The sequence below is a fragment of the Rana temporaria genome, chromosome 6 (genome assembly GCF_905171775.1).
Source record: "Rana temporaria chromosome 6, aRanTem1.1, whole genome shotgun sequence".
In the NCBI taxonomy this organism is placed as follows: Eukaryota; Metazoa; Chordata; class Amphibia; order Anura; family Ranidae; genus Rana; species Rana temporaria.
In genome coordinates, this window is record NC_053494.1 from 214,764,396 (window position 1) to 214,828,801 (window position 64,406).

General features: G+C 45.0%; 2 protein-coding genes across 2 annotated transcripts; both read left to right on the plus strand.

The window, feature by feature from the left end:
• Positions 1–10,119: 10,119 nt before the first annotated feature.
• LOC120944455 (beta-1,3-galactosyl-O-glycosyl-glycoprotein beta-1,6-N-acetylglucosaminyltransferase 3-like) lies at positions 10,120–11,403 on the plus strand. The gene has a single exon (XM_040358514.1). It carries the CDS (start codon positions 10,120–10,122, stop codon positions 11,401–11,403), a length of 1,284 nt encoding a protein of 427 aa, XP_040214448.1.
• An 18,950-nt stretch (positions 11,404–30,353) lies between these two features.
• On the plus strand, positions 30,354–58,220 carry LOC120944252 (E3 ubiquitin-protein ligase RNF14-like). Its single transcript, XM_040358236.1, has 9 exons — positions 30,354–30,585; positions 34,710–34,870; positions 38,974–39,125; positions 41,742–42,251; positions 45,024–45,252; positions 50,290–50,328; positions 52,812–52,972; positions 54,837–54,958; positions 57,450–58,220. Exons 2-9 carry the CDS (start codon positions 34,717–34,719, stop codon positions 57,457–57,459), a joined length of 1,377 nt encoding a protein of 458 aa, XP_040214170.1. The 5' UTR covers positions 30,354–30,585; positions 34,710–34,716; the 3' UTR covers positions 57,460–58,220.
• Positions 58,221–64,406: the final 6,186 nt, after the last annotated feature.

The window sequence follows — 64,406 nt, forward strand, 5'->3', positions numbered from 1 at the left end:
AGGTCGGCTTGTCAGATATACACACTACCGGTGGCTGCTAGACATGTGCACAGCAAAAATGTTTGTTTATTTCTGTTTCGCTTCTGTTCATTTATCGTGATTCGTAACGAGTCGTAATTTCGTAAGACGTTAGTTATCGTGTTCGTACTCTTTAGTATTTTCGTAACACTCTTTTTTCCGTTTCCGTTTTTTTCTGTTCGTTTATTTTTCGTTGAATCGAGATTAGTATTTTCGTTATATTTTGTATTCTGCCGTTCGTATTTTTAAAATGATTTTATTCGTTCCTTCGTTTTTACGTTAGTTTAATTCTCGTTGTTTTGCTATTCGTATTTACATTATATTTTCCATCATGCCGTAAGAAATATATTTTCGTTGCTTTATGATCATTCGTATTTTCGTGTCTAATTTCCTTTGATTGTAAAAACGTACTTTTGTAGATTTTATTGCATTCGTAATTCTGTTAGAATACATTTTACGTTTATTCGACACACTACTCGTCGTAATTTTGTAATTCGTACTTTACTGTGATTGACTTGACTGTCTTAGTTAGCACACACCCCCTGTCTAGAATGAAGTCTGACGTAGAAGAAAACTAAAATATGTCAGATAGAAACGAAAACATAGAAAAACGAAAATACCGAACCCAAAAAAAATAATAATTAGGAAAAACAAAATGAACGAAAATGCAAACTTACTAATATTCGAAGACCGAAAAGAAAACAACCAAAATGCCGAACAAAGAATAAAAAGCGAAAATCAAAACTAACGAAAAATAAATTACGAATCTTTGGAAAACGGAAATGAAAACAACGAAAATACGAAATAATGTAAATAATTTACATTATTTCGTATTTTCGTTGTTTTCATTTCCGTTTTCCGAAGATTCGTAATTTATTTTTCGTTAGTTTTGATTTTCGTTTTTTATTCTTTGTTCGGCATTTTGGTTGTTTTCTTTTCGGTCTTCGAATATTAGTAAGTTTGCATTTTCGTTCATTTTGTTTTTCGTAATTATTTTTTTTTTTGGGTTCGGTATTTTCGTTGTTTCTATGTTTTCGTTTCTTTCTTCTTTCGTATCTTCGTTGTTTTCCATATTCGTTATTTTTAAAATATCGTTATTCGTTATTAATTGCGCTAAACCGTTCGTTCATTCGTATGTTAACGAATCAACTAAAATAACGAAAATTGACGGAAAACGTATTCGTAACTTAAAAAATTGCACATGCCTAGTGGCTGCAACTCAACTCTTGGCAACAAAAAAATGATCCCTTGCAGTGGGGTTGCGCCTGCACTGCCAAATCTAATCACTCATTTAGACCAAGGGGCGCCAATAAAAGAAGAGTTACTTACAAAATCCTTTGATTCTCCCTGCTGCTAGACTGGTCCCTGCAGCTTTCTCTCCCACGCGCTCCTGCGATCTACTGTACTGTTTTTTATATAAGTGATCGCATACCTTCTATTCCCAACTGCATAGGGGACTTAGAGAGCTGGGGGCAGAGAAACAGCGGCACACTGATCTTCCCAGTAATTGGCTGTGCAAGAGGACATGTCAGCACAAGTATGAACAGTGAAAGACGGCCAGGTTGTTCTTCCAGCACAGCCAGAAAACTGACCATGCCAGGAAGGATGTGCTCTCTCCCTTAATGTGGTCAGTATGAAAAAGGAAATCAGGGGGACTGGCAGGAACACCAGATATTTCACACAAAGGATCTTTACCACCCCGGACCTTTCCATTGCCCTCGAAAGAGGAGAGGCACCTCCAGGGCCGATCCTAGGGTCACAGGCGCCTGGGTGCAGAAATATTTCTGGCGCCCCCACATGGGTGTGGTCATTTTACTAACTCCTCCCCTTTACAAATGTTTCTATGGCAACGACTCAACCACAGAAATGCTCCCCCATGAAGTGTTCATTATCCTGGGATCCTTACATGATCTCTTAGCAATAAACAAAATACAGGAAGAGAAGCAGAGTACTTTATTGGGACCCGGAGGGGAAAGACCCCCAGACATACTGCAGACAGATGGTCAGAGACTGCAGACATGATACAGGAGACGGTCAGAGACTGCAGACATGGTATAGGAGATGATTAGAGACTGCAGACATGGTACAGGAGATGGTCAGAGACTGCAGACATAGTACAGGAGATGATTAGAGACTGCAGACATGATACAGGAGATGGTCAGAGACTGCAGACATGATACAGAAGATGATCAGAGACTGCAGACATAGTACAGGAGATGATCAGAGACTGCAGACATAGTACAGGAGATGGTCAGAGACTGCAGACATGATACAGGAGATGGTCAGAGACTGCAGACATGATACAGAAGATGATCAGAGACTGCAGACATAGTACAGGAGATGATCAGAGACTGCAGACATAGTACAGGAGATGGTCAGAGACTGCAGACATGATACAGGAGATGGTCAGAGACTGCAGACATAGTACAGGAGATGGTCAGAGACTGCAGACACAGTACAGGAGATGATTAGAGACTGCAGACATTGTACAGCAGAGGGTCAGAGACTGCAGACATGATATAGGAGATGGTCAGAGACTGCAGACATAGTACAGGAGATGGTCAGAGACTGCAGACATGATATAGGAGATGGTCAGAGACTGCAGACATAGTACAGGAGATGGTCAGAGACTGCAGACATGATATAGGAGATGGTCAGAGACTGCAGACTTAGTACAGGAGATGGTCAGAGACTGCAGACATGATACAGAAGATGATCAGAGACTGCAAACATAGTACAGGAGATGGTCAGAGACTGCAGACATGATACAGGAGATGGTCAGAGACTGCAGACATGATACAGGAGATGGTCAGAGACTGCAGACATAGTACAGGAGATAATCAGAGACTGCAGACATAGTACAGGAGATGGTCAGAGACTGCAGACATACTACAGGAGATGGTCAGAGACTGCAGACACAGTACAGGAGATGATTAGAGACTGCAGACATTGTACAGGAGATGGTCAGAGACTGCAGACATGATATAGGAGATGGTCAGAGACTGCAGACATAGTACAGGAGATGATTAGAGACTGCAGACATAGTACAGGAGATGGTCAGAGACTGCAGACATAGTACAGGAGATGGTCAGAGACTAAATACATAGTACAGGAGATGGTCAGAGACTGAATACATAGTACAGGAGATGGTCAGAGACTGCAGACATGATATAGGAGATGGTCAGAGACTGCAGACATAGTACAGGAGATGGTCAGAGACTGCAGACATGATATAGGAGATGGTCAGAGACTGCAGACTTAGTACAGGAGATGGTCAGACACTGCAGACATGATATAGGAGATGGTCAGAGACTGCAGACAATAGTACAGAAGATGGTCCTTTAGACCCCTTTCACACTGGAGGGTTTTTTCAGGCACTTTAGCGTTTAAAAATACTGAAAAAAGCCTCATCTGCAATTCCAGTTTGAGAGCCTGGGGTGCTTTCACACTGGAGCGGTGCGCTTGCGGGACGTCCACAAATTTCCTGCAAGTAGCTTCTTTGAGGCACGTTCGTGTATGTATACACATCGGCGCCCCCACCTCTGCAGGCGCCTGAGTGCGCACCCTGCCTAGGATCGGCCCCGGGCACCTCTCTCAATATGTATAAAATGTCTCAAAATATATCAGTCTGACCCTTTTTCACGGTTCTGATCCTAAAGAACCATCACAGAGGAAGAGGTGAGGGTAAAACCGAGAAAATCGGTCATAAAACGGGCGCAGTTTGCTAATCGTTATTGAGAATGATAGAGCAGGTGCGGGGCGCTCCATCTCTCTCCGCCATAACTCTCCTAATTAAGGCCTGAGTAGTATCAGTATCCATTTACACTGGAGCACGGAGAATTCACTCATAATCTATGGCGGTAATTATACCGCCGCAATTAGGACTCTGCTAAATTCTCCGCATTGTTTCCCGACCATAAGGGGCTCTCATCGCCGCAATGATTTTCATGCCGATTTAAAAGTAAAATACGTGGCTGGGAGCCAAAAGCCCAACAAATAACAAAAGAAATAGAAAATATTGTTTCAGCCTGGACCAACTATACACAGTGGGCTAGATTCACATAGATTAGCAGGTCTTTAGATCCGCATAATCTATGTGATTTACGATCCGCGAGGCTAGTGCAGTATTCAGAAAGCACTTACCTCGAAAATTGCACCGTCGGATCATAACTCCCCCGGCGGAATTCAAATTCCGTGGCTAGGGGGAGTGTACAATTTAAATCAGGCGCGTTTCCGCGCCGATTTAACTGCGCATGCGCCGCCGGCGAAATTTCCCAGTGCGCATGCTCCAAATGACGTCGCTAGGACGTCATTGTTTTCGGCGGCAACGTCAATTGCGGCCATCCGTATTCCAGACCGACTTACGCAAACGACGTAAAAATTTGAAACTCGGCGCGGGAACGACGGCCATACTTAACATTAGCTACCCCTCATATAGCAGGGGTTACTATCCGCCGGAAAAAGCCGAACGCAAACGACGTAAAAAAAAAGCGACGGGCGGGCGTTCGTTTCTGAATCGGCGGTTCTCCTCATTTGTAAAAGACCGAGGCGACGCCTAGCGGCCGGCGGGAGATTGCATCCTAAGATCCGACGGTGTAAGTCACTTTCACCTGGCGGATCTTAGGGAGATCTATGCGGAACCTGATTCTTATGAATCAGTCGCATAGATCCGACCGGCTGGACTCAGAGATACGACGGCGGATCAGGAGATCCGCCGTCGTATCTCTTTGTGAATCTGGCCCAGTATATACAAACAACTGTAGGATCCCTCTAGAACAGGGGTCTCCAAACTTTCTAAACAAAGGGCCAAAGTTTGCATTTCTTTGGAGATATTATTTTATTTTATATATATAAAATAAAATAACCAAATCAATACCGGTGCACTTTCACCCACTTCCTTCCCAGACCAATTTTCAGCTTTCAGCGCTCTGGTACTTCCAATGACAATTGCGCGGTCATGCTACGCTATACCCAAATCACATTTTTATCATTTTGTTTACACAAATAAAGCTTCCTTTTGGTGGTATTTAATCATGACTCCATTTTTTATTTTTTGCGATATAAGTGAAAAAAGAGCGAAAATTTGGGGGGGAAAAAAATGTTGTCTTTCTATTTTTTAAAAAAATCCAATAAAATCTACCGTATTTTCCGGCGTTTAAGACGACTGGGCGTATAAGACGACCCCCTATTTTTCCAGGAAAAATGTTGGTTTTGGGATATACTTGCCGTATAAGACTACCCCCTTCCTACTAGTCTTTCTGGAAGCTGAGGGGGAGCCAGAACAACCGCTGACAGGAACAACCGCTGACAGAAAGAGGCTTTTTTCAAATCTCACTGTGCCATTACATTACATTACATGCCTCCACTGTGCCATTCCATTACATGCCCCACTGTGCCATTCCATTACATGCCTCACTGTGCCATTCCATTACATGCCCCACTGTGCCGTGCCATTCCATGCCCCCACTGTGCCATTCCATGCCTCCACTGTGCCATTCCATGCCTCCACTGTCCATCACATGCCTCTACTGTGCCGGCCAAGACGATCTTCCTACCTTATTTTTTTGCTGCAGACATCCATGTTCCAGGCTGCGGGCATCCATGATTCAAAAGCCGCGCCTCCTCCTCAGACTGTTCCGTGATAGGCGGAACACTCATTTTCCCAGCGGGGGTCTCTGTTCAGTGTTCCGCCTATCACGGACGTCCTCTTCTTGTCCGAGGATGAGAAGGCATCCGTGATAGGCGGAACACTCAACAGAGGCCCCGCTGGGAAAATGAGTGTTCCGCCTATCACGGAACAGTCTGAGGAGGAGGCGCGGCTTTTAAATCATGGATGTCCGCAGCCTGATGGAGACAGGTCCGGCGTATAAGACGACCCCCGACTTTGGATGCATTTTTTTGCATCCAAAAGGTCGTCTTATACGCCGGAAAATACGGTAATTTTGTCATAAATTTAAGCCAAAATTGATTCTACTACATGTTTTTGGGTAAAAAAAAAAAAAATCCGTTAAGTGTCTAACAATTGGTTTGTGTGATCACGGACATATGTACGCAAATGATCATATACAGATGTGCGCAGGTGATCACAGACATATGTGTGCAGATGATCATTGGGACATGTGATTTTACTGTTACATATGTGGGGGGCAGGTGTTTTTACTGTGTGGGGACATGTGTGTGGGGACATGTGATTTGAGGACATATGTGTTTTGGGGACATGTTTGTTTACTGTGGGACACTAGACAGTTCATACTCACTAAAACAGTTCATACTCACTGATCACCAGCCAGCTGCAGCGATCCGCTCTCCTCTCCTCACTGACTATTTCCGTGTGAGGAGAGGAGAGTTGATCACCTAGCAACCAGCTCTTTGTTAACATCACATGACGGCTGTGATTGGACACGGCCGTCATGTGATCAGGAGGGCCAATCACAGAGCCCTCCTGCCGATCTATGATGCGCCGTGTCCGGGTGACACGAGTGCATCGGGATCGCGCCGCTGCGCGGGAACGCGCGCGATCCCCCTCCTTCTGAGGGACGTTCCTGAACGTCCACTCAGAAGGAGAGAGCACCCACCTGGCCACTGCACATATACGGCCGGGTGGAAGTTCAGGAACGTCCCTCAGAAGGAGGGGGATCACGCGCGTTCCCGCGCAGCGGCGCGATCCCAATGCACTCGTGTCACCCGGACGCAGATAAAGGAGAACATTGTAGAAGAAAGAATTGTGCATAAAGCAGAACATTAAATCTAATAAATAGAATAACACATTAATAGACACTGAGTAGTACAATCAGATAAAGAGGTTATAAAATATACGCAAAAACTGAAATGCGCTAATTTTGCTTTGTACCTACGAAGACGCGGTGACCCCGAGTATTGTATTTATTGTAGGTCATATAAATCTTCTGATGGCTCATTAAGCATTATTCTGAACAGCTGACCTGAACTGTTGACAATATTATAAATGTCTGATAGTGAATATTTATCACTCATTGTAAAAGAGGCGAGGATCATTCCATTGTTTCTTGGCAATTTACTTTCCCTAAAATCTAAAAGGGAAACGTTCTCCCAAAATTCCCCCCCAAAAAAAAACTTTCCAGGATCTAAATGTAAAAACATTTAGATCCTGGAATTTTATTTTATTTTCTAACCCCTTCCATACCGGGCATTTTCACCCCCTTCCTGCCCAGACCAATTTTTAGTTTTCAGCGCTATTGCACTTTGAAGGACAATTGCGCGGTCGTGCGACACTGTACCCAAACTACATTTTTATGTTTTTTTTCCCCACAAATAGAGCTTTCTTTTGGTGGTATTTGATCACCTCTGCGTTTCTTATTTTTTGCGCTATAAACAAAATAAGAGCGACAATTTTTTTATTTAAATTAGGCGCGTTCCCGCGCTGAACGTACTGCGCATGCTCCGTTTTGAAATTTCCCGCCGTGCTTTGCGTGAAATTACGTCGCCCCGAAGTAATGTTTTGAATGCCGACTTGTGTAACGTACTTTCGTATTCCCGGACGACTTACACAAAAAAAATAAATTTGAAATTCGACGCGGGAACGACGACCATACTTTAACATGGGCTGTCTATTGTTACACCACCTAAATAGCAGCCGTAACTTTGCGACGCAAAAAGCCGACTAGCGACGAAGTAAGAGAATGCGACGAACGCGCATACCTTCGTGGATCGCCGTAAACAGCTAATTAGCATATCCGACGCGGAAAACGACGCGATCTCCACCCAGCGGCCGCCGAAGTATTGCATCCTAAGATCCGAAGGCGTACGCCTGTCGGATCTTAGCCAAATGCCGTCGTATCTTGTTTGTGAATTACAAATAAAGATACGACGCGGCAAATTTGAAAGTACGCCGGCGTATCAGCAGATACTCCGGCGTACTTATTCTGTGAATCTGGCCCATAGCGTCTACAAAATAGGTGATAGATTTATGGCATTTTTATTTAATTTATTTTTTTACTAGTAATGGCGGCGATATGCGTTTTTTTTTATATTGTGACCCGTGACATTGCGTCGGACACATCGGACACTTTTGACACGTTTTTGGGACCATTCACATTTATACAGCGATTATTGCTATAAAAATGCACTAATTGCTGTGTAAATGTGACTGCAGGGAAGGGGTTAACGCTAGGGGGCGCTGAAGGGGTTAGAATGTTCCCTAAAGTGGGTTCTAACTGTAGGGGGGAGGGGACTCACAAGGGGAGGAGACCGATGTGTGTTCCTCTGTACTGGGGACACAGCATCGGTCTCCTCATCGCTGACAGGAGGTGGATCTGTGTGTCTACACCCCATCATTACACACACAGATCCACACTCCTGCCGTGATCACCGGCAAACGTGGGTGCCCGGTGGACATCGCAGCCGCTGGGCACGCGCGCCGGGTCACAAGCGGTGCTGCGGGCGCGCGCACGCCCTAGATTGCCGGGAAGAAAGGACGTCATATTGTAGTTCTTCACATGCGCACACCTATGCGCCTGTACAATCTGTGACCCACAAAAGAAGTGTGGTCAAAAAAGCTTTGCCCATTTGTCACTTCGAAGTTGAATGATGCCCAGCTTCACTCAACCAGGAAGAATGAGGATTAAACTGTGAGTGCAAACCATTGTGGGTCAGCCCCCTAAGGGGGCATCACGATGGTGCCATACATTCAGTGGTGGCTGATGCTCCAAATTTTTTGGGGGGCGCAAACAAACTGAAAAATTCTGGAAAAAAAAACATCAATTGCAGCCTCACTGTGCCCATCAAACGCAGCAACTATAGCAGACGCAGCCACTGTACCCATCAAATGCAGCCAGTGTGCCCATCAAACGCAGCAACTATAGCAGACGCAGCCACTGTACCCATCAAATGCAGCCAGTGTGCCCATCAAATGCAGCCACTGTGCCCATCAAACACTGCCACTGTGCCCATCAAACGCAGCCACTGTGCCCATCAAACACTGCCACTGTGCCCCAAATGTTGCCACTGTACCCGTTAAATGCTTCCACTGTGCCCCAAGTGCTGCCACTGTGCACAAATGTTGCCACTGTGCCCATTAAATTCTGCCACTGTGCCCCAAGTGCTGCCACTGTGCCCCAAGTGCTGCCACTGTGCCAAAAATGTTGCCACTGTGCCCATTAAATGCTGCCAATGTGTCCATTAAATGCTGTCACTGTGCCCATTAAGTGCTGCCACTGTGCCCATTAAGTGCTGCCACTGTGCCCATTAAACACTGCCACTGTGCCCGTTAAATGCTGCCACTGTGCCACAAATGTTGCCACTGTGCCCATTAAATGCTGCCACTGTGCCCCAAGTGCTGCCACTGTGCCCATTAAATTCTGCCACTGTGCCCCAAGTGCTGCCACTGTGCCCCAAGTGCTGCCACTGTGCCACAAATGTTGCCACTGTGCCACAAATGTTGCCACTGTGCCCATTACATGCTGCCACTGTGCCCCAAGTGCTGCCACTGTGCCCCCCGCCTGAAGTGATTAGAGCAGTGACTGGAGAGGGGGGGGGGCGGCGCTCCTGCACCCTTTATGGACACACCGCCACTTATACATTACACCATGGTTTGGCACCATGTAATCTGTAATGGTGCAGAGAGTGGCATTGGTGTCATAACATCAGCACTGTTGTCTTCCTCACTGAGGACCACCCAGCCTGGAGAACAGTGCCAGCCTAAAGACTTCATAAATATGTATGGCATTACATACCTGGACGTAACTCCAGGGGAGAGGTGGAAGCATGGAGCCTGGAGGCTTAACGGGCACTATATTACAGAAATTAATTCTCAAAAGAATTGTAACGACATGTGAGTGGCAAATTAATAAAAAGTACTTCTAATCTCACTTTGTGGACTTGGAGGGAATAAACTAAGACGGGTGTCATCTTGGCCAATGGAGCTAACTCTGCTTGCACCGCTGCCAAGTTACTATTTTCATAAGAGAGCAATAAATCGTGGAACAGAAATAAAATAAAAAAATTCTCACTATTGTCTTCTATACAACAGGCTGACACTTCTAGGTCACAATAGTTTGGTTCTCATATCAAAGCCTGGAGACGGAATATTATGTGCAGTCTTATCTAGCAAAAGCCATAGTCAGCATGCGCTTTACCAAACATAAGAAGCATCTGAAATTTGCATGGATTACGGGGTTATGTATCACATTTATATTTGCAATTCAAAAAAATAATCCTGTGGATTGCGACTTGGAAGCCATCCATGGTGACGTTTCTTCGATAGACGTCAAGTGCAAACAACGTCTATATGCATCATTGGAAATACGTCCATCAAACAAGATTAACTGTTCCAGAATTTTAAGAGGGGATGAAGAGGCCATCAACACAGCAGTCCTTGATAGATTATTGGTGGCCAACAGGCATATTCCTTTCACTGAAGATCAATATATAAACGTAACCACGGACTGCGTGACGTATAAGAAGATTCGTAAATTCATCCCATTTTCACTGAGCCGAGAAGAAGAAGCATTCCCCATTGCTTATTCCATGGTGATCCATGAGAACATTGAGATGTTCGAGAGGCTTTTGAGATCCATTTACACCCCCCATAATATTTATTGCGTCCATGTGGATGAAAAATCCCCAGAGAACTTCAAAACGGCAGTGAAAGGCATAACTTCTTGCTTCGATAACGTCTTTGTGGCATCCAAATTGGAAAAGGTGGTCTATGCTTCGTGGTCAAGAGTACAAGGTGACCTCAACTGCATGGAGGACCTGCTGAGAAGCCACGTTGAGTGGAAATACCTGCTGAATACCTGCGGAACGGACTTTCCCATTAAGACCAATGCCGAGAGTGTGAAAGCTCTTCAGCTTTTAAAGGGGATGAACAACATGGAGTCCCAACCGCCGTCTCCTTATAAGAAGAAACGTTGGTTATTCCAATATAAAGTTGGCCTTCGTATATCGAAAACTGAAATAAGTAAAGAGCCGCCACCTGACAACATTACAATGTTCGCTGGGAATGCTTACAATGTCATGACCAAAGACTTTGTAAGAACGGTCCTTACCGATCCTAAGGTGAGAAGGTTGATGGAATGGTCGAAAGACACCCACAGTCCGGATGAACACCTTTGGGCAACGTTGCATCGCATGCATGGGATTCCTGGTTCTGTTCCGAGTCTTAGTGAATTCGATACATCCGACCTACAAGCTATTGCCAGGCTGGTAAAATGGGGGCGTGTGGGGGAAGTGAGCTGTAATGGCATTTATAGACGGGGAATCTGTGTTTATGGAACTGGGAACTTACCATGGATGGTGCAGCAACATCATCTGCTTGCCAACAAGTTTGATCCCTCGGTGGACAATAATGCAATCCAATGTCTGGAAGAGTACCTGAGACACAAAACTCTTTATGGCACAGATCTATAGAAAGAAAAAAACCAAATGAAAAAAAAAAGTATACATACAGTATACATATATATATTAGACATGCGCACGCTGAAATATTTTGTTTCGAAATTTTGTTTTCGTCAGAAAATTACATTTATTTAGTGACTCCCGAAATTCGTTTTTATTTGTTTTGTTTCGTTAAAAAATGCATTCGTCCGGAAATCCGAATGAATTAAGGTTGAATCTGTCAATTGAAGGCTTATGGTGTCTGTCGGATGTTCTAAGAAGATTCGACGGAGCAGCCAAACTGTACGACCCCGCGATCGTACGTTTCCGGTCGAATGCTCCGCCCACAAGCTATAGAAGAATTCTAATGTTGTATGACACTAGTAATAATTATATTTATAAATTATTATTACCAGTCAACCAACATTAGAATTATTCTATAGCCTATGGGCGGGGCATTTGACCATAAATGTCCGCTCGTGTCGATCGTATGTTTTTAGCTGCTTCGTCGAATCTTCATGTCTCTATAATGTCAAATCTTTTCTCTATAATGTCGAATCTTTTCTCTAAATAATGTCGAATCTTTTCTCTCTATGTCGAATCTTTTCTCTCTATGTCGAATCTTTTCTCTCTATGTCAAATCTTTTCTCTCTATGTCAAATCTTGTCTCTCTATGTCAAATCTTCATGTCTCTATAATGTTGAATCTTTTCTCTCTATGTCGAATCTTTTCTCTCTATGTCGAATCTTTTCTCTCTATGTCGAATCTTTTCTCTCTATGTCAAATCTTTTCTCTCTATGTCGAATCTTCATGTCTCTATAATGTTGAATCTTTTCTCTCTATGTCGAATCTTAACGTCTCTAATGTCGAATCTTTTCTCTCTATGTCGAATCTTCACGTTTCTATAATGTCAAATCTTTTCTCTCTATGTTGAATCTGCATGTCTCTATAATGTTCAATCTTTCCTCTCTATGTAGAATAATCTCGGACTAATAGAGTTATGTTAGGCACATTCAACTGCAGGTTCAATAGACACAGATCGCTATTGTCAGCATCGTGTCGAATCTCTATCCAACTGTTGGCACAACGAAACAAATATAAAGCATTTTTTATGTCGGATCTTTCGGATTTCAGATTTTCTGCACATTCGTTATCATTTGTTAAAACGAATGTGAAAATCCCTGAAATTCAGACCAAAACGAATGCACATGTCTAATATATATATATATATATATATATATATATATATATACACACACACACATACCGTATATACTCGAGTATAAGCCGAGGCACCTAATTTTACCACAAAAAAACTGGGAAAACTTAATGACTCAAGTATAAGCCTAGGGTGTCCATCTGCATGCCTCACTGTGCCTCACTTTGCCTCACTGTGTCCATGTGCATGCCTCACTGTGCCCATGCCTCACTGTGTCCATGCCTCACTGTGTCCATGCCTCACTGTGCCCATGCCTCACTGTGCCCATGCCTCACTGTACCCATGCCTCAATGTGCCCATGCCTCACTGTGCCCATGCCTCACTGTGCCCATGCCTCACTGTGCCCATGCCTCACTGTGCCCATGCCTCACTGTGCCCATGACTAGACTGACGTTTAACATGGGAGTCTATGGAAGGGGTGCCCGGCTTTGAAAAATCGGTGTAGAGGAGAAATGGGGCTACATGTGTGCCAAGTTCCGGGTCCAGGGGACCTACGACCGGCCGGTACTGGGTCCCCAAAGTCACCCGGGAAATGACCGTTTAACATAGGAGTCTATGGAAGGGGTGCATTGGCTTTGAAAAATCGGTGCTCCCCGGCCGTAGGTCCCTCAGACAACAAACTTTGCACACTCATAGAGGAAGAGGGGGGGCTACGTGTGTGCCAAGTTACTGCCGGTACCGGGTCCCCAAAGTCCGGGAGATCAGGTGCAAAAAGGTGACTCGAGTATAAGCCGAGGGGGGCATTTTCAGCACACAAAAAATGTGCAGAAAAACTCGGCTTATACTCGAGTATATACGGTATATATAAATGTATTTTCAAATGTATGCAACAGAAGCCTCTGTTTTAAACAAAGGGTGTCTTTCATCCCTTGTCGTAGCATTAAAGTTGATAAAAAAAAAAATGAAAGGGACTTTATAAAATAATAAATAAAATGTAAAACATTTAAACCTCCACCTTCCCCCCATGATCAATCGCAAATGAGAATGCATACATAACTCCCGCACGCAACGGTAACCTGTAAAGGCGTTTAAATGGTTGCCCATGGAGATTTTTAAGTACTGTAGTTTAGCGGGCATTCACAATTTTATACAGTCCTGAGCCTCTTTCTGAGATTTGGTTAAAAACGTTTTTTTTGCTAGAAAATACACTTTTTTGAATAAGACAACAGTAATCTTTTTTTTTTATATTGTGAAAGATAATGTTAAGCCGAGTATATTGATACCCAACATGTCACTCTTCAAAATTGTGCCCGCTCATGGAATGGCAACAAACTTTTACCCTTTTAAAATCTCCATGGGCGACGTCTAAAAAATTCTACAGGTTGCATGTTTTGAGTTACAGAGGAGGTCTAGGGCTAGAATTATTGCTCTCACTCCTACGATCATGGCGACACCTCACATGTGTGGTTTGAACACCGTTTTCATATGCGGGCGCTGCTAACGTATGCATTCGCTTGTGCGTGCGAGCTCGGCGGGACAAGGGCGTGTTTAATTTCTTTTTTTTTTTTTACTGCACTTTAACCACTTTAACCACTTGCCGACCGCGCACCGTCGAAATACGTCCACAAGGTGGCTCTGCTGGGCGAGAGCACGTAATATGACGTCCTCTCTCCCAGCCGCCACTAGGGGCGCGCGCGCGCGCCCCCCGCTCGCCCCAGACTCCCGTGCGTGTGCCTGGCGGGCACGATCGCCGCCGGGCACACACGATCGCTCGGTACAGAGCGGGGACCGGGAGCTGTGTGTGTAAACACACAGCTCCCGGTCCTGTCAGCAGGGGAAATGCTGATCTTCGGTTCATACAATGTATGAACAGAGGATCAGTGTTTCCCCTAGTGAGGCCACCCCCCCCCCCCCACAGTAAGAACACACCCAGGCATACTTAACCCCTTCCCCGCCCCCTAGTGTTAACCCCTTCACTGCCAGTGGCATTTTTATAGTAATCTAATGCATTTTTATAGCACTGATCGCTATAAAAATGCCAATGGTCCCAAAAATGTGTCAAAAGTGTCCGAAGTGTCCGCCATAATGTCGCAGTACCGGAAAAAAAATCGCTGATCGCCGCCATTACTAGTAAAAAAAATATGATAAAAATGACATAAAACTACCCCCTATTTTGTAAACGCTATAACTTTTGCGCAAACCAATCAATAAACGCTTATTGCGATTTTTTTTTACGAAAAATATGTAGAAGAATACGTATCGGCCTAAACTGAGGAAAAAAAATGTTTTTTTATATATTTTTGGGGGATATTTATTATAGCAAAATGTAAAAAATATTCATTTTTTTCAAAATTGTCGCTCTATTTTTGTTTATAGCGCAAAAACTAAAAACCGCAGAGGTGATCAAATACCACCAAAAGAAAGCTCTATTTGTGGGAAAAAAAGGACGGTAATTTTGTTTGGGAGCCACGTCGCACGACCGCGCAATTGTCTGTTAAAGCGACAGAGTCCCGAATCGCAAAAAGTACTCTGGTCTTTGGGCAGCAATATGGTCCGGGGGGTAAGTGGTTAATACCAGGCTTTAAAACCCACTTCCATACTGGGCCTATTCTGGCTCTTCTCTCCTACATGTACAAATCCTCATTCTTTTGCTAGAAAATTCTTCAGAACCCCCAAACATTATATATGTTTTTTTAGCAGACACCCTAGGGAATAAAATGGCGGTCATTGCAACTTTTTATCTTGCACGGTATTTGCGCAATCATTTTTCAAACACCTTTTTTTTGTAAAAAAGAAAAATGGTTTCACGAATTAAAAAATAACAAAACAGTAAAGTTAGCCCAATTTTTTTGTAAAATATGAAAGATGATGTTACGCCGAGTTAATTGATACCTAGCATGTCACGCTTTAAAATTGCGCACACTCATGGAATGGCGGCGCCAAACTTTGTTACTTAAAAATCTCCATAGGCGACGCTTTAACATTTTTACAGGTTACCAGTTTAGAGTTACAGAGGAGGTCTAGTGCTAGAATTGTTGCACACGCTCTAACGCACGCGGCGACACCTCACATGTGTGGTTTGAACAACGTTTATATAAGTGGGCGGGACTTACGTGTGCGTTCACTTCTGAGCGTGAGCTACCGGGGACAGGGGCGTTTTAATTTATTTATTTATTTATTTTTTATTTTACTTATTTGTTTATTTTTTACACTTTTTTTACATTTTTTTTTTTCCGATCACTTTTATTCCTATTACAAGGAATGTAAACATCCCTTGTAATAGGAATGTGTGTGACAGGTCCTCTTTATAGAGAGATGCTGGGTCAATAAGACCCCACATCTCTCCCCCAGGCTGGAAAGCATTAGATTGTGGAAAAAAAAATCCTGCCCAGGCCAATTTCCAGCTTTCAGCCCTGTCACACTTTGAATGACAATTGCGCAGTCATGCGACACTGTATCCAAGCTATATTTTTAGAATTCTGTTCACTCAAATAGAGCTTTCTTATGGTGGTATCTAATCACCACTCAGTTTTTTATTGCTAAATACAGTAAAACCTCGGATTGCGAGGATAATTCGTTCCAGAAACATGCTTGTAATCCAAAGCACTTGTATATCAAAGCATTTTTTTTTACAGGGTATAAAAGAGAAGAGAGGCGCCTCTAAGTGTAGCAATAAGTTGCTAAATGTTGTATCTTCGTTAACCACTTAAGACCCGGACCAATATGCAGGTTAAGGACCTGGCCCCTTTTTGCGATTCGGCACTGCGTCGCTTTAACTGACAATTGCGCGGTCGTGCGACGTGGTTCCCAAACAAAATTGGCGTCCTTTTTTTCCCACAAATAGAGCTTTCTTTTGGTGGTATTTGATCACCTCTGCGGTTTTTATTTTTTACCCTATTTACAAAAATAGAACGACAATTTTGAAAAAAAAAATCAATATTTTTTACTTTTTGCTATAATAAATATCCCCTAAAAAATATATAAAAAAACGTTATTTTTCCTCAGTTTAGGCTGATACGTATTCTTCTACCTATTTTTGGAAAAAAAAATCGCAATAAGCGTTTATTGATTGGTTTGCGCAAAATATAGTGTTTACAAAATAGGGGGATAGTTTTATGGCATTTTTATTAATAATAATTTTTTACTAGTAATGGCGGCGATCAGTGAATTTTTTCGTCACTGCGACATTATGGCGGACACTTTGGACACTTTGGACACATTTTTGGGACCATTGTCATATATATACAGCGATTAGTGCTATAAAAATGCATTGGTTACTGTGAAAATGACAATGGCAGTAAAGGGGTTAACTACTAGGGGGCGGCAAGGGGTTAAGCGTGTCCTAAGGGAGTGATTCTTACTGTAGGGGGGCGGGGCTGGACTTGTGACGTCACTGATCGTCGTTCCTTATATCAGGGAACAGACGATCAGTGTCACTGCCACACAGAAGAACGAGGAAGGTTTGTTTACACACAGCTCTCCCCGTCCTTCAGCTCCTGTGACCGATCGCGGGACACCGGCAGTGATCCGGTCCGCGGGTCCCGCGGGCGCGGTCAAGGAGCTTCGGACGGGGTCATGTGCGCGCGCCCGACTCACGGCTGGGCTCTTAAAGGCAACGTACAGGTACGTGGATGTGCCCAGCCGTGCCCTTCTGCCGACGTATATCGGCGTGAAGGGGTCCTTAAGTGGTTAAATGTAACCATATTGCTACACTCAAGCCCTGTACACACGATCGGATATCTGATGGAATCTAATCCGATGGATTTTTTCGTCGGATATCCGACCTTCATCAGTCCATCAAAATCCGACCGTGTCCAAGCGCGGTGTCGTAAAACGCAACGACGTGCTGAGAAAAATGAAGTTCAATGCTTCCGAGCATGCGTCGACTTGATTCTGAGCATGCGTGGATTTTTGACCGATGGACTTCCACACAGACGATCGTTTTTTTCTATCCATAGGAAAAATTTAAAACATGTTCTATTTTTTTTCACCGATGGAAAACAAACCATCCATCGGTCTGTTTTCATCGGACAAACCGATCGTGTGTACAAGGCTTTAGAGTCTCCTCTCTTCTTTTTTATACTCAGTTGTGACATGACGCTACTCTTATATCAAGACATTGCTTGTATATCAAGGCAAAATGTATTAAAACACGTTGCTTGTCTTGCAAAACGCTCTCAAACCAAGGTTTTACTGTAAATGAAAAAAGAATGAACATTTTGAAAAGTTTTGTAGGGCAGAAATGTTCTCTGCTACATTTCTTTGGTGAAAATAACCCAAATCAGTGAATTTTATGTAGTCTGTAGGAAAGTTATAGGGCCAGATTCAGAAAGATCAGCGGATCTTTCTGTTGGCGTAACATATCTCATTTACGTTACGCCGCCGCAACTTTTTCAGACAAGTGCTTTATTCACAAAGCACTTGCCTGTAAAGTTGCGGCGGCGTACCGTAAATCACCCGGCGGAATTCAAATTCGGCGGGTAGGGGGCGTGTATCATTTAAATGATGCACGTCCCCGCGCCGAATGAACTGCGCGTGCGCCGCCCGTAAAATATCCCAGTGTGCATTGCTCCAAATGACGTCGCAAGGACGTCATTGGTTTAGACGTGAACGTAATTGACGTCCAGACCCATTCACGGACAACTTACGCAAACGATGTAAAATTTTCAAATTGCGACGCGGGAACGACGGCCATACTTAACATTGGATACGCCACCTAGGGGGCATGTTTATCTTTATGCCGGCATACCTCTTACGGAAATGGCGTATCCTTACTGCGACGGGCAAGCGTATGTTCGTGAATCGGCGTATCTACTCATTTGCATATTCTACGCCGAACTCAATGGAAGCGCCACCTAGCGGCCAGCGTAAATATTGCACCCTAAGCTACGACGGCGCAGGCCGTCGTATCTTGGGCAGGTTTAGGTGTATCTTAGTTTGAGAATACACTTAAACATGCGACGGGCTTAGATTGCGAGTTACGTCGGCATATCTACTGATACGCCGGCGTAACTCTTTGTGAATCTGGCCCATAGAGTCTACAAACTGTGGGATATATATCTGAAAATCGATCAATCCTGATGTACGACGGCCAATCTAATTTCTATTTATTCTTTATATTTTTTGGATTTATTATAGCAAAAAGTAAAAAAAATAGCTTTTTTTTTTTTCAAAATTCTCGCTCTTTTTTTTGTTTATAGCGCAAAAAATAAAAACCGCAGAGGTGATCAAATACCACCAAATGAAAGCTCTATTTGTGGGGAAAAAAGGACATCAATTTTGTTTTGGTACAGCGTCGCACGACCGTGCAATCGTCAGTTAAAGCGACGCAGTGCCGCATCGCAAAAAATGGCCTGGTCAGAAAGGGGGTAAATTCTTCCGGGGGGGGGGGGCAGAAGTGATTAATCTACGTACGCATAAGGGATGGAGACAGAGCATTAATTAGGCACCAGATCACAACCTATTTATTTGTTATAGAATCTCTATTATGACCTACCTGCACCTATACTTAGTAACTTATTACATTTGTTTGAAAAAATAAATACAAATTTTAGGTCCGGGAACCCTGGATTAATTATCTATCTACTTAAAATATTTTATTCTGTTTCTGATTATTCCTCTTTTAAATAGGAGAATACCCTTCCCCTCACCACCCCCCCTTTTTTTTTTCTTTCTCTCCCCCTTTTTCTTTTAATTCATTCTGTTAATTTATTTATTTGTTTAATTTATTTTATTTTCAGAATTTAATACGTTATTACCAAATTGGTCCTCTAGACCAGGGTTTGACAAATTTGCTTGGAATCTAGGAGCCAGCTAAAAAAGTTAGGAGACAGAAAACGCGCCCCCGTCCCGACGAGCTTGCGCGCAGAAGCGAACACATACGTGAGCAGCGCCCGCATATGTAAACGGTGTTCAAACCACACATGTGAGGTATCGCCGCAATTGGTAGAGCGAGAGCAATAATTCTAGCCCTAGACCTCCTCTGTAACTCAAAACATGCAACCTGTAGATTTTTTTAAAGGTCGCCTATGAAGATTTTAAAGGGTAAAAGTTTGTCGGCATTCCACGAGCGGACGCAATTTTGAAGCGTGACATGTTGGGTATGAATTTACTCGGCGTAACATTATCTTTCATAATATTAAAAAAAATGGGGATAACTTTACTGTGGTCTTATTTTTTAATTAAAAAAGTGTAATTTTTTCCCAAAAAAGTGCACTTGTAAGACCGCTGCGCAAATACGACGTGACAGAAAGTATTGCAACGATCGCCATTTTATTCTCTAGAGTGGTATGATAAAAAATATATATATATAATGTTTGGAGGTTCTAATTAGAGGGAAGAAGATGGCAGTGAAAATAGTGAAAAATAGTGAAAAATTACATTAGAATTGCTGTTTAACTTGTAATGCTTAACTTGTAATACCAACGGCCACCGCCAGATGGCGCCCGGGATTTGTTGAGCCCTGCTCTAGACCATACATAGAGTTAAAGCTATATCTTTAGTCAAAGTCTAACCTAATACAATGACTTCATGATACTACCAAAACAATTTAAAGAATATATGTTTGTATTTTATTTTATTATAATATCTGATATAATATATTGTATCTTTATACATATAACATTTCAATAAAAAACATTGAAACACAAAAAAAAAAATTATCTAATTTTATTTTTTCCCCAAAATCAGATTTTAGGGTACAATCTATATTTTATTTTATTTTAATTTATTTTTTTGAGATTTTTTTTTGGAGGAGGATGCAATAAGAGTAGTCTCAGATTCAGAATACTTTATTATTAACCACTTAAGGACCGGACCAATATGCTGCTAAATGACCCAAGGGATTTTTACAATTCGGCACTGCGTCGCTTTAACTGACAATTGCGCGGTCGTGCGACGTGGCTCCCAAACAAAATTGGCGTCCTTTTTCCCCCACAAATAGAGCTTTCTTTTGGTGATATTTGATCACCTCTGCGGTTTTTATTTTTTGCGCTATAAACAAAAATAGAGCGACAATTTTGAAAAAATGCAATATTTTTTACTTTTTGCTATAATAAATATCCCCCAAAAATATATATAAAAAACATTTCCCCCAGTTTAGGCCGATACGTATTCTACTACATATTTTTTGTAAAAAAAAATCGCAATAAGCGTTTATCGTTTGGTTTGCGCAAAATTTATAGCGTTTACAAAATAGGGGATAGTTTGATTTTTTATTTTTTTTACTAGTAATGGCGGCGATCAGCAATTTTTTTCGTGACTGCGACATTATAGCGGACACATCGAACAATTTTGACACATTTTTGGGATCATTGTCATTTTCACAGCAAAAAATGCATTTAAATTGCATTGTTTATTGTGAAAATGACAGTTGCAGTTTGGGAGTTAACCACAAGGGGGCGCTGTAGGAGTTAGGGTTCACCTAGTGTGTGTTTACAACTGTAGGGGGGTGTGGCTGTAGGACTGACGTCATCGATCGAGTCTCCCTATAAAAGGGGATGACACGATCGATACGCCGCCACAGTGAAGCACGGGGAAGCCGTGTTTACATACGGCTCTCCCCGTTCTTCAGCTCCCGAGCGATCGCGACGGAGCGGCTAGAAACGAATAGCCGCGCCCTCGTCCCAGATCGCTCCTGAAGCCACGGGAACCGCCGCATGTACCGGGGGGGGGGTCCCGATCGGACCCCCGACCCACGTCTAGGCAGGGACGTACAGGTACGCCAATGTGCCTGCCCGTGCCATTCTGCCGACGTAAATGGTCCGGAAGTGGTTAAAAGGTAAAAAATTTAATAAAGTTAAGTTTATAATAATAATTGTATCATTTGATGGATACCTCAAAGGTCCACTTGTTCTTCTTGAAATCTTGTTTTTCACTATTTGGATGCGGTACCCAAAATTATGGCCTATCTGTAGATAAAACATAGTGGGGTTCATTTACTAAAACTGGAGGGTGCAAAATCTGGCGCAGCTGTGCAGAGAGACCAATCAGCTTCCAGGTTTTATTATCAAAGCTTCATTGAAAACGCTGAAATTAGAAGATGATTGGCTACCATGCACGGCTGCACCAGAGTTTTCACTTCCAATTTTAGTAAATTAACCCTTAGAATTGTATTCTTAAATAAAATTGTCTGAAATGTTTTTCTCTTTTTGTTTTTCTTTGTTTGGGGGGGAGGGGGGGGGGCAGGCTGGCAGAGTGTGCGATTAGAGTATTTATTTATTTTGATTTCCTTGTATCTCTGTTTCATGAATTAAAAAATAACAAAACAGTAAAGTTAGCCCAATTTTTTGTATAATGTGAAAGATGATGTTACGCCGAGTAAATAGATACCTAACATGTCATACTTTAAAATTGCGCACACTCATGGAATGGCGCCAAACTTCGTTACTTAAAAATTTCCATAGGCAACGCTTTTAGGTAGATTCAGTAAGAGTTAGGCCGGCTTATCAGTAGATAAGCCGACCTAACTCAGAATCTAAGCCGTCCTATCTTAGATTGCAATATTTTGGATGGCCGCTAGGTGTCGCTTCCATTGCGGTCGGCGTAGAATATGTAAATGAGTACATACACCGATTCACGAACGTACGCCCGGCCGACACAGTACTTTTACGCCGTTTACGTTAGAGATAGGCCGCCTAAAGTTAGAGCTTAGCCCTAATGGAATAATAATGTTAAGTATGGCTGCCGTTCCCGCGTCGAAATTCGAATTTTTTACGTTGTTTGCGTAAGTCGTCCGTGAATCGGGATTTACGTAGTTTACGTCCACGTCGAAATCAATAGGCCCGTGCGGCGTACTTAGCCGCAATGCGCACTGGGAAATGTAGGCGCCCGGCGCATGCGCAGTTAAGAAAAACGTAAAAAACGTAAGGTCAAGCCTTATTAACATAAAACCCGCCCCCCCCCCAAACACATTTGAATTAGGTGCCCTTACGCCCGCCGCTTTAGGCTACGCCGCCGTAACTTAGCAGGCAAGTACATTGTGAATCATGTACTTGCCTCGCTAGCTTACGGCGGCGTAGCTTAAATTCCTTAAGCTATGCCGCCGCAAAGTTGCGGCAATCTTACTGAATCTACCTATTTAATTTTTTTTTTACAGGTTACCAGTTTAGCGTAAGACCCCTTTCAGGCGCTGCTATACCGCCTGAAAAACTCCTTCACTGCCCACTCAATGTGAAACCCGAAGGGCTTTCACACTGAGGCGATGCGCTGGCGGGAGAGAAAAAAATCTCCTGTCAGCAGCATCTTTGGAGCGGTGAGAGGAGCGGCGTGTATACCGCTCCTTCACCGCTCCTTCCCATTGAAAACAATGGGAAACCGCGGCAATACAGCCCGCAATGCGCCACTATAGAGGCGCATTGTGGGCGATATTAACCCTTTATCGGCCGCTGGTGGGGGTTAATACCGCACCGCTAGCGGCTGATTCCCGCGGCAATCCCGGCGGTATAGCGCCGCTATTTTTAGCGGCGATATACCGCCACCGCGGCTCCCGCTGTAATGTGAAAGGGGCCAGAGGAGGTGTAGTGCTAGAATTATTGCTCTCGCTGTAACGCATGCGGTTATACATCACATGTGTGATTTGAACGGTGTTTACATATGTGGGTGGGACTTATGTGTGTGTTCGCTTCTAAGCGCCAGCTACTGGAGACAGGGGAATTTTTTAAAATATATATATTTTATTTTTTATTTTACTTATTTATTTATTTTTGCACTTTTTTTTTTTTTTTGATCACTTTTATTTCTATTACAAGGAATGTAAAAATCCCTTGTAATAGGAATGGTGTGTGACAGGTCCTCTTTATGGAGAGAGGCGCGGTCAATAAGGCTCGATTCACACTAATGCGGTTTTTGGTGCATTTTGCAGAAAAGCAGGGTAATTTTTTAACATGGTTTCCTATGGAAAATGTTCACATCAATGCTTTTTTGTGCCTCTGCGTTTTCGGAAAGGGTCGGGGACTTTTTTCCCCCGCAAAAAGCAGCGTTTTGCATGTAAGGCCCCTTTCACATTGGACTGGGAGTCGCGGTGGCGCTATAGCGCCGCTAAAAATAGCGGCGCTATTCCGCCGGGATTGCCGCGGGAATCGGCCGCTAGCGGTGCGGTATTAACCCTTGCAGGGGGTTGGTGACAGAGGGGTTACACTTACCCATCATTCTGTGGTGGCTGATCAATGGACGGCTAATGTACATATACTGCAGACTGGTCACTGAGGGGTTAATGCACATATACATCAGACTGGTCACTGAGGGGTTAATGCACATATACTGCAGACTGGTCACTGAGGGGTTAATGCGCATATACTGCAGACTAGTCACTGAGGGGTTAATGCACATATACATCAGACTGGTCACTGAGGGGTTAATGCACATATACATCAGACTGGTCACTGAGGGGTTAATGCGCATATACTGCAGACTGGTCACTGAGGGGTTAATGCACATATACTGCAGACTGGTCACTGAGGGGTTAATGCACATATACATCAGACTGGTCACTGAGGGGTTAATGCGCATATACTGCAGACTGGTCACTGAGGGGTTAATGCACATATACATCAGACTGGTCACTGAGGGGTTAATGCACATATACTGCAGACTGGTCACTGAGGGGTTAATGCGCATATACTGCAGACTAGTCACTGAGGGGTTAATGCACATATACATCAGACTGGTCACTGAGGGGTTAATGCACATATACATCAGACTGGTCACTGAGGGGTTAATGCGCATATACTGCAGACTGGTCACTGAGGGGTTAATGCACATATACATCAGACTGGTCACTGAGGGGTTAATGCACATATACATCAGACTGGTCACTGAGGGGTTAATACACATATACTGCAGACTGGTCACTGAGGGGTTAATACACATATACTGCAGACTGGTCACTGAGGGGTTAATGCGCATATACTGCAGTTGTAAAACCAGTTAGACAGCTCTGTGTATTGGAGCCCCTCCCCCCTATGGATCCTATTACTATAGAGTGATGTGTGATGGTGGGGAGAGAATACGGGGAATAGCAATGTATATCACACACAGTCCTGGACTATGGACCGTCTACAGGGAAGCAATGAGATCTTCAGATTATGGGACAATAGTGTGATCAGTTAGATGAGATATAATAATAATAATAATAATAATAATAATAATAATAAAAGTATCAATAATACAATTTATACTAATGGGGTCTATTGATAAAAAAAAAGCAAATCTCTCTGTACATTCATTGTGTGCAAATTGGAAAACACACAAATGTTCATTAAATCAGAACTTTAGTCATTTTTCCATCTTTCCATCTATTAAATCTTCTGCCTTTGTTGTTGTTGTTTTATCTTTGGATAGTAAAACATTTTTTTTCTGCCAGTAAATCCCATATACAGCCCACTTCCTGTTTCTTTATACAGCCCACTTCCTGTTTCCTTATACAGCCCACTTCCTGTTTCCTTATACAGCCCACTTCCTGTTTCCTTATACAGCCCACTTCCTGTTTCTTTATACAGCCCACTTCCTGTTTCCTTATACAGCCCACTTCCTGTTTCCTTATACAGCCCACTTCCTGTTTACTTTTACAGCCCACTTCCTGTTTCCTTATACAGCCCACTTCCGGTTTCCTTATACAGCCCACTTCCTGTTTCCTTATACAGCCCACTTCCTGTTTCCTTATACAGCCCACTTCCTGTTTCCTTATACAGCCCACTTCCTGATTCCTTATACAGCCCACTTCCTGATTCCTTATACAGCCCACTTCCTGTTTCCTTATACAGCCCACTTCCTGTTTACTTATACAGCCCACTTCCTGTTTCCTTATACAGCCCACTTCCTGTTTCCTTATACAGCCCACTTCCTGTTTCTTTATACAGCCCACTTCCTGATTCCTTATACAGCCCACTTCCTGTTTCCTTATACAGCCCACTTCCTGTTTACTTATACAGCCCACTTCCTGTTTACTTATACAGCCCACTTCCTGTTTCCTTATACAGCCCACTTCCTGTTTACTTATACAGCCCACTTCCTGTTTCTTTATACAGCCCACTTCCTGTTTCTTGTTTGGTCATTAGCCTAGGCTTATGACATCATACACAGCTCTCTCTCTCTCTCTCTCTCTCTCTCTCTCACACACACACACACACACTCTTGTGAGTTTGCCATAAAGGAAGTAAGTCATAAGAGGGTCAATGAGAGCTGCAGAGCTGGAGATGTGTGTCTGTGTAAATCCAGGAAGTGAACAGGCAGCAGCTCCAGCTGCCCACAGTCAAAATGGCTGCAGCCAGACTCAGTGGAGGGAGATTTCTGCAGCATATTTGGCAACTACAGAATCACAGTATAGATAAAATAATATGCAAAGTGGTTGGAGGGAAGCTTCAGAATGGCAAAGATGTTTTTTATTACAAAATTATGTGAGCAGACCGAAGTTCCCCATTAAGCTGTTTTCTATTAAAAAAACATGCTCTTTTTTTATGGGCAGTAATAGAAAACCACATTATGGCCACTAGATGGCGACGAGGAGCATAGGAAATACATATATATATATATATATATATATATATATATATATATATATATATATATATATATATATATATATGTCTTTGTAACAAGCAGCAAGAGACATCCCAATACAGCAAAGAGACGTTCCAATACAGCAAAGAGACGTTCCAATACAGCAAAGAGACGTTCCAATACAGCAAAGAGACATTCCTATATAGCAAAGGGACATCCCAATATAGCCAAGAGACATCCCAATATAGCAAAGAGACATCCCAATATAGCAAAGAGACATCCCAATATAGCAAAGAGACATCCCAATATAGCCAAGAGACATCCCAATCCAGCAAAGAGACATCCCAATCCAGCAAAGAGACATTCCAATATAGCAAAGAGACATCCCAATCCAGCAAAGAGACATTCCAATATAGCCAATAGACATCCCAATCCAGCAAAGAGACATCCCAATCCAGCAAAGAGACATTCCAATATAGCCAATAGACATCCCAATCCAGCAAAGAGACATCCCAATCCAGCAAAGAGACGTTCCAATACAGCAAAGAGACGTTCCAATACAGCAAAGAGACGTTCCAATACAGCAAAGAGACGTTCCAATACAGCAAAGAGACATTCCTATATAGCAAAGGGACATCCCAATATAGCCAAGAGACATCCCAATATAGCAAAGAGACATCCCAATATAGCAAAGAGACATCCCAATATAGCAAAGAGACATCCCAATATAGCCAAGAGACACCCCAATCCAGCAAAGAGACATTCCAATATAGCAAAGAGACATCCCAATCCAGCAAAGAGACATTCCAATATAGCCAATAGACATCCCAATCCAGCAAAGAGACATCCCAATCCAGCAAAGAGACATTCCAATATAGCCAATAGACATCCCAATCCAGCAAAGAGACATCCCAATCCAGCAAAGAGACGTTCCAATCCAGCAAAGAGACATTCCAATATAGCAAAGAGACATCCCAATATAGCCAAGAGACATCCCAATATAGCAAAGAGACATCCCAATATAGCCAAGAGACATCCCAATATAGCAAAGAGACACCCCAATATAGCAAAGGGACACCCCAATATAGCAAAGAGACACCCCAATATAGCAAAGAGACGTTCCAATATAGCCAAGAGACATCCCAATCCAGCAAAGAGACACCCCAATCCAGCAAAGAGACATCCCAATATAGCCAAGAGACATCCCAATATAGCAAAGAGACACCCCAATATAGCAAAGAGACATCCCAATATAGCAAAGAGACATCCCAATCCAGCAAAGAGACATCCCAATCCAGCAAAGAGACATCCCAATCCAGCAAAGAGACGTTCCAATATAGACAAGAGACATCCCAATATAGCCAAGAGACATCCCAATATAGCAAAGAGACATCCCAATATAGCCAAGAGACATCCCAATATAGCAAAGAGACATCCCAATATAGCAAAGGGACACCCCAATATAGCAAAGAGACACCCCAATATAGCAAAGAGACGTTCCAATATAGCCAAGAGACATCCCAATCCAGCAAAGAGACACCCCAATCCAGCAAAGAGACATCCCAATATAGCCAAGAGACATCCCAATATAGCAAAGAGACACCCCAATATAGCAAAGAGACATCCCAATATAGCAAAGAGACATCCCAATCCAGCAAAGAGACATCCCAATCCAGCAAAGAGACATCCCAATCCAGCAAAGAGACGTTCCAATATAGACAAGAGACATCCCAATCCAGCAAAGAGACATCCCAATCCAGCAAAGAGACATCACAATATAGCAAACAGACATATCCTCCAGCACAGAGACAGCCCAAAAACATCAGCTCGCAATAGTGAAAAACAATTATCTAAATAATCAAATAATAACTTCATAAATAAATTCATTATTAAGTGAATGTGCATATATAAGTGAATGATGTGCTCCAAATTTCGAGGTGTGCCACACCCCCTCCTGTGTCCCCCACTCACCGGATGGGATTGACCCTTAGCTTTTCCGTCTATAATATCTTTAATGCGCAAATGAAAAACAGATACTTACAAAAATGCGTAGTAAAAACAGGCATGTATTGCCAAGAGATTGCAACAGGAAATGGCGCACGTTCCATCGACAACCGGACGTGACGTCTATTGGACTTGAAACCAGAAATTGCGTCAACGCGTTTCGCCCCTTCAACATGGCATTATCAAGGACCTAATTCCCGGTTAGAAGAGTCGTCTATAAATACAGAAAGACGGGTGCCTCCCCCTTTTCTCATCCAATCAAATCCCATTTGGTGGCCATTTTGCTGATATGGCGGCCAGGAGTTTCACTGAACCACGCTCCACCATCGGTCACGTGACCCTGACGCCCAGGGCCGTCTTTAAAGCGGAGTTCCACCCAAAAGTGTAACTTCCGCTTAAACCACTCCTCGCCCCCTTATATGCCACATTTGGCATGTCATTTTTTTGGGGGGGAGGAGTGGGGGCTTCAGGAGGAGTGGGACATCCTGTCCCACTTCCTCCTTCCGCCGAGGGGCTGCTAAGACTTTACGTCATATCGCCTCTTGGCAGCCCCTCCCCTTAGGTGATCGCCTGGGACACGTGAAAGGTCCCAGGCGATCGCCTGTCCAATCAGATGGCGCAGCGCCGCTCGCGCATGCGCAGTGGGTGCCCGGCCGTGAAGCCGAAAGCTGTCACGGCCGGGTGCCCACACTTAATGAATAAAGCCGGAGAGGGGGGGAGAGGAGCGGAGTCCCGGCCGGCGCGTCGCTGGAACGTGGAGCAGGTGAGTGTATGTTTATTAAAAGCCAGCAGCTACACTTTTTGTAGCTGCTGACTTTGAATAAACATTAAAAATGACTGGAACACCCCTTTAAGGCAGGGCAAAAGGGGAAGCTGCCCTGGACCCTGTCATTGTTGCGGGGCCCAAAGCAGCTGCCTCATGCTTGCCAACTATCCCAGTTTATATTCTCTTGTCCCTTGAAGTCTGATGCCGCGTACACACCATCACTTTATGTGATGAAAAAAAAACGACGTTTTGAAAAGCGTCAAATAAAATGACCGTGTGTGGGAGAAAACGTCGTTTTATGTCTTGTGAAAAACGATAAGCATGCTTCAATTTTTTGTGTCGTTTTTCAAAACGTCGTTTTTTGTGTCAATTAAAATGATAGTGTGTGGGCAAAACGACGTTTTTAAACCCGCACATGCCCAGAAGCAAGTTATGAAGCGAGCTTCAATGGAAAAGAGTGCTGAACGTAACCTCGCTTTGCTAGAGCATTTTGAAAAAACGATGGTGTGTAGGCAACGTCGTTTTTGAAAATGAAGTTTCAAAAACGTTGTTTTATTTCATGATTTAAAACGTCGTTTTTTTTTTCACATAAAGTGATGGTGTGTACGCGGCATTAGTCCTGTGCTGTGTCCTGATATCTCAGTGTGAAGTGATGCGACTAATGCTGCCCAGCTCTGTCCTATTGCTCACTTGCAGACCCTGGGCCAAATTCTCGTACATCCGCGCAATTTTGTGCGGGCGTAACATATCTGATTTACGTTACGCCTCCGCAACTTAGACGGGCAAGTGCTGTATTCTCAAAGCACTTGCTCCGTAAGTTGCGGCGGCGTAGCGTAAATCGGCCGGCGTAAGCCCGCCTAATTCAAATTTGGATGAGGGGGCGTGTTTTATGTAAATGTTCTGTGACCCGACGTGATTGACGTTTTTCCCGAACGGCGCATGCGCCGTCCGTGGAATTTCCCAGTGTGCATTGCTCCAAAGTACGCCGCAAGGACGTCATTGGTTTCGACGTGAACGTAAATGACGTCCAGCCCCATTCACGGACGACTTACGCAAACGACATAACTTTTTCAAATTTCGACGCGGGAACGACGGCCATACTTAACATTGCTACGCCGCACTTATGCCACCATATAGCAGGGGTAACTATTAACCGGGAAAAGCCTAACGTAAACGGCGTAACTTTACTGCGTCGGCCGCGTGTACGTTCGTGAATTTGCGTATCTAGCTGATTTACATATTTCGACGCGTAAATCAGCTTACACGACCTTGGCGGTCAGCGGAAAAATGCAGTTACGATCCGACGGCGTAAGAGACTTACGCCTGTCGGATCTAATGGATATCTATGCGTAACTGATTCTAAGAATCAGTCGCATAGATACGACGGCCCAGATTAGGACTTACGACGGCGCACATGGCGCTACGCCGTAGTAAGCCCTTTGAGAATCTGGGCCTATGTCATTTTCTAGCAAAAATAAATAAAAAATGGCCCGGATGGCAAGTGGTTAATATGAATCGGAAGGCGTGCCAGTCACGGGCTTTGTCATGTGACCCTTCCCCAACCCCCGACCAAGCCGGGGGAATCCCACCGGTGAAACAATGTAACATGAGAACCCGGAATCCCCGGCACTGACACTGCTGCAGAGCTTCACATTCTCGGCCTGCTAGGACAGCTGATTCAATCGTAGTGCAACAATAATCACCTGACTCATCGCCTCCTACACCACACCCACTGTACGTCCTCGAGACAGACCAAAGACCAGAAGACCGGCGCAGAATCCACGAGCAGGTAAGACGGAGCGTAAGCTCCTTCTACAAAAAAAAAATTAACCCTTTCACTGTTTTTGACGATTGTTAACCACTTAAGACCCAGACCTTTATGCAGGTAAGGGACCAGGCCAGTTTTTGCGATTCGGCACTGCTTCGCTTTAACTGTCAATTGCGCGGTCGTGCGACGTGGCTCCCAAACAAAATTGGCGTCCTTTTTTCCCCACAAATAGAGCTTTCTTTTGGTGGTATTTGATCACCTCTGCGGTTTTTATTTTTTTTTGCGCTATAAACAAAAATAGAGCGACAATTTTGAAAAAAAAAAAACAATACTTTTTACTTTTTGCTATAATAAATATCCCCCAAATATATATATATATATATATATATATATATATATAAAAACATTTTTTTTCCCTCAGTTTAGGCCGATTTTTGGTAAAAAAAAAAAAATCGCAATAAGCGTTTATCGGTTGGTTTGCACAAAATGTATAGTGTTTACAAAATAGGGGATAGTTTTATTGCATTTTTATTATTATTATTTTTTTTTACTACTAATGGCGGTAATCAGCGATTTTTTTCGGTACTGCGACATTATGGCGGACACATCGGACAATTTTGACACATTTTTGGGACCATTGTCATTTTCACAGAAGAAAATGCATTAAAAATGCACTGATTACTGTGAAAATGACAATTGCAGTTTGGGAGTTAACCACAAGGGGGTGCTGTAGGGGTTATGTGTAACCTCATATGTTTTTCTAACTGAAGGGGGCGTGGCTGGACGTGTGACGTCATTGATCGCCTTTCCCTATAACAGGGAACACACGACCAATGAAGCTGCCACAGTGAAGAACGGGGCAGGTTTGTTTACACACAGCTCTCCCCGTTCTTCAGCTCCGGGGACCGTTCTCGGGACTCCGACGGCGATCGGGTCCGCGGGTCCCGCGGTCACGGAGCTTCGGACCGGGTCACGGGCGCGCGCCGCGGGCGCGCGCCCGTGACCCACGGCTGGGCACTTAAGAGGACGTACCTGTACGTACTTATGCCCAGCCGTGCCATTCTGCCGACGTATATCTGCAGGAGGCGGTCCTTAAGCGGTTAAAGACCAGTCTTTTTCTGGCACTGTTTGTTTACAAGTTAAAATCAGTGGGCCGGATTCAGATACAATGGTGTATCTGTCCGGACGGCGTAACGTATCTTAGATACGTTACGCCGCCGTAACTTTGGGAGCAAGTTCCATATTCAGAAAGAACTTGCGCCCTAAGTTACGGCGGCGTAACGTATGTGGGCCGGCGTAAGCCCGCCTAATTCAAATGGGGATGTTGGGGGCGTGTTTTATTTAAATTTGGCTTGACCCCGCGTATTTTACGTTTTTTTTAACGGCGCATGCGCTGTTCGTAAAAACATCCCAGTGCGAATGCTCGAAAATCCGCCGCAAAATGTCATTGCTTTCGACGTGAACGTGAATTATGTCCAGCCGTATTCGCGAACGACTTACGCAAACGACGTAAAAATTTCAAAACTCGGCGCGGGAACGACGCCCATACTTAACATAGGATACACCGCACATACCCCTCATATAGCAGGGGTAACTTTACGCCGGAAAAAGCCGAACGCAAACAACGTAAAAAAAAAACGCCGGGCGGACGTTCGTTTCTGAATCTACATAAATAGTAATTTGCATATTCCTCGCGTAAACAAACAGAAGCGCCACCTAGCGGCCAGCCTGAAAATGCAGCCTAAGATACGACGGTGTAAGACACTTACACCTGTCGGATCTTAGGGATATCTATGCGTAACTGATTCTCTGAATCAGGCGCATAGGTACGACCTCCCGCACTCAGAGATACGACGGCGTATCAGGAGATACGCCGTCGTATCTCTTTTCTGAATCTGGCCAATTGTGTTTTTTGCTAGAAAATTACGTATAACCCCCAAACATATATAAATATATATATATATATAGCTGGATTCAGGTACACGTGCCTAACGTTAGGCAGGCGTAGCGTATCTCATATACGCTACGCCGCCGTAAGTTAGTGAGGCAAGTGCTGTATTCACAAAGCACTTGCGTCCTAAGTTACGGCGGCATAGCGTAAATGTCCCAGCGTAAGCGCGCCTAATTCAAATTCTGAAGAGGTGGGCGTGTTTTATGCTAATGAATCATGACCCGACGTGATTGACGTTTTTAACGAACGGCGCATGCGCCGTCCGTGGACATATCCCAGTGCGCATGCTCCAAATTACGCCGCAAAGACTTATTGGTTTCCACGTGTATGTAAATTACGCCCAGCCCCATTCACGGACGACTTACGCAAACAACGTAAAAAAATTAAAATTCGACGCGGTTCCGACGTTCATACTTAACATTGGCTGCGCCATCTTTTTGGTGGAATATCTTTAGGCCTGAAAACGCCTTGCGTATACGGCGTATCTTTACTGCGACGGGCAAGCGTACGTTCGTGAATAGGCGTATCTCGCTGATTTATGCATTCTAGGCGTAAATCAGCGTACACGCCCCTAACGGTCGGCCTAAATAGACAGCTAAGATACGACGTATCTTAGCTAGATTTAAGTGTATCTCAATTTGAGAATACACTTAAATGTACGACGGCTTAGATTCAGAGTTACGCCGGCGTATCTACTGATACGCCGTCGTAACTCTCTCTGAATCTGGCTAATAGATTGTATCTGACTTCCCACCTCACCAGCAGCAATTGTTGCTTTTTTTAACTAATTGCCACGTTTTGAAGCACCAGTCCAAGCTGGGTCCTCTGTCCTGGGACCCCCTACCTCTGCTCCCTATAGCTGATAGGTCCATCTCCACATACGTCCCCTTGGTCGCCGTGGGAGACCCCCATTGGTGGCCCCTGGCATTTCTAACTGACGGGGTATTTTAGAATTTCTCCTGATGAAGCAGCAACTGGCCACGAAACTAGTAGAGAAATTTCCTGTGACTCCTACCTGCACCGCGATTTTCCCCTCTTGGGGATCATTAGTTTGGTGACACGTATGGTTTGTCATGGTGCTTTTATATTGTACATTTTTGTTTGTGTTTTATTTGATGTTACATTAATAAAAATGTATACTTTTTCATATATGTATCTACATATTTGTGTCTACCAATTTACCTGTACCGCAATCAACTGCCCCCCCCCTTTTCTGGTCTTTTTAGTTTTGGGGACCTATCTATATTCAAAAGCATAGAAATGGTATTGGAAGCCATGGGAGGTAATTAGCTGACCCAGGGAGGAGGCAGGGATGGACTGGCCATTGGGACTACAGGGAGTTTCCCGGTGGGCCGATGGCTCAGTGGGCCGGCTTTAGTGACAGCGGACCGCTGCCCCCCTCCGCTCCTCTGTCTCTCCCTCCCTGCAGCGCTCACCTGGGGGGAACAGAGAATCAGGGGGAGGACCAGAGGAGCAGGGACGACAGAGGAGCATGGGGGAGGGCACAGACAGCTGACTCAACAGCTATGGCCTGGGAGTTTCTCACTTCTGACTAAACTTGTCCAATAAGGGGGGGCACCGAACTGATTCTTTGCCCGGGGTGAAATAATGTCTAGCTTCCCCACTGGTACTGCCTATAAGAGTACCAGTACCAACTGTTCTATTCTAATAAAGTAGAATGGCTAGTGGCTAGTAAAGGGGGAAGGTGGGCTTGGGTGGCCGGGGGGGGGGGGGTGCGCGTGCGGGAGTTGTCCGGCCGCTATAGGAGAGACATGTCAAGGTGGGCCAGTCTGGATGTAGTCCAGGGCCAAATTTTTGTCCCAGTCCAGCCCTGGGAGGAGATGTAGATTGAGAATAGAAGAGGTCAAAGAACAGAACCTTGAGGGATCCCGAGAAAAGAAGAGGAGGAAGTAGAATTGTGAGTGAGACCAAAGAAGTGGAGTTTTTTTTTAGGAGAGGGGAGTGGTCCATGGTGTCAAAGGCAGCCGAAAGGTCCAGGAGTAGGAGTATAAAATGGTGTCCATTGGATTTAGCCTTTAGTAGACCGATTGTTCGTTTTAGGAGAGCAGTTTCTGTGGAGTTTTGAGGGCAAAATCCAGACCGAAGGGGATCAACAAGGTTATTCAATGTAGTTTTCATACTAAAAGCAGCTTGGCTGAAATGATTAACTTACTCTGTTTTATGGCCTCCACAGATAAACAATGTCTACTGAGAATCAGGAAGCCCAGGAGGACGAGCTTCTGGCTCTTAGCAGTATATACCCTGAAGATGAGTTTAGGAGAGCTGACACTTCTCCGGGAGGGGAAATCCGAGTGTGTCTGGAACTTCCTCCAAACTTTAAGATATCTGTTAAATGTAAGTCAGATGAAATGCATGTAATATCTCTAGATTTTATACTTCTTAATACGTGTATCAAGTATAAGACTTGTATGAAGTGTAGCGCCCCCCTACTTTCAGTAAGGGCGCTACGCTAAAGTTAGTGGGGAATGGGAGAGTTACCTTGCTCCCATTCACTAATTGTTTACATTTCTGGGACTTCTGTTATTCCAGAAAGTCCGCTGGGTCAGTATGTGGTCCAGGGATGCAATATCATCCCAGGCCAGCAGTTGGCGCTAGAGGGATTTTTCCCCAGCAGCCAATTAGAGAAGTTTCTTCCTCGCAAGGCATGCTGGGGAAGAGTATATCTGTGACAGGTGTCATGTGTTCTAAAATCTTCGCGGGGTCCCGTTCCAGGTGCGGAATCCACATTAAGGGTGCACGCGTCCATGGACCCCGCCGCGTGGCCCACCTGGCCAAAGTTGCAGTCTACGAAAACCCTCATCCGGAGGTACAAGGGGACCCCAGTGACTTGCTGGGTTCCCGGTTCTATTGAAGGGATCCCAGGCTGGGTGCCGTGCGATTGGGGAGTCGGTTTGAGGGGGACCCGGAGGCAGGTCGTCCAACAGAGCCTGGTCAAACCAATTGGGGATCCGGTGACCAGAATACTGACAGGTATGTTGCTGTCATCTGGTGACCAACGCAGAAATCTACTGGGAGGATTGCTTTATTCATTTACCTAGCTCAGTTGTTGTCCTTGGCCCGTGAGACAGGCCCGCATCCTCCTAGAAATCCTAAGTGACACCTTGGCTGCCAGACTTGTGAAAAAGGAGTCTGTCCGGGGGCACTTTACCCACTCAGATGGAGTGGCGACGTGTTACAAATTGGTACTATGCGGGGCAGTACTGACTGCTCCATTTAATATCCAGGCCTGATACTGCAAGGTTCTCTCCTCTCTTTCTTCATCAACCTTGACCTTCCTAACTGATGTTGATGTTGGCCGTGTTGGGCCTGGAAAGTAAAGCATTGAGAAAACCTTTATTCACCGTCTGGACCTTCGCTCACGGCCTTTGCTCTCACTATTACACCCCTAGACAACGCCAGGGTAACTTAGCAGGCCAGTCCCAAAACAAACCAGTGGCTCCTTTGGGGGTGAGCGCTACAGAAGACACAAATTAGAATGGCTTTATACAGAAATCGAGACACCCACTAATGGTATGTAGACACCTTTCTCAACTAGGGTTCCTTCAGAAGTTGCTAGAGGTTCACTGAGCACCAAGTCCCACCAGGCATTGCCTGCAAATGAAGGCCTCTTGTGCCCCCTTAGGGAAAGAGAGCCTTGACTGATGGGGGAATGGCCAGGTGCAGGACAAGGTGGCTGAGTGGTCACCAGGGATTGGTTGTTTATAGGGGATGGGCTGGGCCTGAGCTCAGAAAAAAGTATTTCCCCAGGGAGTTGTGGGTCTTTCAAGGAACGTGGTTGGAAGAGCTGCCCATCCTCCCGCCCCTTTTTTCGATGGTATGTCACAGCTTGCTGTGGTTTCTTGACCTTGCCAGCTGTAATGGGATATGCCCTTGATGGAAATTGGAATTAGGCGGCCTGTCCAGCACGTATGGTAAGGACAGGCCCCCTTTTGGAATTGCGTGCTCACAGTACAACTGTGACTGGCACCGGTTGAAAAGTATTCACATGTTATGTTTTGGATTTTAATAAAGCTGTGGCTTTGCCCTTTCTAACCTAATGGTTGTAAGTGTGTTTATTTAAGGGGACAAGGGGGCAAGGGGGAAGGTTTTTTATACATTTATGTTACATTTAATTGTACCTGAGCCCATTGCGCCTCAGCAGTCAAGTCTGGCATCAACATTACTAGTTGGCAGAGCCATTGATGCAGGCCCAGTTGAACCTTCTCTCTCAGGTGAAAAATCACAGGTACCCGACACGAATGATCTTTTTAGTTGTGTGGAAGAGGGGAAGTTCTCACCAATGTAAAGGGTTCCTTCTCCTACTGACCATCAATGAAAGGGAGCACTGCAATCTTCACCAGTGTCGGAGGGGGCACTTCTGTTATTACCATCGATATAAAAGTGCCTTTTGGCTAAGATCAAGTGTAGTACCTGTTCTTATCAGTTGCCAGGAGGTGGCGCTATGCTAACCATCTTTAGTACACAGCGAGGTGGAAAGGGATGGCAGTGGCAGATGCAGAACCTGCTGGCGTGGATGTGAAAGCCTTCTGATCGGGACGGAGAAACATGCAGTCAAAGCTGAAGGGTCGGGTCCCTGGCCTGGATCTGATGCAGTTCCTAACCTGCCAGTTTTTCAAGAGGGAACGTCGACCTCACCCTACTGTTAAGGGGGGGGGGGTCATTTTGCAGGCTTGTACCTCCCGAGTATAATTAGGTAGGGAGTGAAAGAGGCGACGGGGGGAGCTCGTAATCTCTCTCCCCCTGAGCTTCCGGAGCTCCCATTCCTTCCTGGTAGGGAAGGGGGCTGTGACTGTCTGGGCGGTTGGTCAGGGTTGTGAGAAAAGCCTATGGTGAATGTGCCCCTGGAGTGGCAGTTCAGGGGTGTCTTATTTGCACTAGTGTTCTCTTAGCACTTTTGCTTTTGGGCACCATGGTCACTTCACCATATACACACTTTTTTTACACCTGCCTCTAGGGCCGTGCCTTTTGGCTGGGACCAGAAGAATTTTTGTTTCCTGGCCGGAGGGCCGGCCATCATATTGCACAATGGTCACTTTCACTCTCCCTCATCTTTCTTCTCCCCCACTTTCTTTTTATTTACCCCTGTGTTGTCACTTTTATGTATTTTTTTGTTTGGTGTCACGTTTGACACAGAGTGATTAGTAGGGTGCCAGTCCACGGGCCAGCCCTGAACGTCTTGGGAGTGGGTGGACATGGCCTTCTGGCTTAGTTCGCCTGCTCTCATGGGGTCTCCCTTCGGGGGAGCCCCACCTAGTACTTGGGTGGGTTCTGTTTTGGCAGACCCTCCAAAGAATGGGATCCGTGTCGGCTTCGGCTGCTCGGACCATGTGAAGTACCTCAGTCCCCGTCTGGAGCCTAACGCCCCGGGGAACAAGGTCAGGTCCTTCTTTACGGTGGATAGACATAGCACCCGTTGCACGTTTTTGTGTTTCACTCTTGATGTGTGTGCACATTTTTTTGGAGCCGGGTGGAGTTTTTGGGTATGTTTTGCACGCCATAAATCGATATAAAAGTGCATTTTTCAATTGACCACCAGCAAAAAGGGGCACCAGACTGACCACTATTGTAAGTAGATATGTGCAGTTAATTTTTTTCCAAATGAAAATTATTAATTAGAATAGTACTAAATTTAAAACGAATCCGAAATAATGTAAAAAAAAAATCTGACAAAATTGTAATTTTTTTCAAATTCGAAAACGATTTGAATTTCGCCTGAATTTTAAATTTGTTTAAATTCGGTACTATTCTAATTTGAATAGTTTTCCAATTTCCAAAGAGCATAAAATAGAATAGAAAATAAAGGAACAGAATAGCAAAAAAAAATACTAGAGGGTTGTGTATCCTGACAGCTCAGTAAAAAAAATGGGGGCTTACCAAACTCAAATGACCCTCACTAAGGAGAGGTCAAGTAGCGCTTGTTTTTATATTCCACAGAACCTCCAACTCCCTTCAAGCATCTTTCCAGACAATTACACCACGATATATGCCAAGATCAATATGGGGTGAAGCTCTGTGCAGAAATAATGTTCAATTTGCTCAAAACTAAGGTGGCCATGGCTGATTTGCCTATGAGCAGTGGTGCTCTGGCTCTGCCCAACGTGTTTCGTCATATAGGGCACATGGTAATTGATTGATTTTTGTCGTTCACCCAGCAGGCTGAACAGATGAAATTCCAGCCATGTATGGCCAGGATAGCATTAGTGTCACAAAGACTGGAAAGTGTTCTCTGAGAAAGGAAAGGAGTTGACTTGGGATGACTGTGATGACAATGTATATGTCCCATTACTGAAAGAAGGATTTCTGCAATCAGATTCCCATTTATAGTTTGACATTACATGATCTGCATATCGGTGACTTGTATTTTTCAGGAAGACTTATAAACCAAATAAAAAACTGTCCATATGAAAACCTTTTATTTATTTTTTATTGTCCTATAGCAAACTCTTCATCAAACACCATGGCGGAAAGCTTTGAGAACACCGTTTACTTCCTACCACCCATTGTTCTAAATTTTGAGATTCCACCAGGATATCCCTCCACTACGTGTCCCATCTTCACACTCAGCTGCAAGTGGCTTTCACCAGAACAGGTAAAGTATTCATTTGTATAACGTCAAGATCCCTGCGTTTCATCCTTTGGTTACCACCATGCACAGCTGCACCAGATTCTGTGTGCACCAGTCTTAGTAAATCCTAGACACGTCCAATTAGATTAGTTCCAAATAGTTTTTTTAACAAATTTTGACAAATTTGCTAATTCCGAAATTTCCAGATTTTCGCATTTACGAATTCCCAAATTCCAAAATGAATTTCCGAAAAAAAGCTAAAAAACGAATGAAATGAAAACGAACACATTTTTTCGGCAGTGCACATGTCTAGTAAATCCCCCCATGGTCTCGGCCCGTCCTTCTTCATTTATAAAGCTTTACATAAGACACAGACCTCTCATCATCTTCTCCCCCATCTCCATCTCTATCCTCATCTCCATAACTCTTCTTCATGGCTATCAGATTTAAGTCTGTATCTGGGAAGAGTAAGATCCTAATTATCGGGGGGGGGGGGGTGGGGGGGGGTGGGGTGGGGTGGGGGGGGGGGCAAGGCTTATCCTTCAGCCCGGGTTCACACAACTGCAGTGTGGGACACCACATGTAATTTGTACAGGAATCGCAGCACACTCCTGTGCGAATTACATGCGGTGTCTCTGGGGTGAAAATTGAGCCATGGATTTGTATTGCTCAAATCACATTCGCACCAAATTGGTGCAGGACCCTTTCTTTGACCGCACCAGAACTGGATCACATTGGGTGTTGACACCCATGCTATACGATTCTGCAAATCATGCTGGGTTTTGCAAACCAATTGCGGGGTGTCGTTAACTTAACATACTCTCAACAATCGGTTTGCATGGACGGGTTACGATTTAGATGTGGTGCTGAATTCACAGTGAATACGGTCCGCATCTAGTGCAATCCCAGGCTCAAAGAGGTTTTAAAGCCTCAATGTTTTTTTACCTGAAAGCATTCTCTGCATTAACCGCTTGCCGACCAGCCACTGTTATTGTAGCGCGGTAGGTTGGCACGGCTGTGTGAATCGCCATAGGTGTACACCGGCCACTTTAAGAGCTCTAGGGGGAGGAGCCGGAGCCGATGCACGTGGCCAGCGGCCGCGATGTCCGCCAGCTAACCCGCAATTGCTCCACAGAGAGCCAAAATGGGTCTCTTTCAATGTAAACAGCCCCCAGACAAATCCCAGGTGACCAGGAAGGGATTGACAAAATTTCATGTGGAGTTGGGCTTTAAATGGTGAATTTAATTGATATATTTTGAAAGCTAGAGCCTGTGTGGATGGGCAAATGGTGCATTCAGCTTGTATCTGGGATCAGTTGCTATCTTCTGAGAATAAAGTGTGCTCCTACCTTCCTTTTTGATATGGCAGTACATGGTGTCAGCCCTGCCTTCTCCATTTCTGATGCATTAAAGGGACAAAGACCTCTCCTTTTCTCCTGCCCCCATTTTTATCCACATAACCCCTCCTCATCTCCCCCTCATCTCCTCTCCCAATTCCTCATCTCCATAATTCTATTCTTATCTCCATAACCCATCCTCAGCTCCCTCCATCTTCATCTCCATAACCCTTCCTCCTCTCCATTACCTATCCTCATCTCCTTCTATCCTCCTCTCCATAATCCCTCCTTATCTCTCTAACGTCTCCTCATCTCCCTCCATCCTCATCCTAATAACCCATCCTCATCTCCATGACCCTTCCTCGTCTCCATAACCCATTTTCATCTCCATAACCCATTTTCATCTCCATAATCCCATCCTCATCTCCATAATCCATCATCATCTACTTGCATTCTCATCTCTATAACTTCTCCTTATCTCCCTCCAACCGTATCTCCATAACCCCTCCTCATCTCCATAATCCCATCCCCATCTCCCCTGATCATCATCTCTCCCTATCCTAATGTCCATAGCAGCAAAACAAATACTCTTGCGCACAAATGTGTTGACCAATCGATCCAAAGTTCATAGTGGATAATATCCCAGGCCGTGCTGCCCTCCAGGATAGGGGTATCCTAGCAGTCGGAAAATTAAGTAGAAAAAATAAAGGGCGCACCAGCCTTGTGCAATATCCTTTGATGTGTTTATTAAAAGAAAAAATATTAAAAGCTACTCACAAGCATCTAAAGCAGTGGTGCCCAACCTTTTGAAGAGCGAGGGCCACTTAAGTGACTTGCGGGCCACAATAAGTGGAGCGGACAGAAGACAGATTTGTGTCCGCTATACAGGAAGCATTGTCGTATGCGTTTCTGCTTCCTCCACAGCCGCTTGCTTCCTCTACCATTGGCTTCATTCAAAACACTGATGCTCTGGGAATGGTGGGTCGGCAACCCGCGATCTGGGCTTGAGAACCTGCTATCCCAAAACAGAAGGTCGCGGGCCACATCAGAAGGCTCTGCAGGCCAAATGTGGGCACCCCTGATCTAAAGAAAACCACAATGTAACAATCTTTGGTTTATGATGATCCGTCTACTTGTAGCAGTCTCCAGAACCACTGCTGGCTGACATGTTTCGAAGGGTTACCTTTTTCCTCAGAGCCTCTAAGGGTTTAAGGATATGTAAATCTTTTAATGTCCAAGTGCATTTTATGTAGAGAGAATTGATCTATAAAACTTTTAATCCTTTTGCACTCAATATTTTCAGCTTACGCTTATGTGCCAACGGTTAGACGATCTCTGGGAGGAGAACAGAGGAAGTGTCGTTTTGTTTGCTTGGATGCAGTTTCTGAAGGAAGAGACCCTTGAGTACTTGAATATAAAATCACCCTATGAAGTTCAGTTTACCAATAATGGAACGCACACTTTGAAGCATCCAGATGAGGAAGCAAGTCTCCGCATTGCCGCAGCCACACCTGAAAAGGAAGCGGTTGACAGACGGGCTACACAAGATGTCCAATCGGTGTATGACCTCATCAGACACATATTGGACTTTGATGAGAGCCAACAAAAGAAATGCTTTGACAGCAAACCTTTCTTATGCAATATCTGCTTCTCTGAGAAGCTGGGCAGCGAGTGTACGTATTTCAAGGACTGCAGCCATGTGTACTGTGATATCTGCCTTCGAGACTATTTTGAAATTCAAATCAGAGATGGCCAGGTCCGTTCACTTAATTGTCCGGAACCCGAGTGCACCTCAGTCGCTACACCTGCCCAGGTAACCTGTTTATTATTACTTTTGTTCAAGCTTCATCTAGTATACCGTCATTTTACAGCTGCTTATGAGCTGAGGCTGGTTGCTAAAGCCCAATGAGTCAAAGAGTGGAAAGATACAAGATCCTACAATGGAGCTAAATAGAAGTAGCAGTACTGGTGCAATGATGCTTACTGTTAGATTTTAAATTTATTAATATTTTTATGTGATAAACGTTTCTGAATCATTGGTTAAACATGGTCATTTTGAGGACAGACAAGGTCAGTTACAGGATACTACATCTATTCTTGAAGTCCTACGTCAAGACAGTGGGTGGAGAGATGTTACTTAAATATACTCAAGTGGGTGTTACGTTTGTGACAGAAGCTTGCCAGTTGCCACCATCCATGGAGCTAATCTAAATATGAATTATGCTTAGCTTGGCTTTTAAAACAGTATAAGTATCCATGTGGTGTGTGTAGCTAGCTAGGAAGCTCTAGGGTCACGACCCTACAGAGGAGATGGGGGTAGGAACCCAACCTGCTGGAAGGGACCTTTCCCAGAAGACAGATCATACCATCATAACATCTATTTCCTCCTTCTGTAACTTTCTGAATTGCCATCCTGCCATGTTTTACCAGCTGCCAATATGTAAGCATTGACTGTTTGCTGTCCTGTCTTTGGAAGAATAAACATTGTATTATGAAGAAAACCTGAGTCTGTATATTGGGAACGAAGAGCGCCTGGGAGAAGGAGACTTTTGACATATCGCATGACACGTGTTAAAAATGTCCTCTCACACATTCTACACTTACCCATTTGTTCCTTGTGCTTGGCTATGTGGTTTATGGTCACATGACAAGCACAATGGATGCACAGAGAACTATCACTGTAACTTCCTTTAGCGGCTCTGCAATGGAGAATTCAGCCCTTCTCTGCTCGGCACACTCTGTAAGTAAAGGAGTTAGGGTACAGTAAGCCTTAGTTCTCATAAGTGCTGGGCAGGGCCGTCTTTAAGGCAGAGCAAAAGGGGCAGCTTCCCTGGGCCCTGTCATTGTTATGGGGCCCAAAGCAGCTGCCTCATACTTGCCAACTATCTCAGTTTAAATTCCCTTGTCCCTTGAAGATTTAGTCATGTGCTATGTCCTGATATCTCAGTGTGAAGTGCTGCTACTAATGCTGCCCAGCTCTGCCCTATTGTTGTGTACAGATGACTCACCAGCAGACCCTGTTTTTACATGTAAATAACTGTCATTTATATGTAAAAAAATTCCATTTATATGTAAATAATGGGAGCATTAATATGTAAATAGCTGAGGCCGGCAGCATTGATATGTAAATAAAGGTGGCATTCATATGTATACCATGCCCCTCTGCAGTTAAGAGATGATATGCTGTAACCTCTAGCAACCAATCAGTGAGCAAGAAGAAATCATGTGCTGTAACCTCTAGCAACCAATCAGTGAGCCATAATGTGTGCTGTAACCTTTAGCAACCAGTCAGTAAGCGGTAATGATATGCTGTAACCTCTGACAACCAATCACAATCACTGCCTGATCTGATACAGTAAACTGATGAGCTCAGGCGTATTATTTGAATATACCGTATTTATTGGCGTATAACACGCACCTTCACTGTAAGAGGAAAGTTTCAGGAAAAAAACTTAAAATGTTAAATAAAGAACTGTGAAGCAAAATAAGGATCAGCGCCCATCTGCAGACCCCCAACTGCCATGAATTCAGCACCCACCATTTCTAGGAATGCAGCACCCCCAATTGCCAGGAATGCACCCACCATTGCCAGGAATGTAGCACCCACCATTGCCAGGAATGCCGCACCGACCATTGCCAGTAATGCACCCACCATTGCCAGGAATGCACTCACCATTGTCATCAGTGCAGCCTTGGAGGGGACATGGAGGGGGCAGGACGAGCGCCAAAGCTATCCTACAGGAGAATCTCCTGTTTACACCGCGGCCTCTTAAAGAGAAAGTCCCGCCTCCTTTGATGGACAGAACAATCGTCCAATGGCAGCGCCAGAGATGGGATTTCCTATTACAGAGGCTGCCGTGTAAACAGGAAATACTCCTCCTGTGTGCACGGCAATCGTCCCGCCTGCTTCCTGTCCCCTCCGAGGCAGCCAGTCTATATATCTTTTGTGGCCCCGACGCCGGGAGATCATTAGGGGCCATAAAAGATATATATGTTCAAAACCGGGCCGCGGACTGTAATTGGCCCACGGGCCGGACTTTGGACATGCCTGGGTTAGAGGAACAAAGTATAATACTTATCCTACTCTACGCTCCGGCAGGCCTCTGGCGCTCTCCTTCACTCCGGCCTGTCCCTCACTATCCTCACATACAATGCAGGGTTATTGGCCCTGCATTATATTTGATGAGCATCATTGTGAGAGTGCTGGCTGGAGCTAGGGTTGTCACCTCATCCCTTTAAACCCGAACACATATGAATTACACAGGTTCTGATGCCAATTTAATACAAATAAGGCACCAAGTGAGTTTAATTACCTTAATCAGCTACAGACTCTGTGTAACTAATATGTGTTCGGTTTTAAAGGGAAGAGGTGGCAACCCTAGCTGGAGCATCTTAGAAAAGAGGCTGCGGGGGACCAGTAACACAGATGGAGGAAGCCTACCGGAGCTTGAAGATCCCACTACAGGGGTCATTTTATTTGTCCTGCCTGGAGTTGGGCTTTATTATTCTGTGAATAGTGTAAATATAAAGTCCAAGAGCAGTTGCCTTTAACATCCATAAAAATGTGAATTTGTGTACTTTGTAGGTAAAGAAGCTGGTTGGGGAAGAATTATTCGGCCGCTATGATCGTCTCCTCTTAAAGTCTACTTTGGAGATGATGACTGATGTGGTCTATTGCCCTCGTCTGAGCTGTCAGACTCCTGTAATGCAAGAGCCAGGCGGCACGATGGGCATTTGCACAAGCTGTCAGTATGCTTTCTGTACCCTTTGTATGATGACCTACCATGGAGTCTCCAAATGTAACGACCCAGAATGTAAGTCAATGCTGGATTTGTAATGAAGATTCAACTTCTTTTTATTCTCTGTTCTGAGATTGTCATCTTAGCTTAGGTCCTATCCCGGCCACTAGCTAGATGAAATGGCCCTTCTACTACAGAAAATGGCCATCTATGTACACAGAGGCCCACCCCTGACTCCTAAAGCTACACCCAATTGTCCTATCTTCTCTCTGATATGTCTCTACTTCATGTACTTTTAGTACCTCTGAGCTTACTTTTCCATCCTTATGGCTAAGTTTCCCATTTCCCAGTTCTGTAAGGCCTCGTACACACGGACGGACTGTCCGCTTGGAGATTTCTGTCTGATGGTTGTACACGCCATCAGACAGAAATCCGCGCGGACACGATACACGGTGACGTGGCTGCGCCGTCGCCGTGACGATGACGCCGCGACGTGCGCGGCCCTGGAAGGTCAATGCTTCCACGCATGCGTCGAATCACTTCGACGCATGCGAGGGCTTTTCGGCCGAGCGAACATGTACGGTGAGTCTGTACAGACGACCGAACATGTCCGACGGACAGGCTTCCAGCGGACATGTTTCTTAGCATGCTAAGAAACATTTGTCCGCTGGAAACCTGTCCGATCCGCTGGAAAACTGCAGACCAGTTTCAGCACACATGTTCGGTCGTGTGTACGGGGCCTTAGGCCTCGTACACATGATAGGATAGCCAAAACCGATTGTTAGTGTGACAGTATTAGAATGATATCCCCGTCAAAGATTCCCTTCTTCCCATAAATAAAATCACCCAATATTCCATGAGGAGGAATGTTCCTGGGGTCGCCCAATAAGCCACACATGAGTCAGAGCTTACTGCTGGAACAAGACAGTTTAATGGCAGCTTGCTACCAGGTATATATGCAGTTTACAAGCTAAATCCTCAATCAAGGAACAATGAAATCTCCACCCCCTTTCCACACACAGTGGGGGCTCTCGTACAGATTATAGGCAGACACTTCGGAGTCGACCCTGAAAACATTTCTTTAGATAATGATATCAGTGAAGGTAATTACTAGTTGTAACAGAATGCATTATCTAGACAGCCTGGCCCCGCATATAGAAGAGATAATTACCACAATGAAGCAATCAGAATAATTAACATGAGCCACTTCGAATCACAGTAAACAGTAAACACAGGTCTCCTTCACACAACACAATAGATCAATAAACCTTTCAACAGAGGAATGAGTCACACCTGAAATCACCTGTTACCTCTAACACACACGCAATTCCTAGCAGGGAGAATTACACTGAAGCATATGCTTCACAGTTAGTATGCAAGAGGGCATCAGTTAAAAGCATGCTCAGAATCAAGTCGATGCATGATTGGAAGCATTGTACTTCGTTTTTTTTCAGCACATCGTTGTGTTTTACGTCACTGCGTTCTGACACAAACGGTTATTTAACCGATGGTGTGTAGGCGCGACAGACCATCAGTCAGCTTCATCGGTTAACCTAAGACAACGGTCCTTCAGACTGTTGTCCTCTGGCTATCCTATCGTGTGTACAAGGCCTTACTGTGCTTGGACCTTAACCACTTCCAGCCCAATGACGTCATATGACGTCCTGGACTTTGGTGGGGTGATATCTGAATGATGGGTGCAGCTACAGGCATCATTCAGATATCATTATTTTCTGCCAGAGATTCTGTGCACAGCAAGAACGATCTTAGCATCAGTTCCACCGCTTGATCATTCTTACAGGCAACGGGAGGTGACATCCCCCCTCCCGCCACCATCTGGTGCTTCTCTGGGCTCTCCCGTGCCATCAGGGACCCGGAGAAAGAATCGACCGGCGCTGTGTGACGACCATAGAGACTTCCGGTGAACAGATGGTCACCAGTCATCTCTATGATCCTCGGAGGCCCGGGCATGACATTATGACGTCACTTCCAGGCCGTGATTGTAAACAAAGCCGCGATCGCGGCTGTCAGCATGTGATTAGTGAATTTTTTTCCCTCAACCTCAGGCTTTCCAGGCCTGGAGGAGAGATGTGGGGTCTTATTGACTCCGCATCTCTCTATAAAGAGGACCTGTCAAGATAGATTCCTATTACAAGGGATGTTTACATTCCTTGTAATAGGAATAAAAGTGATAAATAAAAATAAAAAAAGGGGTAACAGTAAAAACAAAATTACAAATTATTTAAAATGCCCCTGTCCCCAATAGCTCACGCTCAGAAGCGAACACACACGGAAGTCCCGCCCACATATGTAAACACTGTTCAAACCACACATACAGTATGAGGTATCGCCGTGTGCATTAGAGTGCAAGCAACAATTCTAGTACTAGACCTCCTCTGTAACCCTAAACTGGTAAAGTGTAAAAATAAAATAAAAAATTAAGCGTCGCCTATGGAGATGTTTAAGTACCTAAGTTTGGCGCCATTCCATGAGTGTGCGCAATTGTAAATGTACAGGTGCTATGTTAAATTTAGAGGGGGATGAGAGAGTTATTTTGCTCTCATTCATGATGATTTGTTAAATTGGGTTTCTGCCAGGCTGGGCTGTTCTGTGGTTTCATTATGTGTTCTAAAGATACCGTCTTTCTCCAGCCTTTCTCCAGCAGCCAATCAAAAGGCGTGTTTCCCTCGCGAGGCATGCTGGGGGAGGGTATTTCTTTGGCGGACGCCATTTTGTGGGGTCTTCGCCCGTTCCTGGTTCCAGGTGTCGCACCCACCTTTAGGGTGTGCGCACATCACGAGCCCTGGCGAGATGGCCTACCAGGCCGGGGCGCATGTGCTACGCGGAGTTCCTGACTCTGGGCCCTCATGGCTCGGAACACCTGAAGCTACAGAGGGGCCCCAGTGATTTACTGGGTCCCCACATTCTATAAAGGAGATCCCAAGCGAGTTGTGCTGTTCGGTGGGGAGTCGGTCTGAGGTGAGCCCGGAGGCAGGTGATCCAACAGGGCTTAGACGATTCATCAGGGATCTGGGTGACCGGACACTGAGAAGTTGTATGCTGCAACTTGTCAGTCGGTGATCCCTAAATCAAGAAGTCTACCTGAGGGAGATTCAGGCAAAATTATAGTCATTGAGGGGATTCGCTCTATTATCTTCATTCCTGAGTAGAGGGCCTGTGGCAGAGGTCTTACTCCTAATTCTAATCCCATTAGAGCCAAGTCAGTGGCAGAGACTTGTTCCTTCTCAGAGGTTCTGAGTGATACTCTGGCTGCCCGTTCGATGTGAGAGGCCTGTCCAGGTACACTTTACCCACTCCGGCTGGAGTGGCGACGTGAGTAAAAGTCCCATTGGAGGCAGGACTGCTTCCGTTATCCATAGGCCTGAATCTGCAAGTTCTCCTTTCACCAACCTATTTCTACCTCAAGTTAACTGTTTGCCATGTTGGGCGAGAAATAAAAGCACAGAAAACGACACCCTGCTGTTTGGACATTCCGTTACTGCTCATTATCCCTAGACACATCACAGAGGTAACATAATCATGCCGTCCCAAATCTAATCAGCGGCTCCTGAGGGGGTAGCGCTACATAAAGCGTGACATGTTAGGTATCTATTTACTCGGCGTAACATCATCTTTCACATTATACAACAAAAATTGGGCTAACTTTACTGTTTTGTTGTTTTTTAATTCATGAAACCGTTTTTTCCATAAAAAAGGCATTTGAAAAATGATTGCGCAAATACTGTGCGAGATTAAAAGTTGCAATGACTGCCATTTTATTCCCTAGGGTGTCTGCTAAAAAAAAACATATATAATGTTTGGGGCTTCTGAGTAATTTTCTAGCAAAAAAATTATGATTTTAACATGTAGGAGAGGAGTGCCAGAATAGGCCCGGTATTGAAGTGGTTAACCACTTCCCGACCGCCGCATTTATATGTACGTCCACAGAATGGCACGTACAGGCATATGGGCGTACATGTACGTCCCAGCCTTTCCGTGGGTCGGGGGTCCGATCGGGACCCCCCCCCCCCCGCTACATGCGGCAGTCGGATACTCGCGGGGAGCGATCCGGGACGACGGCGTGGCTATTCGTTTATAGCCGCTCCGTCGCGATCGTTTCCTGGAGCTGAAGAACGGGGAGAGCCGTATGTAAACACAGCTTCCCCGTGCTTCACTGTGGCGGCTGCATCGATCGAGTGATTCCTTTTATAGGGAGACACAATCGATGACGTCAGTCCTACAGCCACACCCCCCTACAGTTGTAAACACACACTAGGTGAACCCTAACTCCTACAGCGCCCCCTGTGGTTAACTCCCAAACTGCAACTGTCATTTTTTGCTGTGAAAATGACAATGGTCCCAAAAATGTGTCAAAATTGTCCGAAGTGTCCGCCATAATGTCGCAGTCACGAAAAAAAACGCTGATCGCCGCCATTAGTAGTAAAAAATGTTTTTTTATAAAAATGCAATAAAACTATCCCCTATTTTATAAACGCTATAAATTTTGCGCAAACCAACCGATAAACGCTTATTGCGATTTTCTTTACCAAAAATAGGTAGAAGAATACGTATCGGCCTAAACTGAGGAAAAAAAATGTTTTTATATATGTTTTTGGGGGATATTTATTATAGCAAAAAGTAAAAAATATTGAATTTTTTTCAAAATTGTCGCTCTATTTTTGTTTATAGCGCAAAGGTGATCAAATACCACCAAAAGAAAGCTCTATTTGTGGGGAAAAAAGGACGCCAATTTTGTTAAAGCGACGCAGTGCCGAATCGCAAAACCTGGCCAGGACATTTAGCAACAAAATGGTCTGGGGCTTAAGTGGTTAAACTGAGGCATGCTGGTTGTAGGATGGGTTGTTGTGGGCTGGCCTACAGTTTTTCCTCTCCTCTCCTCTCTATCCAGTTGAGTTCCTTTCTTCCCTTTCTGTTCTCTTCTCTTCTCTTCCCCACCCAGTTGAGTTCCTTCCCTTTCTCTTCTTTTCTGTTCTCTTCCCCATCCAGTTGAGTTCCTTCCCTTCCCTTCCTCTTCCCTTCCCTTCCCCATTCAGTTGAGTTTATATACATATAGCCTATGACTATAACTAATCTCATTAACCTTCTTTTTAGCAGAATTCACGGAACCTACTTTGGAAGATCCTAATCCAGGTGATTATCTTGGAATCGTGTGATACACAAGATTAGTTGGTATTTTGTGACATCAGTTTATTGATTTCTAGTAAAAGGCATGCCCAGTTTTAGGACCTCGGACAACACTTGTATTCTTGCTCCTGGAGCTCTGTTTCCAATGTTAAAAATTGTGACCTTAGAGGAAGAGAGCATCCCATTAGTGATGAGACAGAGTCATTCTCAAAGCATTAGCCTTACTTGTTCTCTTGTTCTCTTGCTGGAAGGGCTCTATATACAGGAAGGAAGGTGGGTGTATATAGCTAGGTGTATACAGGACAGACCTGCATACCCTGATCTGTGAGGCTGAGCTGTATACCCTAATCTGTGAGGCTGAATACCCTGATCTGTGAGGCTGAGCTGAATACCCTGATCTGTGAGGCTGAGCTGTATACCCTGATCTGTGAGGCTGAGCTGTAGACCCTAATCTGTGAGGCTGAGCTGTATACCCTAATCTGTGAGGCTGAGCTGTATACCCTAATCTATAAGGCTGAGCTGTATACCCTAATCTGTGAGGCTGAGCTGTATACCCTAATCTGTGAGGCTGAGCTGTATACCCTAATCTATAAGGCTGAGCTGTATACCCTAATCTGTGAGGCTGAGCTGTATACCCTAATCTGTAAGGGCTGAGCTGTATACCCTGATCTGTGAGGCTGAGCTGTATACCCTAATCTGTGAGGCTGAGCTGTATACCCTAATCTGTAAGGGCTGAGCTGTATACCCTGATCTGTGAGGCTGAGCTGTATACCCTAATCTGTGAGGCTGAGCTGTATACCCTGATCTGTGAGGCTGAGCTGTATACCCTAATCTGTTAGGCTGAGCTGTATACCCTGATCTGTGATCTGTGAGGCTGAGCTGTATACCCTAATCTGTTAGGCTGAGCTGTATACCCTGATCTGTGAGGCTGAGCTGTATACCCTAATCTGTTAGGCTGAGCTGTATACCCTAATCTGTTAGGCTGAGCTGTATACCCTGATCTGTGAGGCTGAGCTGTATACCCTAATCTGTTAGGCTGAGCTGTATACCCTGATCTGTGAGGCTGAGCTGTATACCCTAATCTGTTAGGCTGAGCTGTATACCCTGATCTGTGAGGCTGAGCTGTATACCCTAATCTGTTAGGCTGAGCTGTATACCCTGATCTGTGAGGCTGAATACCCTAATCTGTGAGGCTGAGCTGTATACCCTGATCTGTGAGGCTGAATACCCTGATCTGTGAGGCTGAGCTGAATACCCTGATCTGTGAGGCTGAGCTGTATACCCTGATCTGTGAGGCTGAGCTGTATACCCTGATCTGTGAGGCTGAGCTGTATACCCTAATCTGTGAGGCTGAGCTGTATACCCTGATCTGTGAGGCTGAGCTGTATACCCTAATCTATAAGGCTGAGCTGTATACCCTGATCTGTGAGGCTGAGCTGTATACCCTAATCTGTTAGGCTGAGCTGTATACCCTGATCTGTGAGGCTGAATACCCTAATCTGTGAGGCTGAGCTGTATACCCTGATCTGTGAGGCTGAATACCCTGATCTGTGAGGCTGAGCTGAATACCCTGATCTGTGAGGCTGAGCTGTATACCCTGATCTGTGAGGCTGAGCTGTATACCCTGATCTGTGAGGCTGAGCTGTATACCCTAATCTGTGAGGCTGAGCTGTATACCCTGATCTGTGAGGCTGAGCTGTATACCCTAATCTATAAGGCTGAGCTGTATACCCTAATCTGTGAGGCTGAGCTGTATACCCTAATCTGTGAGGCTGAGCTGTATACCCTGATCTATAAGGCTGAGCTGTATACCCTAATCTATAAGGCTGAGCTGTATACCCTAATCTGTGAGGCTGAGCTGTATACCCTGATCTGTGAGGCTGAGCTGTATACCCTGATCTGTGAGGCTGAGCTGTATACCCTAATCTATAAGGCTGAGCTGTATACCCTAATCTATAAGGCTGAGCTGTTCCCTAATCTGTGAGGCTGAGCTGTATACCCTGATCTGTGAGGCTGAGCTGTATACCCTAATCTGTGAGGCTGAGCTGTATACCCTGATCTGTGAGGCTGAGCTGTATACCCTGATCTGTGAGGCTGAGCTGTATACCCTGATCTGTGAGGCTGAGCTGTATACCCTAATCTGTGAGGCTGAGCTGTATACCCTGATCTGTGAGGCTGAGCTGTATACCCTAATCTGTGAGGCTGAGCTGTATACCATAATCTATAAGGCTGAGCTGTATACCCTAATCTGTGAGGCTGAGCTGTATACCCTAATCTGTGAGGCTGAGCTGTATACCCTGATCTGTGAGGCTGAGCTGTATACCCTGATCTGTGAGGCTGAGCTGTATACCCTAATCTGTGAGGCTGAGCTGTATACCCTGATCTGTGAGGCTGATTATTTTATCCTGAAATTACCAATCTAATTAAAAAACTCTCTCATTTGTGTAAAACCATTTAAGCATTTTGATACTCAGGATTTTATTTTTTAGAAAATCCGGATTCATTGCACAATGAAGAGGGCGATGATGACCAACTTCCAAGCACGGGGAAGGGGAAGGGAGCCCGCCGGAAGAGACAGCAAGAATGGGAGAGTAAGAAGTGGATAAAAGAGAACTCCAAGAATTGTCCTCGCTGTACATCCAAGATTCAGGCAAGCAGCCGTAGTCTGACAAAGGGGTTGTGGCTGGATCAGGGATATGTCCTTCTTGTACAGTGGAACCTTGGATTACGAGGATAATCGCTTCCAGGAGAACGCTCGTAATCCAAAGCACTCGCATATCAAAGCCAGTTTTCCCATTGAAGTCAATGGAAACGAACAATAATTTGTTCCGCATTGACTTCAATGGGATGCAATACCGAATGTGGCCAGAGGTGGGAGGGGGCGCCGGAGAGCTTCGGAAACAGCCGGAAACGCCCAAGGACAGTTCGGCTGACCTCGGCAAACCTCGGAAAGGCCCGTGTTTTTTGGAGCATTACCGTACGGCTCCGAACGGTGCCGATCAGCTCTCGGCTCCGGCCCCCCCCCCCCCACCTCAGGTCAAATGCGGTACTGCACACCACTTTGGCCTGAATCCTGCTCATTTGTGAGACAACACTCGCAAACCGAGTTAGGTTTTTTAAAAATACACCGCGCTATCACAAGGGGCAGTGGCGTCACTAGGGTTGGTGTCACCTGGTGCAATAAAATATGGTATCACCCCCCCCCCCCCTAATAACCGTTTCCAAATTATTTTTATCCTACTGTTTGCTCTCTGTTCTCCTTTCTTCCCCTTTTCTCTCTCTCCCTATCCATCTTTCTTGTTCGTTCTATCCCTTCTTCTTTCTCTCCATTTTTCTTTGTCCCCTCCCCCCACCTCTTTTTCTCCAGGACCGGAATTCACATCTCAGGAGCCTATAGGCCAGGGGCGTACCTAGAGCATTTGGCACCCGGGGCGGATCCAATATCTGGCACCCCCCCACGTTAAAATGTAAAAACACCCCACTGTGCCCCCTGCATACCTCTGCATCCTTCAATATCTCTTTGTTACTACTGTGTACCCCTCTCCACAACTGCACCTCTGCACCTCTTTACATTGCAAAGCCGCCTGCACCTCTGGACCCCTTTACATTACACAGCCCCCTGCACCTTTGGACCCTTTTACACTACACAGCCCTCTGCACCCCTTTACATTACACAGCACCCTGCATCACTAGACCCCTTTACATTACACAGCCCCCTGGACCCCTTTACATCACATAGCCCCCTGCACCACTGGACCCCTTTACATCACATAGCCCCCTGCACCTCTGGACCTCTTTACATTACACAGCCCCCTGGACCCCTTTACATCACATAGCCCCCTGCACCACTGGACCCCTTTACATCACATAGCCCCCTGCACCTCTGGACCTCTTTACATTACACAGCCCCCTGGACCCCTTTACATCACATAGCCCCCTGCACCACTGGACCCCTTTACATCACATAGCCCCCTGCACCACTGGACCCCTTTACATCACATAGCCCCCTGCACCACTGGACCCCTTTACATCACATAGCCCCCTGCACCACTGGACCCCTTTACATCACATAGCCCCCTGCATCACCGCACCCCTTTACATTACACAGCACCCTGCATCACTGGACCCCTTTACATCTCATAGCCCCCTGCACCTCTGGACCCTTTTACATTACACAGCACCCTGCATCACTGCACCCCTTTTACATTGCACAGCACCCTGCACCTCTGCACCCTTTACATCACATAGCCCCCTGCACCTCTGGATCCTTTTACACTACACAGCCCTCTGCACCCCTTTACATTACACAGCACCCTGCATCACTAGACCCCTTTACATTACATAGCCCCCTGCACCCCTGGATCCTGTAGGCGCCGCTCGTATCGTAGCCTAATTTAAGCGTATCTGGTTTCCAGATTACGCTTAAATTTACAACGGCGTAGATTCAGAGTTACGACGGCGTATCTACTGAATCCAGCTAAAAGTGTAACTTGTGTTTTTTTTTATTCTTACAGAAATTGTATGGGTGCAACAAAATGGCGTGTACTCAGTGTGGAGCGTACTTCTGCTGGATGTGTGGGGTTTTATTGGCTCAATGGAATCCATACGACCATTTTAGAGACACCGACTGCACTCAGTATGTATATCTCTTCAGCTTGGGTTGTCTGTGAATAATAGATATTGATGGGATATTTGTGTCATCTGCTCACCACACTTGGAGGAACCGACCTCCGGAAACCAAAATAATGACCTAGTCAGAGGACCGCCTGAGGTCTCCCTGCAGCTGATCTCCCCCCATTGCTTACTATGGCTTATTCATTGTGCGCCCGCGACCCCCGGCTGGGCACATAAAGAGGACGTACCTGTACGTGCTTGTGCCCAGCCGTGCCATTCTGCCGACGTATATGTGCAGGAGGCGGTCCTTAAGTGGTTAAACATATAATAAAATCCCAGCCATCCCGGGACAGCTTAGTAAAAATCGTGACTGTCCCAGCAAATTTGGGACAGTTGGCAGTTCCGAAGCTCCGTGACCACGGGACCTGCGGACCCGATCGCCGCTGGAGTCCCGCGATCGGTCCCCGGAGCTGAAGAACGGGGAGAGCTGTGTGTAAACACAGCTTCCCCGTTCTTCACCGCCGTCATTGATCGTGTGTTGCCTTATATAGGGAACCACAATCAATGACATCACACCTACAGCCACACCCCCCTACAGTTAGAAACACAGATGAGGTCACACATAACCCCTTCAGCGCCCCCCTGTGGTTAACTCCCAAACTGCAATTGTCATTTTCACAGTAAACAGTTCCTTTTTTAATACATTTTTTGCTGTGATAATGACAATGGTCCCAAAAATGTGTCAAAATTGTCCGAAGAGTCCGCCATAATGTCGCAGTCACGAAAAAAATCGCTGATCGCCGCCATTAGTAGTAAAAAAATTCCATGCATGCCCTGAATCTCTCTCTCTCTATATATATATATATCTCTATCTCTCTCTCCCCCCCTCTGTCTCTCTCTCTATATTTACCTGTATATATCTATATCTCTCTCTAAATATCTCTCTCTGTCTCTCTCTATACTGTATATCTCTCTCTCTCTCTCTCTCTCTCTCTATATATATATATATATATATATATATATATATATTAGGGCTGTTACTGATCAAATTTTTTCTGTTCGATTAATCGTTTTTTTTTTTATCGATTAATCGACTAATTTCGATTAATTATAATGCACATACAGATCCAACTACTTTTAGCTGATCTCCTTGCAGACTGATTACCAGTGCAGCTTCCAACCACTGGAAAAATGGATAGCAGGATACAAAAAACACACAAAGGCAGCGCTCGATGGGAATAGCATTAAAACTTTTATAGTCTTCAAGTAGGTAACCAAATAAATATTGCACTGGAGATAAAATCGATGTAGCTACATAAACTGTAAAAATGGTGCGAGTAATGCCAAACAGTAACAAAAGCAGTCATAAAAACATGTAGCCAAGTATGATACTGGTATAAAAATGTGTACAACGATACCACTGCTGAATCCAGATGAGGAGGGGTTAACATCAGTCTGTCGGCATGTAGATGTCCCATGAAGGGAACGATCACAACTCCCAGTGGATGGTTGTAGAATCCCAGGTTGATAGAGGGAAGTGATAGAGGGAAGTGATAGAGGGAAGTGTAACAGCCCTTGCGCGTGGCAGATAGTAAGGTCCCGCCGGCATGCAGATATGAAGGCACAGCAAAGGAGCCCTTCAGATGGACACGGCAAGCCCCGCCGGTGTCCATGACGTCACCGGATCTCTGACGGAACTCCCTGAAGGCCCAGAAGCCGGCGGAGAGGTGAGTACCAATTAAAAGAAGTTTAATCGATCAAAAAGGTTTTGATCGATCAAAAAAATTTAAGATTAATCGATTAATTAAAAGTTAATTTGCACAGCCCTAATATATATATATATGTATATATATATATATCTCTATATCTCTATCTCTCATATATATATCTCTCTCTCTCTCTCTCTATATATATATATATATATATATATATATATCTCTATATCTCTCTCTCTCATATATATATATATATATATATATATATATATATATATATATCTCCCCCCCTCTCTCTCTCTCTCTCTCTCTCTATATATATATATATATATATATATATATATATATATATATATATATATATATATATATATATATATATATATATATATATATATATATCTGTGTATCTCTCTCTCTCTCTCTCTCTCTCTATACTGTATATATCTCTCTCTCTCTCTCTATACTGTATCTCTCTCTCTCTCTCTCTCTCTCTCTCTCTCTCTCTCTCTCTCTCTCTCTCTCTATATATATATATATATATATATATATATATATATATATATCTTTCTATATCTCTCTATATCTCTCTCTCTCTATTTATCTATCTCTCTCTATATATATCTCTATCTTTCTCGCTCTCTCCTTTCTCTCTCTCTCTCTCTCTCTCTCTCTCTCTCTCTCTCTCTCTATATATATATATATATATATATAGGGATGGAGGCATGCCTATGTTTTGTTTGGGTCTAAACAGGTCACTCGTTGCTCTTTATTTTATAATATTTTTTTTTTTTTTAGGAATTCGTGACCACATGTAACCCTATAGTCTTCAAACCGAAACCCGAAGCGGAGCCCCGAAAGAGGAGCTGTGAGCAGAATGGACGAGTGGAAACAAATGGGCAGTGTCAGTCTACAGAGGAGAGTTCAGATTCAGCTGCAGCGGAAGGAAAGAGTCTCCCTGAGATGGACATTGGATCCATTCCATCACCTGGCTGTGTGTATTATAATATTAGAGGACAACAAAGATTTACATTGTTGGCTTCCTGAGGCTCGTAATCCTGACATGTAGAACCGGCACAGTAGGGATCGGATCCCAATACCACCTCAACCTCAACCAGTCCCGTCCTGTAATACATTTTCATTAGCAGGCCATGTTTGAGTTTTCAGTGTCAGGACTGACACTTACCTGGTCATGTAAGACGATATCCAATTCATTTTATATCAGTTATTTTAGACACTTTTTTCTTTTTTCTGGTGGCATTTAACCAGATATCGCCCGACCGATAGCAGAATGACAGCCACAGCGGGGATCAGTTATCCTGACTGGCTGTCATATGACGTCCAGCGGGATGAGTCACTCGCATGCGCCCCCAGGGGTGTGCAGCTTGGTGATCGGTAGGGTGACCACGTGTCCCGGATTGCCCGGGACAGTCCCGCATTTTGCAGGTCTGTCCCAGGTACCATTATTTCAGGGCAATACAGTGTGCCGAAATAAAACTGACACAGCCACCCCCCCCCCCCGGCCAATCTGATGCCCCCAAAAAAGGCCACCACATCACCACTTTACTTACTGACAGTACTTGTCCTGGCCGGGAATGCCTGGAGGAGCACAATCCCGCCCCCTGCTTGTGATTGGAGAAATCATAAATCCCGCCTCTTGTGTCCAACCACTGTGCTGTGATTCGTTACAGCACAAGCTGATTTTTGGGAAGGGTGGGTGTCCCTGAATGGTAGTTTGGAAATGTGGTCACCCTAGCGATCGGTGGTGCGGTGTGTCGATCTGACACACTGCATCTCCGATCCAGGTAAGGAGCCTGTCACATAGGCTCTTTACCACGTGATCAGCTGTGTCCAGTCATGGTAACCAGTAAGTGCCAATTATCAGCTTTCCTCCAATGCGCGATGACAAGGCGCGGGTAGAGGAGAGCCGATCAGCAGCTCTCCTGACGGGGGTTCTGCGCTGATAATCAGTGCATTGATTATCAGTGTAGACCCATCAGTGATGCCCACCAGTGCTTCACCAGTGATGCTCACAAGTTCTTGCCAGTAATGCCAATCAGTGCCTACCTGTGCCCACATGTGATGCCAATCAGCGCCCATCAGAGATGCCAATCGGTGCCCATCAGTAATGCCAGTCAGTGCCCATAAGTAATGCCTGACAGTGCCTCCTCGTCAGTGGAGCTATGATTAAGCACTAATTTATAGAGCGAAACGCGTCAGCTGTTTTACTCCCGTGTTGTGTGCTGTGACTTGTAGTGCTTTTTTCCTTTTTTAAATAAAGACAACCATCAAGGTTTTTTGGAGTGCGGCTGTCCATATTTTCTTTTTCCATTTGTTGCCTCCTCGTCAGTGCTGCCTATCAGTGCCCATAAATGCCACCCATTAGTGCCCATCAGTGCTGCCTATCGCCCATCATTGCCCAGTGCCACATATCAGTGCCCATCAGTGCTGCATATTAGTGCCACCTATCAGTGCCCATCAGTGCTGCCTCAGTGAAGGAGAAATTCCACTGCCACTAAAGGGTCCATGTCCACACAACCTTTAGAAATAAAAAAGAATCCCACATTTATTGGTGGTCAGCAATATTTTAAATCACCCCCCCCTCCCAAAAAAAAAACACAACTTCACAAGCATTGGTGGTCAGTGGCACTTAAGGACCGCCTCCTGCACATTTACGTCGGCAGAATGGCACGGCTGGGCACATGCACGTACAGGTACGTGCTGTGCCATTGTCCAGCCGTGGGTCGCGGGCGCGCGCCCACGACCCGGTCCGAAGCTCCGTGACCGGGACTCGCGGACCTGATTGCCGCTGGAGTCCCGCGATCGGTCCCCGGAGCTGAAGAACGGGGAGAGCTGTGTGTAAACACGGCTTCCCCGTTCTTCACTGTGGCGGCGTCATGGATCGTGTGATCCCTTTTATAGGGATACATAATCCATGACGTCACACCTACAGCCACACCCCCCTACAGTTGTAAACACACATGAGGTCACACATAACCCCTTCAGCGCCCCCTGTGGTTAACTCCAAAACTGCAACTGTCATTTTCACAATAAACAATGCATTTTTAATGCATTTTTTGCTGTGAAAATGACAATGGTCCCAAAAATGTGTCAAAATTGTCCGCCATAATGTCGCAGTCATGAAAAAAAATCGCTGATCGCCGCCTTAAGTAGTAAAAATAAATAAATAATAAAAATGCAATAAAACTATCCCCTATTTTGTAAACGCTATAAATTTTGCGCAAACCAACCGATAAACGCTTATTGCGATTTTTTTTACCAAAAATAGGTAGAAGAATACGTATCGGCCTAAAGTGAGGGGAAAAAACGTTTTTTTTATATATTTTTGGGGGATATTTATTATAGCAAAAAGGAAAAAATATTGCATTTTTTTCAAAATCGTCGCTCTTTTTTTGTTTATAGCGCAAAAAAAAAAAACGCAGAGGTGATCAAATACCACCAAAAGAAAGCTCTATTTGTGGGGAAAAAAGGACGCCAATTTTGTTTGGGAGCCACGTCGCACGACCGCGCAATTGTCTGTTAAAACAACGCAGTGCCGAATCGCAAAACCTGGCCGGGTCTTTTAGCTGCATTTTGGTCCGGGTCTTAAGTGGTTAAAAACCCTCACAAAAGACAATCCATGGTGGTCAGTGGCACTTCAAGCCCCCCTCCAACAAACAACTCCACAATCACTGGGACTTCAAGTTCCCCCCTAAAAAAAAAGGAATCCCGCAATCTTTGGTGGTCAGTGACACTTTAAGTGCCCTCAAAAAACAAACACAATTATTGGCGGTCAGTAACATTTCAAGTCCCCCGAAAAAATAAACACAATCATTGGTGGTCAGTGGCACTTCATGACCCCCACAAAAAACAATCCCAGGAGCACACCATTATTGGTGGTCAGGGTCAGTAGCACTTTAACCCCCAGCCAACCGTTCACTCAGCCTAACTTTTGTAGAAGTTCTTTATACAAATTCCGACACTGTAAAATCCTACACAGTTCTCTTTGTTGGGGGGTGGGATTGCTGGAGAGAGCTGTCCTAACAAAGGGTTATACATTTTGAAGTATTGTATGTTTAAACCAGTCCCCAGACTTTGTACTGGGACAAATCACAGCGATTTTCTTGAGCAATGCTTGCAGTCAGCCATGACACCTTCTCCTAAGAGACATCTAAATATTTTTTACATTTTTCGAGATACACTGTGTAATTGGGAACACATAACAAACATATAGTAAAATTTCCTCAAATTTGAACTGCAAAAGTGGAAATACACATTAAAGCGGAGGTTCACCCGCACATGACACTTTTTCCCCTTAGCTTCATGCTCCTTTTGTCTAGGGGAATCGGCTAGTTGTTTTAAAATATGATCCGTACTTACCGTTTACGAGATGCATCCTCTCCGTCGCTTCCGGGTATGGGCTGCGGGACTGGGCGTTGCTATTTTGATTGACAGTCTTCCGAGAGGCTTCCGACGGTCGCATCCATCGCGTCACGATTTTCCGAAAGAAGCCGAACGTCGGTGCGCAGGCGCAGTATAGAGCCGCACCGACGTTCGACTTCTTTCGGCTACGAGTGACGCGATGGATGCGACCGTCGGAAGCCTCTCGGAAGACTGTCAATCAAGAAGGAACGCCCGCTCCCGAAGACCCATACCCGGAAGCGACGGAGAGGATGCATCTCGAAAATGGTAAGTACGGCTCATATTTTAAAACAACTAGCCGATTCCCCTAGACAAAACAAGCATTAATCTAAGGGGAAAAGAGAAAAAAATACTTAATTGGGTGAACTCTCGCTTTAAGACCACCTGTGTTTACACTTGAAATGGCTGCAATTGGTTCAAAGTGATCACAAGGTACAGAGCCACTCTGATTGACTCTGTACAAGGGCCGATCCTAGGGTCACAGGCGCCTGGGTGCAGAAATTCTGTCGGATGAAACATGTAAGGCTGACCTGAAACATGTACGCTATTCTCCATGGAACTTTTACGTTTTTTGATGCCTGTTTTCCGATCATGTTTGTAAGTGCATTACAATAAAATTGCGTGTTACTTTCACATATGGGCTTCACTATTGTGTTTCCTCTCTGCATCTTTTTGGTTTTCCTAATCTTGCTGATGAACGCAATGTATAACTTTGGATCCTTTTGAGCTGTGGATGGCCTTTTACCCTTGATGGGTTTGTGGATTTTTACTCTCCAAGTGGAACTGCCATCGATCCCTGCCTTATTTAATTCTACATGCCTATAATGATGTTGATCTGGTAAGCAGTTTGACTGCACAGGGTGTGGTGTGTTTCCTTATCTGCACACTGAATTCTCGGTGGAGGTTCTTCATTTTCAACACTTTGGCCCAGATTCACAAAGAGATACGACGGTGTATCTCCTGATACGCCGTCGTATCTCTGACTTACACTGGTCCTATCTATGCGCCTGATTCATAGAATCAGTTACGCATAGATATGGCTAAGATCCGACAGTGTTACACTGTGTTAGAACAAAAACGAAAGAACAAAAACATACAGCGCACAAGGGTTAAGTGAATGTCACTTTATAGTCTGTAATGTGTGGAAAAACATATATGCATGAAAAATTGAAAAGTTGAAAAAATTGAAAAAATTGAAGTAGCCACAAATAGCACACAGGAAAATAGCACATTAAAATTTTTTAAAATTTGTTTAAAAAACTAATAACAATAGTCCGCATAACATAAGCAGCAGTTCACGTGGAGATGGTAGAGTGAAAACACATACACTTCGGGGGAGATGTTAGGAATGAATCCAAGTAGTGTGCATACACTTGTATGCAGAGGTAAAACAATACCTCAATAAAAGCAGCCGCTTCTACGTCTCAATGCAGGGAGATGGAATCCGTTGGTGGGATGATGACAGCCACACTGGGAGCAGATGTAGAAGTTATATCCATGCAGAGATGGATACTGCCGTTTAAAGACCACTAGCTCAGGGGCTGATGGAAAAGAAACCTTCCTCGCAAACAGAGATCTCCAGCGGCAGGGGAAGTCCTGGAGGGGAGCCACCAAGCCGGTTCAGTGACGCAGCCGCGTCACACGGGAGCGAGGAAAGGGGGATGGTAGCCTGATGGAGTCACGCAGAGAGCAGGAGGTGTCCGGACACCTTCGATCCAGCGTCAGGTGACTCAAAGCACCAATCAGTGTGGGCAGAAAACGAGCAGTAGAGATGCTGGCGCTAGTGTCACTGAGAGGATTTCCCGAGTGTCGGCACTACACATCAGCTGCAGTGTGCTTGCTGCAAACATATAGGGGCATCAAAGATTGTACTGGTGAACCGTGTCATGGTCTTACCTCTCTCCTGTCTCCTTCGTTTGACATGTGCTGGCGGCCATCTTGGTTTCTGGGACTCTTGTAGCCTCCCACCCTGCGGCTCCTCCTTCCCACTGGGAGGAGCTGGATGCCTGGCTCATATATTAGGAAGTCTGTGGCTTCAGTTCCTTGCTTGGTCCTCCTGTGTTCACATGCTTCTAAGACTGCTGCTGCTTCTGGTTCCGATCCTGGCTTCGTCTGACTTCCCTGCTGGTTCCTGATCCTGGCTTCGTCTGACTTCCCTGCTGGTTCCTGATCCTGGCTTCGTCCGACTACCCTTCTGGTTCCTGACCTCTGGCTTCGCAAGACTCTGTTTAACCATCCGTTTGGACTTTTGCTTTACAGCTTGATTTTCAATAAAGCCTTCTTATTTTCACTTATCTCTTGTTGTACGTCTGGTTCATGGTTCCGTGACATTAGGACCAAGCCATGAATTTTGACGGTACAGGGCCATCCTCGCTACCCACGCTGGTTGCCAGACTTGATCAGCAGGATTACTTGTTGGGTCAGTTCGCCGTGGCGTTGCAAACCCTGCTTGAACGCACGGCTCATTTCGCTCCCGTTGCCGATGGGTCGGTTGTCGCTCCTGGGCCCGCTCCTACTGCCGCTCCGGTTGTTGCGCCAGAGTCTACCCCGACACCTGTTGTTGCGCCTGCGGTGTTTCGGGGTATGACCGGTTCTGCCCCCCTTCCACAGCGATTTGGGGGAGAGCCAACTCAGTGCCGAGGTTTCCTTAACCAAGTGGGCATTTATTTCGAGTTGCTGCCACATGCCTTTCCCACTGAGAGATCAAAGGTGGGCTTCTTGATCTCGCTGCTCTCGGACAAGGCCTTGGCCTGGGCCAGCCCTTTATGGGAGAACAACAATCCGGTGGTTGCCGAGTTTTCCGGTTTTGTTGCTTCCCTTCGGAAGGTATTCGATGTGCCGGCTCGCGCCGCCTCTGCTGCGAAGCTCCTTATGTCCGTCAGACAGGGTTCACGATCCGTAGCCGAATACGCCATTGAGTTTCGTACCCTGGCAGCAGAGGTGGGCTGGAATAATGAGGCTCTGGTCGCTGCTTTCTCTCATGGTCTCTCGGATGCCTTGAAGGATGAGGTTGCAGCTAAGGACCTACCAGTGGAGCTCGAGGCTCTTATTTCTTTCCTGATTTTGATTGACACCAGACTCAGGGAGAGACCTTCCTTTAAGGAGAGCCTGCGGAGGCCTCCTAACAGTTTGGCGCCTACGTTTGCTGTCCCACCCGTGCCTCCCTCTCCTCCCACGCCTCCTGGGGTTGACTTGTCTGGGGGTGAGCCCATGCAGCTGGGGTTTGCTCGCCTGTCCGAGGGGGAGAGGGTACTCCGGAGACGCGAGGGCCGATGCACGTACTGTGGTCTCGGTGGGCATTTTCGGTTGGCATGTCCGAACCGTCCGGGAAAC

What these genes read in the sequence shown, in the direction of transcription:
- LOC120944252 (XM_040358236.1), top strand. Translation starts at nt 34,717, where the DNA reads ATGTCTACTGAGAATCAGGAAGCCCAGGAGGACGAGCTTCTGGCTCTT. An exon ending in CAGTCGCTACACCTGCCCAG is followed by an intron (nt 42,252 to 45,023) that starts GTAACCTGTTTA and finishes TGTACTTTGTAG; the next exon opens with GTAAAGAAGCTGGTTGGGGA. An exon ending in TTTGGAAGATCCTAATCCAG is followed by an intron (nt 50,329 to 52,811) that starts GTGATTATCTTG and finishes TTTATTTTTTAG; the next exon opens with AAAATCCGGATTCATTGCAC.
- LOC120944455 (XM_040358514.1), top strand. Translation starts at nt 10,120, where the DNA reads ATGCGCTTTACCAAACATAAGAAGCATCTGAAATTTGCATGGATTACG.